At 42.2% G+C, this 72,089-nt stretch overlaps 1 protein-coding gene and 1 pseudogene across 3 annotated transcripts in view; both read right to left on the minus strand.

The window, feature by feature from the left end:
* LOC147894327 (hydroxyproline O-arabinosyltransferase RDN2-like) overlaps positions 1-2,386 on the minus strand; it is a 5,642-nt gene extending 3,256 nt beyond the window's left edge. For 2 of the 3 annotated variants that reach the window (XM_087384445.1, XM_087384444.1), the window contains exons 1-5: positions 1,791-2,386; positions 1,386-1,456; positions 1,095-1,296; positions 896-993; positions 676-745 (exon numbers count right to left, since the gene is read on the minus strand). In XM_087384445.1, coding sequence (XP_087240571.1) covers positions 676-745; positions 896-993; positions 1,095-1,296; positions 1,386-1,456; positions 1,791-2,270 — 921 coding nt within the window. In that variant the 5' untranslated portion in view covers positions 2,271-2,386. The remainder of the gene's footprint in view (positions 1-675; positions 746-895; positions 994-1,094; positions 1,297-1,385; positions 1,457-1,790) is intronic. The other variant, XM_087384446.1, reaches the window with a different exon arrangement.
* A 42,133-nt stretch (positions 2,387-44,519) lies between these two features.
* Positions 44,520-46,041, minus strand: LOC147894328 (short-chain dehydrogenase reductase 3b pseudogene; annotated as a pseudogene).
* Positions 46,042-72,089: the final 26,048 nt, after the last annotated feature.

Raw genomic sequence — 72,089 nt, forward strand, 5'->3', positions numbered from 1 at the left:
ATTTTTACAAAATACTGTACTCATATTGTAAATAATGCAAACTCCAGCTCTAAAAAATTTTCATGGAGTTAAGTTTTTTGTAAAGAGGGCAGGGGCAGATTTATTTAACAGGTAGAAAATGTAAGGAGAAAATGTGAGAGGGAAAGAGAGAGGGTTAAGATAGGAAGTGAGAATGAAGAGAACGGGGAGAGTCTGCAGACATGAGGCTGCAAAGAGAAGTTGAGTAGATGGAGGAAATGTCACATTAAAAGGCAAGTGCATTGCACCAAAAACCCCTCTATGCAAGCCGTAGAATTGGTGCAAACATTAATTTTTTTGGTTATATGATTCATGGCTGTACAATTTTCAAAGTTTGCAATGATGTTACTGTACAATATATACAAGGCCAACCTAATAGGAAAAAATAATACCATTGAAGTTGACATATACGGATATAAAATATTCAATCGTCTGAAGCACATCTTTAAAAAAAATCGATGGCCAACCATATGTGATGTGAACAAATGCGTCATGCTCATCGTCCTCTAGGAACACATCGCATCTCCCCACCCTTCCCTCTCTCTTTCTCTCTGCTCGTATGCTTTCTGGTGTAAAAATTTAGCAACCAACCATTCATGGTATCCGTCCAACCTTGTAAACCAATACAACACACAATATTTAAACTATTCTCCATACCTGAATCATAAAATCTTTTCTGAGAACATGTTGAACCCCATGGAGAGCAGAGGCAATGGCATAAGCATACCTGAAACCAGCACAATTAACATCCGTCCTTTCAGGTTTCACAGAATCCATATAGATTCACACTAACATGCACAATTCGTTGTCTGACCCTGGTCAACGCTAAAGTCATTACTTATGGAGCCAGTAAGAGGTGGCAGTATCAAAAAATTACATTTCCAGAACCCAACCAAAAGCCTTATCTGCTTCTGGATCATCCTTCATCTGCAACGAAATGTTCATCCACGTAGGTGCTATCTTCTGAAGCTGGGACTGAAATGACAATTCAAAGAAGCATATAAGAGCACCACAGAAGAAAGATCATGTACAGAAGTGCCGTGGGTGCTTAGATCGCATGAACTGCGGTGAGATACCTTGCTGATGATCACGGGGGAGTTGCCTATAGGATCGATGGAAGAAACTGGCCCCAAGTGCTCTGGATAAAATTTCCGCACAACCGCTTCATTTTCTGTGGGTTTTATATAGAAGAATGGAAAGGCCGAAGGATGATCTGCCGTGGCTAAGTTAGGCACCGGTTTCACAAATATATGATCAGGCTCTGCCATCATTATGTAGCTGCAAGAAAGGGACCATCAGGCGGAGGCACAGTTATTTTGGAATTCCTCCATAAAAATTAAAGCGTGACACCAAAACCCAGAACGTACTCTTCTTCAATTGTAGAATTGTGTAGCCATTGAACAAACGCCCAAGGACGATTGAGAACAACGTAACCCTGCTGATAAGAACATCTTTAACATCTATATCAGTGCGTTAAAGTACCCTAAAGCAGATAACGTCAAGATATGAGTTACACGACACACAAATCTGCAATGCCCAAAGGGTACAACTTGACTGTAGTCCAGACATCAATCTTTGCAGTCATTCCCAAAATGAGTAGCTCGTGCACTTTATGAGCATTCTTCGCATGAGATAGTCGGTTGAAGGTCACTTGAAACAAAATGAAAGGAGGGCTTAATTCGTTCGGGCGTTAAAATCCGGGAAAAAGGTGCTTAAAGCAAGTTAAAAGAGCGGCATTCTCAGAATCATGAGCTGGAAATGAAATTTCTTACTCGGTCCACGCCTTCTGGAAGAGGATCCACGACCACGGTGGGGATTTCCTCCATCAAAGTGTCTGCCTTCCCTGAATGCAACACCCTTGTGAATCCACCCATTTCCGACCCAGGTTTGTCTCGAAGCTGCTTGTACCAGTAGTACATGATGCGGCATTGCCAGCGATTATAGGGAGCATCGGTGGCAGTGAGAGCGACATGGAAGAGACGCTTCTGTTGGCGACTCTCCCGCCTGACAAGCTCGGTGGCAGTTGCGACATGGAAGAGACGCTTCTGTTGGCGACTCTCCCGCTTGACAAGCTTAGGCATTTTGATAACGGGGTCGAAGAAGCGGGAGGTACGATAGTCGAGGAGCTCAGGGTCATCGGATTCGGAGAAATGGAGGGAGTGACGAGAGGTGAGCATGGTAATGGTGTTGTAGGTGGCAAAGAAGAGGGCGAAGGTGACAACGACGAGGAAGGGGAGGGTGGCGCGACCCATTGGAGGGAAGGAAATGGTTCAAGGAGTGGCTATGGAGGAAGGGAGGACTGTTTGGGAAGGTGGGTGCTGGCGATCTGTACATGGTAAGCTGCAAAAGCTTGCCTTTAGCCGGAAAATGCTCATACAGAAAGAGAGAGAAAATGAGCAGAGACGACGGTCTCGCGAAGAGAGAGAAAATTAAGGGATTCTGCTAAAATTTAATTATTATTCTCATTAGCCTTACATGTCCCTCTCCCAACATACATTTCATGATTCATTTAACCTCACCACGGTTCATCTCTACCCAACCCCGGCTCAACAACCTACAAGAGGAGGTCTCACTTCACAACCTCGCCATCAACCATGCACCCCCGTTGGGACACGTCTTACATGCCCAGGTCCGTTAGCGTCCTTGCTATCTTCTCCGCTCCACAAAGCTTGTTTTTCTGGAACTTGGGGTCCACTCTTGAGGCCGCACTGCATACATGAGGCCCATGGGGAGGGCGGGTGTAAGTGTCATACACAGAAAAGCCGTCCCTCAAACCAAGGCAAAAGCGGTCGCCTCGAGGAATAGGTGCCACAGGTAATGGTTCGCCATGTCCCACTATCACCAAATTACCAGCCACCAGAGAGCTCGTCCAAAATAATAAAACATCGGTTTCTCCATTCGTTTGACTTACGACCCATGCTCTCGACCTTGAGACTATGTCTTCCTTGCTCGTCCTTAGTCCACCTACTCCAAGGCTACCTACTTTGCGCACCTAAGGAAACACATGACTTGCTATTTTGGTTATATTTCCACCTAAATGCACGCACGCATGCACGCGCGCACGCACACACTAACACTATCGTCTTCTTTCAATACATCTTGTTGTAAGTTTTGCCCTCTTGTGGAATTTCCCAAACTTGTTACACTCACCCATACATCTCATGAGAGGACAAGCAAACTGCTACTATAGCAACAAAGGTGACCACTCCACCTCTTTTTTACATCTCCACACATTGACTTTACCCTCCCTAAAGTTAGGTTTGCTTATGTAAGATCACCAACATTGCAATCTTCGTTCTCAATACACTTCACCCATTAGTCACTGTGTCACTCAAATTTTGTAGTAATGACCCTACTAGAATCAAAACAATGGCCATTAGACCTTGATATTCACGTCTCATCATACTGGTGATGGTAGATAAACCCACCCATGTCATGAGTTTGCTTTATTGTAATACAATCAGGGCTTAGGATCGCATGTGAGTAAGTAACATCACAAACGTGAAAGGATAGCGCTAAGATTTGGTTGAATTTTAATGGTTCACGTTTTTGCCCATGACATACAAATCTTTTGGACTATGTATTTTTACTAAGTTCAAAAGGTCGCTTATAAAAAAGTAACTTACATCATTGTCACATCACTCCAATATTTGACATTGACCATGTATCCTTAAAAGCCACCCACTTCTCACAGTTCCAATGCTTTTTAAGTGTTGTAAAAATTGTATATTAGATAGCGTACGTGGTGTCAAGTTCAAATTTTATGTTATCCCAACATGCATTACAAATTTAATAAGCATTGCATCTTTTGGTCTCAAGGTATTTTGCCTTCAGACAAGAAGATAGAATTTATATTCACACCACCACCACTTACCAAGCAAATATGAATTAAATAAACGAACTATAATTTACTTAAAATTAAATATAATACTCCTAAAAAAATTTGTTGAGGAAATCATCTTATAACCATGTTACATATAACCATAGTTAATGAAGGGAGGCTTTTTAAAAGACATGAGGGATTAACAAAAAACTTATCACATGCAATTAATTGCTATAAATATAGATGAGGTAGCATTAAAGTAAACATCCAAACATGTATACATATGGAAGGGGATAAACAATTATGCAATGGGTATTTTCAGTACTCTATTGCTTGCACGTGCTATGTGGATTTTTTAATAGTCGTGACCACCCCTCCAAGGATTTTTCAGAGGATATGGAATGTTTACACCATGTGAGTATGGCGTTTTTGTGACATGGACAACTTTCCAACGAGGTAGTTGAAGAGAGGAATTCATACACGTTAGTTTTTCCCCTCATTAACAACAAAATTCTAATTAGTAGAGTCATAATGCAAACGCTAATATACCCTGTAGTACTACTTAATATGTAAACTGTGTCACAAAAGAAGCACTACAGCAGTGATTGAGCTTTGAAGTTCCAATTTAGAAATGCGAACATTATGATGACTTCTATCTTTCCGAATATAACTTCATTTACCTACACATGAAGACTATGTGTAACGAGCCATTCCATGGCATACATTTTAACCACCACACTAAAAATAGCATACAATCATGCAAAATTTTAATTAGTAAGGATTGGCATCATAACGCAAATGCTAGTATACCCACCTTATCATCATATCATGTTCACTAGTGTGTATATATTCTTGGATCTTCTTGAGGGGTTCTAGTCTAATCTTAACACACACACACACACACACACACACACACACACACACACACACACATGCACCCTTCCCCTTGTCCTGGGGAGGGGCAGGGTGGGGAAGAGTGAGAGTGAAGGATGTTACAAGCCCCACTTATATAATGGCCAAATAGACATGCCCATGATCATGGGGAGATCCTTGCAATCATTACTAACATTGATGAGTTTATTGACATTATAATTAAAGAAGATATTGTGATAAGGGTGTTACTTTAGACCTGAGATGATGAGAGACATGGATAACTGACAAAGGCAATAAAAAGGAGCCTACTTGACATTAGCCTTTCAAATTATATTCATGGCATGACATGAATTGTGTGGTATTAAGAAGGCTCTTGTGTGAAGAACATTCTATAAGATAATGGATGTGTAAATGAATTGGACTTATTAGACCTTGACATATTATCAATAGAGTGTATTGTGACGTTAATAATACAATGGACATAGGCCATACTTTAGCCCTTGAATGAAAAGAAGTAATTAAGTAAATGACACGTATGTCCTAGAGTGATCTAATTGGCGTACTAGTGCAAAATATATGGAATTGGCATTTTGGATTACATCTGTGGAATTATGTAGAATCTGGAATGCCATGAGTGTTATGTGAAGGAGAAGTACTCCATAATGCTAATGAGTAGTTGGCATGTTATACTTATTGGACCTTTGATGGTACCATGGTGGATATCTTGGACCAATCCATACAAGTGAAGGGAGAATACTACTAGGCTCCTTACTTATGAATAATCGAATTAGAATGCTTAATATATAGAAGAAAGGAACTATACTATATGAAGGCAGGTTAGAGCGAAAGGGTAATGGTGTACATGAGTCATTCCACAAACTAGATATGGGGAGATCCACCAATGACAAGAAATGGTGACCCATTTGGTGGTCCTTACGCCCCATTAAAGGACCAAACGTCTTAGTACTTTTGGGAGTGTGCCAAAAAAGAGCATCAGAGGCTTCAATGCAGAGTGCAAAACAATAAGCTTTCTGACTTGACACAATCTACTTTCTCACGAGTCGGTTTACACGAATCTCATAGCATTGGACGCTGAGTTCCAAGCAGCTGGCAGAGGCTTCAAGACTGTACAATACTTACTACTCTTGACAAATGCTACTCAGAATGGACTCCCCCCCAATTATGCATTACAATTCATGTGTTCTCAGGCTAGAGGGATGTTAACATAGTTAAAATCTCTATTTGGACGAGTAAAATATATATAATCCAAAAAGCTGTAGGAAAAACTTAAAAGGATCATAACTGTTGGAATCAGCCGTAAGTGAAAAATGGGTAATCTACATGGGGAAAAAAGAAGAAATATATTGGAATGAGGAAATTCATAAAAAAGAAGTGAATGAAATATGAATGACTGTCTTCTTGTATTCATCTGTTTGTTGGATTACCTCCGATTATCTATTTTTTAAACTTTCAAATTACAATGAGAGAGAGTGTGTGTTTCCTGTTATGTTTGAATTCATAATGCTTCCAATTAAGATGAGAGATCCACACAGACACGTTGATTCTTTACCTTGCAACCCATTCCATCTAAACAAAATCTGAACATACGATGAACTCAGGACATCATTTTTGGAAAGATTCAGAAAGGAGAAGACTACAAGTGTTCCAAAAAAGTTGAGTGAATTGAAACAAAAAAAGCTATCAGTTGAGGATTATGCTTAGCAATTTCTCAATTTGAATGCAAGACTTGGTCCTATCGAAAGACTAACACCAAAAACAATGGTGGAATATTTCTGCAAGGGACTGTAAGAGCAGGTGAAAATCAGAAGCGTCGTCAATAGCATGGCTATTCTCACAGGTCAGAATGGATCCAACAATCTCATAGAGGTATCCAAACGCATGAAAAGATGAATTGGTACAACAAAGAAAAAGAAGAAGACAGGCACCGATTTAGAAGAAGAATCCGATAGGCTTTTGGGAGACTTAGAAAGCGAGTCCGGATCCACCATAAGCAATGGCGATTCCGACAATGATTTGGATGATGATGACAAGAAAAAGAAATGAAAGAAGAAGAAGAAAATAGCGAATAAAAGAAAAAAGGAGAATGTAAAAGAGAAGAAAGAGAAGTCAAAGTCAAAAAAGATCCCCAAATTAGAAGAAATAGCAAGATTGGTGAAACAATCGATCACGATTTCAATGTGGCATTTATATGAAGAGTCATCTGATGAAGGTGTGCTGGTATAGTCCCAATGCATGAGAAAATGAGGGCCAAGAGCAAGTGTGGATCCCAACCACCACAAGAGCTAATGCGATATCCATTGGGGCGAATGCCATAGAAGCGGCACAATAGGTGCAACAACCACCATAACAAGGCAATTGGAGAAGTTGGCACCAACAAAGAAACTGGGGACCTAATTCCAAAGAATGTGGATACTGTCAAGTATTGGAAGATCATAGATCGAGACCGAAATTTCCCATTATGGTTGAAGCACGGTTGGAGAGGGGTGACAATCACAAGATACCCACCCCAGAACCAATAGTTAGAATCAACAACCACCTCAACCTGGTACCACCACAAGCCAATGCGGGGTAATAATTCAGGAACTGCCAAAAATCCCACCATGTGGATGTTGAGATATCAAGCTCTATCCCCGACATATCTCCTGGATGACTATCATTTATGTCACCGCCTATGTTAGTTGTACTTGTGGTGTAGTTAGACTACCACGTATGTTTTGGTTTGGGTTCACATATGAACCACGTATTCTAGGTTTTGACATATAGGGTATTTCCCTCTTCTATTGTATTGTTGTTGTGTGCAAAAGTGAAGAAAGGCTTCACCCTCCAACCTTGTGTCCTCTCTCTTTTGTGTGTTGTGAAGAAAGCTGAACTTGAGTCTCCTATCTCTCTCCCTTATTCTTTACATGGTATCAGAGCCTTGTTCGTGGTAAGGAGCTCAAGAAAGCTAGCCAAGTTTGTGGTGTCCTGGTAAGAGGACCAGTGTAGCTTTCCTATTTCGAGTTTGGGAGCAAATCTCTGCAGGTAGCACAGAAAGAAGTGCAGGAGTGCACTGCTTCAGATTGAGAGGCCCTTCGTGGTGACTTTATTTTTCTGATTTGAGGCCGTTTCGGGGCCCGTTTTGAAGGCGGAAGTTCTTCGCAGGCACTCAGAAAAAGGCCCTGTTTTTGCTGTGCGACCACCGCGCGGCTTGTCGGTGGAAAGGTGCCACAGAAATTGCATCATATGCCTATGTGCAGAGATATTGGGAGTTGCAGATTCATGCCTGTTGCCTGTTGATGCAAAATCGTCACGAGGAAGTGACTGTGTGGTGAAATACCACTTTCGTCAGTGTTGCAGATTTGCCCCTGTGAGGCTCTTTGCAGAAGTTTTGCTATTTGCCCTTCTGAGGCATTTGCTGTGTTTACAGGTTGCTGTTGCAATTCGTGATTTGTAAAATGTCTGAGAATCTGTCTACCATTGTCAGTGAGAAGCTTGACAAGAACAACTTCCAAGCATGGAAGTTCAGGATGACAAACTTCTTTATGGGAAAGGGAGTTTGGGATTACATCAGTGGTGAAACTGCAGAACCAGTTTTGGGTGCTGCTCCCACTCCTGCTGAATTGAAGACCTTTAAAGAATGGCATGAAAAAGCCAGAAAATGCCTGTATTGGCTGTCCGTTAGCATTTCAGATTCTATGATTGTGCATATACAGGATCTAGAGACGCCTAAGGAGGCATGGGATACATTGGTGAAGCTGTATAGCACAAATACCAAAGCACGAAAGATGCAGCTAAAGCAGGAGTTGCACAATGTGCAAAGGAAAAATCTGAATATAAATGAGTATTCCTTGAAGGTGAAAGGCCTTGCAGATTCTCTTGCCTCCATTGGAGCACCTGTTGATGATGAGGACTTAGTGTCCGTGACCTTGAATGGTCTTGGGAAAGATTATGCACAATTTCGGACATCCATTGGAGTCCGTGAAACATTTCCTGATTTTCAGGAACTTATTGCTCTCTTGCTGAGTGAAGAGCAAAGGAATGGTGGTTCAGCCACCTCAACTTCTCAAGAGACTGCTTTCTACTCGAATACAGGTAGAGGCAGGGGTAGAGGAAGAGGCCGTTCTGGTGGCCGTGCAGGAAATCAGAACCAACAGCAACAACAGGAAAACCAGTCCTATGGAGGAGGACGTGGTAGTTCTAGAGGCAGGGGGAGCCAAAGAGGCCGTGGTTCATGGCAAAGGAACCAGCAAGTAAATAGCAGCACAGAATGCTATTATTGTGGAAAGCCTGGACACAAGGAGAATACATGCTATAAAAAGCAGAATGACATCAAAAGTGGGAAGTTGCAGCAAAGCAACTATGCATCATCAAGTGGGCATGGTGACGACAGAAATGAGCACCTTTTTGTGATGCAGCATATGGTTAACTCCATGTCAGGAGATGCTGCAGCTTGCAATGATGTTTGGTATGTTGATTCAGGTGCCTCTAACCACATGACCAGTCATGGTGAGTGGTTTCATGATGTCAGAAATTTGGATAAGCCAGGTTATGTTGAAACAGGTGATGATACTGCGCACCCAATTACGCAGGTTGGTAAAGTGCCATTGGCTATGCAGGATGGTAAAACAAAGTACTTGGCAGATGTACTTCATGTTCCAAAAATCACTAAGAACTTGGTTTCAGTTGGCCAGATGGTTGAGCAAGGTCTGCAGGTTAGATTTAATCCTGATGGATGCTTTGTTGAAGACCTGAAAAATAAATGCCGCTTGGTTGCGAAAGGCAACAAAAATGGAAGAATGTTCACCTTGGATGTTGATATGCCTGAGGTGAAAGCTGCTATGTTTGCGCATGGGAGAGGTGTCATTGCAGATATTGAGATATGGCACAAGCGCATTGGGCACGTGAATATACAAAGGCTGAAATCTATGCAAACAAAAAACATTGTTGCAGGTTTGCCTAAATTCAGAGTTGAGGGAATACAAAAGGTATGTGAAGCATGCCAAATGGGTAAGCAGGCCAGACATGCATTTCCCAAAAATGCTAAGGTGAGCAGAAGACCTTTGGAAGTGATACATTCAGATGTTTGGACAACCAAAGCTGCTTCTATTGGTGGATGCCATTATTATGTGACGTTTATTGATGACTACACTAGGAAGGTGTGGATTTATTTTATGAAGCACAAAAGTGAAGTGTTCAGCCATTTCAAGGCTTTTAAGGCCATGGTTGAAAAAGAGAAAGGTGTGCATATTAAAGTGGAGGGGGAGAGTACTTTTCAGAAGAATTTTGTGAATATCTGAAAGAACAGGGAATTCAAAGGAAGTACTCATGCAGGTCTACCCCTCAGCAGAATGGGGTTGCAGAAAGGAAGAACAGGCATATTGCAGAAGTAGGACGGGCGATCCTAAATGAGAAAAACATGCCTGATTATTTTTGGGCTGAAGCAGTAGCAACTGCTGTTTATATTATGAACAGAACTCCCACTGCAGCTGTCCATGGCATGACGCCTGAAGAAATGTATACAGGCCAAAAACCAGATATTTCTCACTTGAAGGTATTTGGTTGCATAGCTTATGTTCATGTTCCTGATGAGAAGAGAACAAAGCTGGATCCAAAGGCAGAAAAATGCATCTTTATTGGATATGCTCAGCACCAGAAAGGGTATCGCTGTTATAACCCTTCCACTCGCAAAATGCAAGTGAGCAGAGATGTTGTTTTTGATGAAATGAGCAGCTGGTATGCACCAACTGTTATGGTAGGAGATGCAGATGCAGGAAATGGGAATGCTGCAATAAATGCAGAGCAGCAATCTCAAGCCTTGAGTGGACCCAGAGAGTCCTCTACTAGTGGATCTAATGCATGGACAGGGAGATTGAGATCTAGTGAATCGTCACATGGCAGTCCTGATAGTGTTGTGCAGGTATCACATAAGGGAAAAGAAAAAGTGGACCATACTCCAGTGTTTGATGTGTCTGCTGGTAGCTCTCATGTTGATGGAGAGTCAAGCGGCTCTGAAATGAGCCTTGATGAGGAACTTGGGATTCCTTCTGTTGTTACACCTGGTGCAAGGAAAAGCAGGCATGATTTAAAGACGCCTGCAACTGATCCAGTTGTACGGAGGTCCACTCGTATTAAGTATCCAGTTGATAGGCTGAGATATGATGGGTATACAGCACATCACTATGCTTATATGGTCAAGGTTCTAGAGGAGCCAGAGCCCACATGTTTTGAGGATGCAGCAGGGCATAAAAATTGGGAAGCAGCTATGGATGAAGAGATGGCTGCCTTGGATGCAAACCACACTTGGGATTTGATGCCTTTGCCTCATGATAAGAAGGCTATTGGCTGCAAGTGGGTTTACAAAGTAAAACACAATGCTGATGGGTCTGTTAGCAGGTACAAGGCAAGATTGGTTGCCAAAGGTTTTGCACAGACATATGGAATTGACTATGAGGAAACTTTCAGTCCAGTTGCAAGGATGGCAACCGTGAGAGCAGTAATTGCTATGGCTGCTGCAAAGGGATGGTCTTTGCATCAGATGGATGTGAAAAATGCCTTCTTGCATGGTGACTTGCAGGAAGAGGTTTATATGATGCAGCCAGAAGGTTATGAGGATAAAGCACATCTTGATTTTGTATGCAGGTTGCGCAAAGCCTTGTATGGCTTAAAACAGGCGCCGAGGGCATGGTCAGACAAGATAGGACAATATCTTGTCACTATTGGATTTCAGATTTCCAATTCAGATTTTTCACTTTATGTGAAAAGGACAAACAGAGGGATTGTGCTTATAGTCATCTATGTTGATGACTTGATTATTACAGGTGATAGTGATGCAGACATTAATGAAGTGAAGCTGCTATTGAAGCAGAAATTTGAGATGAAGGATTTGGGAGAGCTGCGTTACTTCTTGGGCATTGAGGTTATTAGATCCCCGAGTGGGATATGGCTGTTGCAAAGGCAATACGGTTTGGACATGCTGTCCAAATATGGGATGATAGGCTGTAAGCCTATTTCGGTTCCATTGGAGCAGAATGTGAAGCTCAATGCAGAGACAGGTGAGCTTCTTGAAGATATTACTATGTACAGGCGCATAGTAGGTAGCTTGATTTACATGACTATAACCAGACCAGATTTGAGCTATGCTGTGGGGCTGGTGAGTCAGTTTATGCAGGCACCGAGGAAGCCACATTTGGATGCGGCTAGGCGCATACTGCGGTATGTGAAGTCCACATTGCATTATGGACTGTTTTATGAAGCTGGGTGTGCATTACAGGTACATGGATACACAGATGCTGACTGGGCTGGTAGTGTCTCAGACAGGAGATCTACTAGTGGTTTTATGTTTTCCCTTGGGAGTGGTGCCATCAGTTGGAGCAGCAAGAAGCAGCCAACAGTTGCCTTGTCGAGCACAGAGGCTGAGTACAGGGGTGCAGCAATGGCTGCATGTGAGGTAGCTTGGTTACGGAAGCTACTTGCAGATATGGGACAGTCAGTTCATGCAGCAGTTGTCATTCATTGTGACAACATTAGCAGCATCATGCTTGCTAATAACCCAGTTTATCATGCTAGAACGAAGCACATTGAGGTGCATTATCACTTTGTGAGAGAGAAGGTTCTAGCTGGTGAGATTGATCTTGTCTATGTCAGCACTGAGGAGCAGGTGGCTGATATCTTTACGAAGGCATTGGGTACCGAGAAGCTTCGCAGATTTAGGAGCTTGCTTGGTGTACGTGAGATGGATTTGAGCTTGAGGGGGAGTGTTGAGATATCAAGCTCTATCCCTGACATATCTCCTGGATGACTATCATTTATGTCACCGCCTATGTTAGTTGTACTTGTGGTGTAGTTAGACTACCACGTATGTTTTGGTTTGGGTTCACATATGAACCACGTATTCTAGGTTTTGACATATAGGGTATTTCCCTCTTCTATTGTATTGTTGTTGTGTGCAAAAGTGAAGAAAGGCTTCACCCTCCAACCTTGTGTCCTCTCTCTTTTGTGTGTTGTGAAGAAAGCTGAACTTGAGTCTCCTATCTCTCTCCCTTATTCTTTACAGTGGAAGGATGTGCTTGGCAAATTTTATTATTTACCATCTTCAATATTGCAGGAGGGATAAAAGTGGCACTATGCATGCACTTCTCTACATGCTTGCCTACCTTTTCACCATTTAAGGTAAAATGGAAGGACTCACAGATGCCATCCTTCATGACCAATAGAGGTGTTCCCACACGTCCCTAAGAGTCCATTGTGACTTACGGTCACATTTTTGACATCTCCTAAATGAGAATCAATACATAAACTTACCCCTATATTATTATCATTGTTACAGTTAAGGGGGAGCCAATTGCCACCTGTTTTCTTCCAACAACTACATTGGAAAGCTAAATATAACATTTGGTGGGAGATGTGGTACTTTACACCACATTGTCCTTACATACATGCATTGAAATAGATCACCCTTTTGTTCACCTGACCTGTTTCCCCAATTCACGCCAAGAAATTCCTCAAGGGCATTCTTATGTAGGCACTTGCATGACCACATGGTTTTTGTTATGTGCATCTAGATATTCTGAAAACAAGAAGCAAAAATGTGCAGAGGCATAAACCTAGACAACCTCACTCATTTAGAGCCAAATGTAAACTTCACGGCCATGCCCACATCCTTTGCAATCTTTTCCTTGTATGTTTGCAATATTCTTATGTCCACCATGCTGCAATCCATGTCTTTAAGTTGTGGTCTTGCAATGCATTGAAGACCATTGAAGATGGCCATAGCCTGATGCCGTCCTTGGAGTAATGTACTTGGCATTATACCAATAGATATTTCTCTATTTCAAAGAAGAGGACTTCTCTCTAGCATGCATTTGACTTCCTAAATCCTCATGAATGGCAATAAACTTACCTGAGAAGCATTCAATTGGTTCTCACTCCTCAAAGTCTAAAGGAAATACAAGTGCTATTTCAAAATACAATTTCCAACTGACTCATAACACTTAGAAATCTTACACAAAATGCAAACTTACAATGTGATGGTATTGTCGATTGATTGCTTAATGGAGCAAGGCACATTTCCTTCTCCATGTGAATTTGTTGCACCTTTGCAAGCCATCCTTTCTTCCCAAGCTTGAATTTCATGATGTGGCCCTTCCATTCATGCAAAAGATTACCTATCTTGCTCTTAGGAAGCTTATGTGGACCCTTGGCAGATCCTCTCATGACTATCCAATCATTCAAGTTTTGTAGGTGCAAGGCGCCCATTCATCTAGTGCATTTTTGCTCCTGTGGGACACAGGTATGTGTATGGTCTTCTCACCATGCTTGTGCAAAGGTCACAATAGCAAGAGTGGACCTAAAAGTGCAGTAGGGTCTGGCCACCCTCCACCTCAACATGGCATTGCCCCACAAAAAGAAGCACTTCCATTAGTACACCTCAAACACCTCACTAATCCCTTGAAATTAGGAAACACTGATTGGGGGCCCTTTGGAGACCCCAATTCTCCCCTAATCTATACCTCATGTTCGATGACTGCATATAACATCGTGTCACAAAAGGGCAGAGGAAATGGATTAGTTATAGTAGCTGCATTCAGTTATTTGTAGTCCACACAAACCCACAATTTGCCATTCTTTTGTGGCAAAATCACAATGGGTGACAACCATGTGACCTTATCCACTGGGTAGATAAAACTAGCTCTGAGTAGCTCATCACTTTCTTCTTTTACCAACTTCGCATAGCTTGGATTCATTCGGTATCTCTATTGCACAATTGGCACTGCATCTTGCTTGAGGTTGACACACGATGTATACAAAGGCATGCGTCCACTCCTTTCATGTCTATGTAGTCCCAAGGAAACACATCTTTGAACTCTATCAACAACTGCATGCTCCTTAAACTTTCCTATCACGTGCACACTGATTTTCTCGAGGTTTAATTCCTCCAAATCATCCTTCGTTACTCTCGATGTTCTTTTCATTTGATCATCATATGCTTCTAAGGATTATTTTGTGATTCCATTTTGTGTGGAACTATCCTCCACTTCTTTTTCAAATTTTGAGTCCGTGACCATTTTGTCGAATTTTTTCCTGACCCTGTTAGGTTTTCTGGCTGAAATGTGACATACCTAGGCTGGTTCAATCAGGTACTGGTGTGCAATGTTGTTTAAATCCACTTCAAACAGAGGTACAGGAATTCATGTTCCTCATCGTCATCCATTTCTGTAAACATGTTGACACACTATGCAATCAATGATCTGTTCTCTTTCTACCGAATGAACTTCGGAGTCATTTCCAATCGTAGTTTCTTTTTCCCACTTCTGAATGTGATTTTGGATTCTCCCCAACCTTGCTTGATCCATGGCATCTTTGAATAAAGGCCGGCCTAGTAGAATTAGGTAGGACAAATCCCATTGTTCCAATTTTAGAACCAGAAAATATTCTCTAAATGTCATTCCCTCAATGCTAATTTGCTGGTTCCAAACAATGTCCATTGGTTGAACATGTCATTGATCCACCCTCCTTATCTAGAATGGGGCCTCTTCCATATCACTCAAAACCATCTTTCTGTACATGCTATGCGGAAGAATGTTCACACCTGATCCTCCATCCAATAATGTACCTTGTATTATTTGACCATTGTAATGTACTTTTATGGTCGAGACCTTGTACTCCACGTCATTTGGTTTGACCTACATGAGTGGTGGTTCTATCACATCATCTTGGTACTCTTCCTCTTGCGTGGTTTCCTTCGTCTAATTCATATTTCCATCATCTAAAAATTGCTGGATAAAGTTTCCCTGAAAGGCTAGAACTATAGACTCAGCAGCAGTAGTAGTAGCAGCAGCTGATCTAGTGTGATTTTTATTGATGTCTGTTTCAAAGCCATGAACAATTTTACTAAGAGGCCATCCTCACATGACTTCCTGCATTTCGATTCCTAATTTCAATTTGCATATTTTATGTTGCACTGAGTCGATGGATTTTGCGTCAGACTTTTTGTCTGGTGGCATGTCGAATTTGCCATAGCACTAGGTTTCTCATTTGGTTGCCAGACCGGGTTTTTTGTCTCTTTCACCTCTATCTTTTGTATTTCCTTGAGCACTGATATGCGTACTACTTTCTGATCCTGCCAGTGCAATTGCTTAGTCTTTTTCTTTCTTTGTCTTCTAGTAGGTCTTCCATCACCAGTCCCTTAGATCATGTCACGGCCAGCATGTCAATCTTTTCTAAACTCTCTGACATGTCCTCAATGAGCATAGATCTGGAGCAGTCGCATAACTCATATTGATCGTATTGGCGATTAATATGCTTTTTCCCTCTCTTTTTTCCTTCTCTTTTTCGCCCTTCCTTTCTCTTCTTTCTCTTCTTTTTCCCTCTCTTATTTCCTCTCTTTCATTTTCTTTTCTCTTCTTTTCTTTAGCATATGCTTTCTCTCTTTTTCTCTTTTTTCCCCTCTTTTCTTATTTTCTCCTCTCTTTCGATAGGGTAATTTTGTAACAAACAATGTTGTATATCTTCGACATGTATATGCTTCTGTCGCTCGGCTTGTTTGAGCGATTTTGTATCACCCTTTTCACAAAGGAAATTTTGTAACAAGCAACATTATTTTGTAATTACTTTGAAAAAAACATTAGTGGGGCAAAACAGGGCTTGTTGTGGCCCTGTTTAGCTCCACTAATGTTTTTATGGAAGGAGTTGTGAAAAATTCAGCAAAAGGATAGTCAGGATGTGGATCAATATATGATAGAGTTTGGTGGACTGTGGAGTCTATGGTGTGAGGCTTTGATTCCTGAAGTACCCCCACAGATGATAAAGAGAGACCGGTTTGTGGCTGATCTGGAGCCTACCCTCTGTTTGAAGGTGCAGCTAAGGAATATCGATAGCTTTGAGGAGGCTGTTAGAGTTGCTCATGAGAAGGAGTGGAAGGTGAAGTGTCTGAGGCAGTTGGGAATATAGGAAGAACTCAAGAAGTATGTGAATGTTTCAGAGATGGTGAATGTACATCCTGAGAAAGAAGCTATAGCAATTCCTAAACAAGAGGATTCATTGAAGAAAGATATTCATGAAGTAGTGGGGCTCATGAAGTCTTTAAGCTTGAATTGATAGAGTCTGCAGGAAGAGGGAGAGGGTATCCGAGTAATGTGCAATGCTGGAATTGTGGGGAGTGGGGACATATTAGCCCTCACTGTGAAAAGCCAGCCGAGGCAGGAGGAGAGATGCCTATCCTGTGCAACAGAGAACAAATGATAGTGATTACAGTATGGAGGTGAAAGATCTAAATCAGCTCTGTACCAGTGCTATGAAATGGGAGGATAAGGGGAAAGGAAAGGCAATTAGCCTGATCAGAATGGAGACCATACTAGAGATTATGTCTATACCCATGCAGTGCAATATGAGCTATAGGTTGGAATTGGAAGAGGAACCTGAGGAGACAGTCACAGATGAAGAGAGATTTTTTGAGTGAGACAGAGGAAGAGAGCATCTCATCAGAGGAAGAGAGTCAGTTGTCTTCACTGTTGAAGAAACCGGATGTTGATGATGTAAGGGAGCTAGAAATCATTACACTTATGAATGGAGGCTTGTCAGTTGCTATGGAGGAGGGTGTTGCTTAGCTAGATTTGTGTGAGGTGGTAGAGGAGAGCCCGAGAGAAGGGGTTGCTGCCATAGATGGCAGAAAGGTTGAGAGCCCATTTGGCAGCTAAGGATAAGTCTGTGTGTGTAGATGATGATCATGCTCTAGTGTTGTGTGGTGATGATGTGCATATGATGGCTATCATGCACAATCTTCTCTGCTACATGTAATAGCAGAGAAGAGATGTCCCAAATCACTCCAACATGGGGAGCTGGGTTGGGGTTTTGGGAGGACAGTCGTGGGTGAGGGCGTGGTTGTTCAATTTAGAATCTGTTTGAAAAAAATAAAAGAACCATATACGGCTAAGGAGCAAAAGAAAAAGAGGAAAGCAAATAGCCTAACATTGAGCAAGCAAAAGAGAGAAAGAAAGAGATGAAAAGAGAGAAAAAGAGAGGAAAAGAGAGGAAAAAAGAGGAGAAAAAAGAAAGAAGAAGAGAGGAGAAAAGAGAGAAAAAGAGAGGAAAAAAGAGAAGGAAAGAGAGGATGAAAAAAGCGAGAAAAGAGGATGAAAGAGAGGGGAAAAGATGGGGAAAAAGAAGAGAAGGAAGAGGAGAAAAGAGAAGGATAAGAGAGAGGGGAAAAGAAGAAAAAAGAGGAAAAAACAGAGGGGAAAAGAGAGGCAAAAAGAAGACAAGGAAGAGGGTAAAAGAGAAGGAAAAAAGAGAGGGGAAAAGAAGAAAAGAGAGGAAAAAAGAGAGGGGAAAAGAGAGGAAAAAAGAGAAGAAAAAAGATTTAAATCCTCTATATCACGTGCGTTAAAGACCTATTTATTTAAATCCCTTATCTATATTTTTTTCTTTAATGAAATGTACCCCTTTTCTATACAAATCTGTAAATTTTTTCCAAAATTATTTTAAATAGTCCCTTATGTATATTTAGTTTTGTAAATTTTAGAAATAAAAAATATCCTTCTGTTGAACTCACGTGATAGGGTTACATATGATGAGTGACCCCCCTGAGCAAGCAATAGAGGTGTCCCTTCTTTATTGTTAGCCATGGTGGGATATTGTAATTCACCAATCTTTTCCCCTCTTCCTTCCTCTTCTTTTTCCCTCTCTTTTCCCCTCTCTTTCATCCTCATTTCTCTCTTTTCATAAGCATATGCTAAAGTAAATGCTTATGCTTATGCATGAGCATATGCTCATATGCTCATGCATAAGCATAAGCATATGCTTTCTCTCTTTTTCTCTTTCCCCTCTCTTTTTTCCTCTCTTTTCTTCTAAATTTCTCCTTCTCTTTTCCTCTCTTTCAATCTCTTCCTTCTCTTCTTTTTCCCTCTCTTTCATCCTCTTTTCTCTCTTTTCATAAGCATATGCATTTGTGTATGCTTATGCTCATATGCTTTCTCTCATATTCTGCTCTTTTCTTCTTTTCCCCTCTCTTTTCTCTTCTCTCTTTCTCTCTTTCAATCGCTTCCTTCTCTTCTTTTTCCCTCTCTTTTCCCCTCTTTCATCCTCTTTTCTCTCTTTTCCCCTCTCTTTCCTCCTCTTTTTTCCTCTTTTTTCCTCTCTTTTCTTCTTTTCCCCTCTCTCTTTTCCTTCTCTGTTCCCCTCTTCCTTCTCTTCTTTTTCCCTCTCTTTTCCCCTCTCTTTCATCCTCTTTTCTTGCTTTTTTCATCCTCTCTTTCCTTCTCTATTTTCCTGTCTTTTTGTCTCTTTTCTCCTCTCTTCTTCTTTCTTTTTTCCTCTATTTTCCTTAGTGACCCCCCCGAGATTGCTTGTGCCAAAGAAGTACAAGGCCAAAAATATGGATGTGTACATGGCACCTTTAATAGAGGAGTTATAGATCTTATGGAGAGGAATGCAGGTCTTTGATATTTCCAGAGCTCCTAGACATACCAATGACATTTTGGCTAGGAAATCTTGATGTGGACCATGCATGACTACCCAGGATATGGCGAGTGCGTAGGTATGTGGTTGTGTCTTTACATGTATAATACATGATACTTTTATGACTCTCTTTCTAGTGCATGTCTTATACTAACACATTCATGCACACATGCAAGACTTGTAATAAGTGGGTACCATGCTTGTCCTATTTGTTGGCTGGGTTTGAAACCTCTTGCATGACACTCTAAACATATGAGGAAAATGGTTTATGAAGGTCATGCTCGATACCTTCTGTTGGACCATCTCACACGTGGAGGCTAGCTTGATCCACGCCACTATATTTGAAAGCAAGTGACTGGATTCAGGCTTGGAGGGTGAATGGAGAGGAGCCTCCTCTTGGTATGAAGAGGCTATCCATCTTTCACGAGCTTCCTTATTGGGGTCAATTTTACAAATCAATCATCTCTTGGATCCCATGCATATCTTCAAGAATGTGGGGGATACTATTTGGGCACACAAGGTTGGTGCCCAAGACTCGAGAGGGGTGTCAGAAGACTTGTGCACTATGAATAGGATGCCTCATTTGTGGCCCCAAGTGCGTGTTCGTAAAGTTGTCCTCTCGAAAGCAACATGGATCCTCTCCAAGAGAGAGAGGAGGCAACGGTCAAGGAGGATGTTGCCTCTTTTTGAACACAGACAGGGTACATGCATTGCTTGAAAGGAGCATTTTCAAAGGACAATAAGCTTAGTGGGCTCAAGTCCCATGATTAGCACAAGGTCTTATAGGTATTCTAAGCTGTAGGATTAGTGTACCGATAATCGTGCTGCGTTAGTGTAATTATGATTATGTTATATTATTGACATGACTGCTTTGTTGCTTGGATAATTCATCCTCCCAATTATAGTGAAAGGGTGCTTACAAGAAGATGTTAGAAATGCTATATTCAAGATCAATGGTATTGTGAGGTATGCTTACTATCAACTCGCATTGATTACATTTTCTTCAATTTAAGTTACAAGTACCGTTCATAGTCAGTGGATGTTTTTTCTTGAGTACTATTATTGAAAACTTTGAAGGGATTTATAAGGGAGAGAGCAAGACTAGAAGCAAGCATGGCAGAGGCATGGCTTGTGCAAGAGTCATCAGTATATATCACAGAGTTTCTTGCATCCATGGATCTCAATATGCTGTAGGCTTGGCATAACAAGGATGATGATCACATTGTTGGTGAGTTTCCCTAAGGAAAAGGGATTGAAATAAACATGAGCAAACAACAAATGGAGAAATTCAATAAGTTTTGTATCCTCAATAGCAAGGAGATGTAGAAATTGATTGAGAGATATGAAGTGGCCAAAGCAGAAAGAATAAATGAAAGTAGGAGATTCATAGTAATGTGCAGGCGAGCGTAGCCATATCCATGGGATCTTGCCCTTCTCCCCACTCACATGTCACTTGATTGGCTACAACTGGCTCTAGGTAAAGCCAAATGTGATGGAGAGACAATAAACGAGCGTGAGCGAGAGTTATCATCTGGATGTATGATGCATGTAAGTTTCTTACCTCTTAACGTAATTAAGTAATTATTTGTGGCAATATAAACTATAAAATAGATGCATCCTCATTATTTTAATGATGCTCTTTTGTAGTACAAAAAGTACAGTGCATCATGGTCATATGAACGATATTTTCACATGGAATGGATTGATTCGAAGAGAGCCATTTATGATTGGGGAGTCATGGGTAACTTCACACAATGTTGGTTGGGATATTGTGACATGAAGTTGGGGGTAATAAACTTCATGCACCTCTTCACTTCCTACTGCTTTCGAACTGAGTGGCAGAGATATTTATCACTGGGAAAGGAACATTAAAAAGAAGCTTTTATGCCAAGAGACCACACAATACTTTCCTCCCTTATATGAGAATGAAGATGGTGACATCCCACGTGATGTTGTACTTAAGCATAGGGAGAAGGAAAGGATCAACGGAGGCCATAATCTCAACAAGCCAGTCTGTGTGTAAAAGCGAAGACTGATACATTATTGAAAGAAGATCTTGTAGCTCAACATGACATGAACTGATATATATCAAGGAGTTTGAAGGGGCTGACAAGGTTGGATGGGTAGGTTTCAAGGAAACATTGCACCTCCTTCATAGATACCTTTACAATTAGCTCAAAACACTTTCCAAACTATCATTAGACACAGAGGCCTATAACTTCCAGAAAAGACATAATTTTAAAGATTCAAACACATTTAAAGATGGATCTTGAAATGGGCTTTGATCTGATATAAGTTTCATAAGAAACAGAGAAGCGGTTGGAAAGATATGGGTAGTTTACTGGACGGGGGTAAAAACTGTCATGAACACAGATTGTCTGACATAGAGACTCATAACTTTTTGGGTTTGTATCATACATAAGTTATAATCACATAATGCAATGCATCTTAAAGAGAGATTTGCGTTGATATAACTTTCGTCAAAATCGGACCACCAAGCAAAAAGTTATGAGCAAAACATTGACAGGGGTTCAAACAGTCCAAGTGCATGTGCTTAGGTGGGGTCCAAGCTGAAGGCGCGTGGAGCAGGGGTGACTGAGGAATGCATGACACAACGTATGAGATCTTTGTAGGTTTTAGAGAGAGCGCCATGACCTCTAGAGCACCAAAGATGAATGTATAAAGGACATAATGGGTTGTGTAGAGCTCTTTATGGACTGCAAGTACATAATCCCTAAAGAGTATGACCTCATATTAGAAGAAGTGGAAGATGAGGTCTCGAGTGACCCACCTAGCGGCTCGGAGGAGGAAAGTACCTTGGACAATAATACAGAGCAGTAGATCTCCTCCACTATTTTGGCATTTTTAGAAAATGTCTCTTTTGGAGACAAATTTTGCGTAAGCATACTTTTGGAGATAGATTTTGCGCTCTCTTTTTGTACATGAGAACACTTGTTTAACAATAGTATTTTTTGCGATATATTTTTTATATGAAAATCTTATTGGATTCCACTTGTCTTTTATAAATATTTGTCATTTATAAATTGGCTTTTCATAATTGTCTTAAGTAAATAATTGACCTTCCTGCGTTGATGTCCTTTCGTAATTTTCTTAATTAATTAATTATATTTTTATAGTTTTATTAAATTAAATTTAAGTTTGAATTTCATAATTGTCTTAAGTAATTAATTGTCTTTCTACTTCTTACCCGCTCTTGTGTTTGTTTTTGTTCTTGTGTTTGTGTTTGCGTTTGTCCAATCCCCCCAAATTAGACATGGGATCATGTCACACATCCAATAAGTACAAAAAACCTCGTAGGAGGAGACATCATAATTGTACTCTCTAGAGGACTTTGATTCCACTCATCCAACTCCTCAGGGGCCTACCCCTATGACTACCCCTGGCCCAACTCCTCTCGGGCCTAGCACTGTGACTACCCCTCGGGGAACTCCTTTGCTAGCAGTCCATGGCTTTGTCAACAGTACCAACGAGTTTGTCGCATAGATGAGCGATGCGGAAGCAGCAAGATTCTTCTCTATACTATCCCAGAGGAGCTTAGCTACTCCCTCTCCTACACCAATGACTGGACCTACTCGATAGCCATGCCCTCTAGCCCCTTTGATTGACGGGTCATCACCTCGGCATACCCATCATAAGGGAAGGAAGAGTAGGAAGGTTTGAGGTTGCTGTGGTGACTCGGGAGATGTAGACGAGTCAGCACACTCACATCTCTCCAGAGACCAAGTACCAGTCAGGTCCCTTGCCCTCTCCCACTCCCTGTGCTACTCCTCACTCCGTAAGTGGTCACAGTGCCACCCCTTGCTCTAGCTCTACTATTGCCACTCCCATGACTCCTCCTTTGCCGTCGAGGACCTATATTATGACGTCACTTGGAGTGGAGAGATAATAGAAAATAAAAGGGCTCAAAATGTTGGCCACCATGAGGCGGTTGATGAGCCACCACTTCAAGAACGGCATAGCTACTGATTGGCAGTACCAAGATGATGAAAAGAAGAAGGCAGTCATCGAGGGATTGAAAAGACAATACCCTAACCCTCTAAATCGGAATTTCAATGAGGATTACATGTGAGAGCACATGTGTGCTATCTTCAAGCATTGTAGGTCAACCTTACAAACTTCCATCGCAAAGGGAAAGCCTAACCCAGTTGGGTAGACAAAGATGACTGGATGTTTTTAAAGGAGTACAGGGACCAACCCCAAAATTTTGACAGTTAGAGGCTCGGGGGGGTCACTCATCATATGTAACCCTATCACGTGAGTTCAACAGAAGGATTTTACGTTGTGGTCTTCCACATCCAATTTTTAGAATGGCCTACTTAATTACTGAAGTGCATCAAAGTATTGACAACTTGATCATTGTAATCCATCACATGGCTTCCCCTATTGCACTGTATCGAATTGGCAAAACTTTGTGCTTGGCTACCCTAAGAGGAGAGCCTTAATGGTATTTGTATTAGGAGCTTACTTGGGGATTTCAAAATCCTCTGTTTTCTATGTATTAGAGGTAGCAAAGAGGAGGTACATGCTATGAAGAGTATTTGTATTTGAATGGATAGATTATAATATAAATATGTACATTATATCACATTCTCTTCCTTGCAAGATACCATGTCATAAGCAATAATTTTAATTCAGTCCTGCTAGAATTTTGAATGTGTTGTTAATGCAATATAAGGTAATGTTTCTTTGAATTGTATAGCATTGAATACACCACCTCCAAGTTTATTGTGTAGGGAGGTGAACCTTTTATATGTAAACTTGTTCCCTTCCCTTCATTTGTATTCAAAGTAATTACAAATTTATGACCCCCTCAACTTGTGACTGAATTTTAAAGGTCTTCTATGTTGAATTTTAACACTCGGGGATTTTTCTAGTCAAATTTCATAGAGCTACTCATGCTCTCGATTTTGAACTAAAAAACTTTGCAATCGGAGCTATAATGCAAAATTAATAGCTATTTTACTGTTCTCTTCATATTCCCTACAATTAAGTTCTATTAATTATGTATATATTTTTTGTAAAACTAATTTGGGAATATTTCGAGTCAAAAAAATACTCTGGACCAAGTTTGGTCATTTTGGTGACCCTTTTTAGCAAATGTAGAGGAATTTGACCATGGTGCAGAAGGCTGTCACGGGGTGTCCAAAAATGCCAAAACGCACCATGGGATGAATTTTGCCATTTGGATGGTGTCCAAATGGCCAAATTTGTGCCATAGTAGGTTTTGGCATTTTTGGACACCCCATGACATCTTGATGAACTTTGCCTCCTGCGGCGCGATCAAATTCCTCCTACATTTGCCAAAAATGGAGGTTGAAATGGATGAAGAAGTCAAATTCCTTCATCTACCCCTTCAAAATCTAAATTTCTTCATAGAAAATCATGAAATGCATCAATCCTTTACAAGGTGATATAGTAGCCAACCCAAAAATTAAAATAAAAGATACAAGGACATAGCCAATCTCCGTGACCAAGAAAACATAGAAATTGAATTTTTTAGATTCCTCTTCGAAATATACATTTTCTCATGTAATGCATCAAATCATTTCAAGGTGATTTAGTGATATTAAATAAAAAATTACATTGACATAGCCAACCTAAAAGATGGCTCCAAAGGCAAGCTAAACAAAGAAAATAAAAATTGACAAGGCAATGTAGTGGAAGATCAAAGTCTTTTGGATTAAATAAAAAATTACATTGACATAGCCAACCTAAAGGTTCCTCCAAGGGCAAGACATTATATAGAAAATACATTGCCTAAGGGCCTTACTAGAGTTGCTCTACAAGGCACACACGTTGTCATATTGATCAACCATTGATGAGACTGGCAAAGCTATAGTGAAATGTCTTTATAGCTAGATGAACAGTCACGTTTGTAAACACATTGAGAAGAAACACAATCCCAAGATGAACTCAAAATACCATAATTGGGAAACACCATAAAATACCATATACTAATAGCCACCAATAACTGTAGAAAATACAAGGATGAAATGTATAGAGATCACAACCTCCAAGCAACCATGAACTCGTAGATAGAACCCCCTATAGGATTAGATAGAACCTTGCTTGCCAAAGACCGACTAGATGCCTTGGAGCCTTAGATGGATCCTTGGACCTTGCTTCGACTCATGTCTTGCAATCAAATCCGCCTTCCACACTATATCACCATTCTTAAAATTTGGTAATGTGCGTTCAATCCAGTGTTATATATGTATGAGAAACCACTAAATCCCGAGTTTCTTCTCACACGTTACTTATGATTTGGAATCCATGTAGTAGAACCCTCCCATATCTGTGGTCCCTTTCTGAATGACAGCTGATATCCCAGACGCCTCGGACGTGTGTATACGAGCTAAACTGCCACGAAAATCAAGTCTCCCATTTGCAGCTATATCTCCCAGCCTCAGGAGTTCTTATATACAAATTACGCAGACAAACCCCTTGAATCACTGCAAGCCGCCAATACCTCTTGATCACTGTTGCTTCAATGAGCAGGATATAGTAGCCTTCGATTCTTTACTTAAGGTCGCAGCTGATTTACATACATCTATTAATCCTTTACGCCCATTCCCTAATTAAAATGTAGCTTGTGCTTTTCGAACTAGTACACAAGCTAGACTTCAACTTTTATCCGTCACTGCAGATCGTCAATTCCTTATGTATCCAATTGGATCTCAACGTGAAGGACTGTCCTTTCACGTCAACTTCCGTGACTTTCAATCTCTGCTACGGCCAAAAATCAGTGCTCAGCCCTCCTTGATCACCTACAACCTCTACTGAGACAAACAAGACACCTCAAACCTTGAGAATTCTTGGCATTCCCACACCCACGGTCAGCTAATTCCAAGCTGATTCTGTGAGCCCAACTCGGCCACCTCCACGATCTATGGTGATAAAAAAAATCTGTGAATTAAATCAAGCCACCGATTATCAGCCTGCAGCATCTTGCTTCTGCGCCGTCTCAGAGGAGCTGAGACAAGGGATTACGATGGGCAATAGACAGCATGCACAGGTGGCAAAAAAGAAGCACAGCTTCGCAGCTGTTCGTCTCCAATTGAAATAAAGAAAATCTCGTGTTCACAAGCTCGCTCCCTTTATAGCCACAAGATCTCCATGTGTTGCTCAAACAGAGCCTGTCCTAACAACTCTGATGATGATGAAGTGCTCCTTGGTCCCTCTGCCTCCACGATCTTGTTTACACGATCTCCGAGGTTGCACATGCAATAACCTACTCACAGTCTCCTGGACAATCGTCATGAGCTCCAACTACAAGTTGATAGCCGTGCGCATACTGGGTGATGACGAACTGTTTGCCTTTCCCAGGCTTGTGCCCACGATCTTCCTCTGGCTTCTCTTATACATTAAACAGGCCGAACTTAGTCGTCAATTTTTCGTGGGCCTTCCGCTCCTACTGATCGACATGATCATGCAACACACGGCTTCTTTCATGATGACGATCTACTGCTGCTGTTGAGAAAACTTATCGTGCCAGCTGTAGTGCTTCTCACCCGTTCATAAGCCGCAATATCTTTTAGAACCAGCCTTTGATTCAAACTTGAACACTTCGTAGAGTTTCAGCATCTAATCGCCACTGCTCAACTCCGGATGAAGTTTCAACTCCGGGTCCCTGTTCTGCTGCTGCTGTGAACTTGCCGAAATCTCAGCAATCCTTTCTCAACAACTCTCGTAATTTGTGACGTTGCTCCTGATGCTTTGAGCGTATCAAAACCTTCTCAGCCACGCAAAAGCTGCAGACTAATTTCAATCCCTTGTGAGCAGTTGATAACGCCACTCACAATCATCAAACAGGAACCACCAGGTGTGATTCCGAATCAACTAATTACTAGAACCAAAACAAACTACATTGAGCCAAAGCTCTTCTACAATGAACATAAGCATGAAACTGTTGAGATATCAAGCTCTACCCCCGATATATCTCCTGGATGACTATCATTTATGTCACCGCCTATGTTAGTTGTACTCGTGGTGTAGTTAGACTACCACGTATGTTTTTGGTTTGGGTTCACATATGAACCACGTATTCTAGGTTTTGACATATAGGGTATTTCCCTCTTCTATTGTATTGTTGTTGTGTGCAAAAGTGAAGAAAGGCTTCACCCTCCAACCTTGAGTCCTCTCTCTTTTGTGTGTTGTGAAGAAAGCTTAACTTGAGTCTCCTATCTCTCTCCCTTATTCTTTACATGGTATCAGAGCCTTGTTCGTGGTAAGGAGCTCAAGAAAGCAAGCCAAGTTTGTGGTGTCCTGGTAAGAGGACCAGTGTTGCTTTCCTATTTCGAGTTTGGGAGCAAATGTCTGCAGGTAGCACAGCTAGAAGTGCAGGAGTGCACTGTTTCAGATTGAGAGGCCCTTTGCGGTGTGGCGAGAGCGCAGTATATGCTGCGGGGGAGGGCGAAGCCCCCGGAGTGACTTTATTTTTTTGATTTGAGGCCGTTTCGGGGCCCGTTTTGAAGGCGGAAGTTCTTCGCAGGCACTCAGAAAAAGGCCCCGTTTTTCGCTGTGCGACCACTGCGCGGCTAGTCGGTGGAAAGGTGCCACAGAAATTGCATCGTATGCCTGTGTGCAGAGATATTGGAAGTTGCAGATTCATGCCTGTTGCCTGTTGATGCAAAATCGTCACTAGGAAGTGACTGTGTGGTGAAATACCACTTTCGTCAGTGTTGCAGATCTGCCCCTGTGAGGCTTTTTGCAGAAGTTTTGCTATTTGCCCTTGTGAGGCATTTGCTGTGTTTACAGGTTGCTGTTGCAATTCGTGATTTGTAAAATGTCTGAGAATCTGTCTACCATTGTCAGTGAGAAGCTTGACAAGAACAACTTCCAAGCATGGAAGTTCAGGATGACAAACTTCCTTATGGGAAAGGGAGTTTGGGAGTACATCAGTGGTGAAACTGCAGAACCAGTTTTGGGTGCTGCTCCCACTCCTGCTGAATTGAAGGCCTTTAAAGAATGGCACGAAAAAGCCAGAAAATGCCTGTATTGGCTGTCTGTTAGCATTTCAGATTCTATGATTGTGCATATACAGGATGTAGAGACGCCTAAGGAGGCATGGGATACATTGGTGAAGCTGTATAGCACAAATACCAAAGCACGAAAGATGCAGCTAAAGCAGGAGTTGCACAATGTGCAAAGAAAAAATCTGAATATAAATGAGTATTCCTTGAAGGTGAAAGGCCTTGCAGATTCTCTTGCCTCCATTGGAGCACCTGTTGATGATGAGGACTTAGTGTCCGTGACCTTGAATGGTCTTGGGAAAGATTATGCACAGTTTCGGACATCCATTGGAGTCCGTGAAACATTTCCTGATTTTCAGGAACTTATTGCTCTCTTGCTGAGTGAAGAGCAAAGGAATGGTGGTTCAGCCACCCCAACTTCTCAAGAGACTGCTTTCTACTCGAATACAGGTAGAGGCAGGGGTAGAGGAAGAGGCCGTTTTGGTGGCCGTGTAGGAAATCAGAACCAACAGCAACAACAAGAAAACCAGTCCTATGGAGGAGGACGTGGTAGTTCTAGAGGCAGGGGGAGCCAAAGAGGCCGTGGTTCATGGCAAAGGAACCAGCATGTAAATAGCAGCACAGAATGCTATTATTGTGGAAAGCCTGGACACAAGGAGAATACATGCTATAAAAAGCAGAATGACATCAAAAGTGGAAAGTTGCAGCAAAGCAACTATGCATCATCAAGTGGGCATGGTGACGACAGAAATGAGCACCTTTTTGTGATGCAGCATATGGTTAACTCCATGTCAGGAGATGCTGTAGCTTGCAATGATGTTTGGTTGTTGATTCAGGTGCCTCTAACCACATGACCAGTCATGGTGAGTGGTTTCATGATGTTAGAAATTTGGATAAGCCAGGTTATGTTGAAACAGGTGATGATACTGCGCACCCAATTACGCAGGTTGGTAAAGTGCCATTGGCTATGCAGGATGGCAAAACGAAGTACTTGGCAGATGTACTTCATGTTCCAAAAATCACTAAGAACCTGGTTTCAGTTGGCCAGATGGTTGAGCAAGGTCTGCAGGTTAGATTTAATCCTGATGGATGTTTTGTTGAGGACTTGAAAAATAAGTGCCGCTTGGTTGCGAAAGGCAACAAAAATGGCAGAATGTTCACCTTGGATGTTGATATGCCTGAGGTGAAAGCTGCTATGTTTGCGCATGGGAGAGGTGTCATTGCAGATATTGAGATATGGCACAAGCGCATTGGGCACGTGAATATACAAAGGCTGAAATCTATGCAAACGAAAAACATTGTTGCAGGTTTGCCTAAATTCAGAGTTGAGGGAATGCAAAAGGTATGTGAAGCATGCCAAATGGGTAAGCAGGCCAGACATGCATTTCCCAAAAATGCTAAGGTGAGCAGAAGACCTTTGGAAGTGATCCATTCAGATGTTTGGACAACCAAAGCTGCTTCTATTGGTGGATGCCATTATTATGTGACGTTTATTGATGACTACACTAGGAAGGTGTGGATTTGTTTTATGAAGCACAAAAGTGAAGTGTTCAGCCATTTCAAGGCTTTTAAGGCCATGGTTGAAAAAGAGAAAGGTGTGCATATTAAAGTGCTAAGATCTGATGGAGGGGGAGAGTACTTTTCAGAAGAATTTTGTGAATATCTGAAAGAACAGGGAATTCAAAGGAAGTACTCATGCAGACAGGTCTACCCCTCAGCAGAATGGGGTTGCAGAAAGGAAGAACAGGCATATTGCAGAAGTAGGACAGGCGATCCTAAATGAGAAAAACATGCCTGATTATTTTTGGGCTGAAGCAGTAGCAACTGCTGTTTATATTATGAACAGAACCCCCACTGCAGCTGTCCATGGCATGACGCCTAAAGAAATGTATACAGGCTAAAAACCAAATATTTCTCACTTGAAGGTATTTGGTTGCATAGCTTATGTTCATGTTCCTGATGAGAAGAGAACAAAGCTGGATCCAAAGGCAAAAAAATGCATCTTTATTGGATATGCTCTGCACCAGAAAGGGTATCGCTGTTATAACCCTTCCACCCGCAAAATGCAAGTGAGCAGAGATGTTGTTTTTGATGAAATGAGCAGCTGGTATGCACCAACTGTTATGGTAGGAGATGCAGATGCAGGAAATGGGAATGCTGCAATAAATGCAGAGCAGCAATCTCAAGCCTTGACTGGACCCAGAGAGTCCTCTACTAGTGGATCTAATGCATGGACAGGGAGATTGAGATCTAGTGAATCATCACATGGCAGCCCTGATAGTGTTGTGCAGGTATCACATAAGGGAAAAGAAAAAGTAGACCATGCTCCAGTGTTTGATGTGTCTGCTGGTAGCTCTCATGTTGATGGAGAGTCAAGTGGCTCTGAAATGAGCCTTGATGAGGAACTTGGGATTCCTTCTGTTGTTACACCTGGTGCAAGGAAAAGCAGGCATGAGTTAAAGACTCCTGCAACTGATCCAGTTGTACGGAGGTCCACTCGTATTAAGTATCCAGTTGACAGGCTGAGATATGATGGGTATACAGCACATCACTATGCTTATATGGTCAAGGTTCTAGAAAAGCCAGAGCCCACATGTTTTGAGGATGCAGCAGGGCATAAAAATTGGGAAGCAGCTATGGATGAAGAGATGGCTGCCTTGGATGCAAACCACACTTGGGATTTGATGCCTTTGCCTCATGATAAGAAGGCTATTGGCTGCAAGTGGGTTTACAAGGTAAAGCACAATGCTGATGGGTCTGTTAGCAGGTACAAGGCAAGATTGGTTGCCAAAGGTTTTGCGCAGACATATGGAATTGACTATGAGGAAACTTTCAGCCCAGTTGCAAGGATGGCAACCATGAGAGCAGTAATTGCTATGGCTGCTGCAAAGGGATGGTCTTTGCATCAGATGGATGTGAAAAATGCCTTCTTGCATGGTGATTTGCAGGAAGAGGTTTATATGATGCAGCCAGAAGGTTATGAGGATAATTCACACCCCGATTTTGTATGCAGGTTGCGCAAAGCCTTGTATGGCTTAAAACAGGCGCCCAGGGCATGGTTAGACAAGATAGGGCAATATCTTGTCACTATTGGATTTCAGATTTCCAATTCAGATTTTTCACTTTATGTGAAAAGGACAAATAGAGGGATTGTGGTTGTAGTCATCTATGTTGATGACTTGATTATTACAGGTGATAGTGATGCAGACATTAATGAAGTGAAGCTGCTGTTGAAGCAGAAATTGGCGATGAAGGATTTGGGAGAGCTGCATTACTTCTTGGGCATTGAGGTTATTAGATCCCCGAGTGGGATATGGCTGTTGCAAAGGCAATACGGTTTGGACAGTGTATTAGAGCTACAGAAGAAGAGAAACATGCTATGAAACCTCTTTGTAATACAATTTTAAATACAAACATCTATTTCTAATAATGTTCTTCTATCTAAAGCTAAAATGTTTCATGTATCTATGGCCAAATGGTGAATCTTTTGTTATGGATATTTAAATTATCTACTTTTTTGTATATTTTATCTTTTTTAATATCATCTTGCACACAAAAGTTATATCACATTTTGTTGTAACGTACAAGTCAATAAAATGTTGTTTGCCAAGTTTGGCATCCTAATACATATGTAGAAGGGATTTGACCATGGCACCAAATTGACTAGATGGAGTGTTAAAAAACCACATTTTGATCTTTTCCTACATCAACTTGTAAAGGATTGATGATTTTCATGATTTTCTATGAAGAAATATAGATTTTGAAGGGGTAGATGAAGGAATTTAACAACTTCGGCCATTTCAATGTCCATTTTTGGCAATTGTAGAAGGAATTTGACCGTGGCGCAGAAGGCAAAGTTGATCGAGACACCATGAGCTGTCCAAAAATTCCAAAATCCACCACGGCACAAATTTGGCCATTTGGATATCCTCCAAATGGAAAAACTTGCACTATGGTATATTTTGGTATTTTTGGATATCCCATGACATCCCGACCAACTTTGTTTTCAATGCCGTGGTCAAATTCCTTCTACATTTGCCAAAAATGGACATTAGAATGGCCCAAATTATCAAATTCCTTCATCTACCTATTTGAAATCCATGTTTCTTCATAGAAATTCATGGAGTGCATCAACTTCAATATAGATAAACATAGAAAAGAAAATATTTACAAAGTAACTTAGGGATGTGCACATTTTCCGAGCAAAAACCTACGAGCAGAAAAGTCCGAGCGATAATGTTTGACACCAACCAGGCTAGTACATTTTTCAAAGGAATATATAATTCTTTCTTAATTTCTCATTTATGGAACCATATACTTAGTTATTTATCATTATAACCCTCATTTTAGAGAACATCATCTATATATGAACAAATAGTGAACAATTTAGAAACTCCTATAAATCCCTCCCTACCATACTCTTTTTTTAGGATTATGGTAATTCAATTGATTTAAAAGGGTTTCGCTTAGCTTTAGCAATCCCATATTTAAAGTATAGAGAAGCTCTCATGTAACAATGTATACGATATTCCTTGGATGAGTAGGAAAAGGATATTGAAAATCTTATAATTGAAGCCATTATTATCGATCATAAATTAATCTCTAATACATTATCAAATATGGAAAGGCAAGGGAGGTATTTTCAAAATATTCCCAATTCTCCAAACCTAAGTACTTTTAAGGATATGTGGTCCCTACTGAACTCCTTCCTACCATAATATGAATTAGGAAAAAGTTGTAACTCTCATATACATCTTGAAATTTCCAATTTATCTCTTCTATACCTATAAAAATCATAAAATTATTTTAAGCCTACCATTGCAAAGATCATGAAATTTTGAATATTTTTCCTTTTTACACCTCCTCAATCTAAGCTAAGGAGCAGAAGTTATGACCCATTGTTTGTAGGCTCTCCAAGGGTATTCCGCCGGTGGAATAGTGTTGGGGAAGCTCTTCAAACCATACTCCTCTAGTAGAATACACTCAAAGGGTCTATTAAAAAGATGTTACATATTTTTCTTAGCTTGTCTTGAGGAGCTGTGAAGAGGATATTTGCTCAAAATTCTATGATCCAACCAATGGTGAAAGGAAAAGAAAGAATATTTGAAAGTCATAAAATAAGTCACCATTTAGACATTATATAAAGGTATATTTATATCTATCTGTGTTCATATTTACTTACATATTCCTTGAAATAATTTGGAATTTTGTGCTCCCCAAAAATGACTTGAGCCTATATATTTTGACCCCTCCCACCTTTGTCCCCTCGTCGCTCTAGGGTTTTCGCTCAAAAAATGGAAACCCCAAGTAACTTAGCAAATGATGGTGATGGGCTTTCTTTGTGTGACTGGTATCTTTTTGTATCAAATAAGAAATGCTATGTAAATCATGAATAATAGCACTCATGTGTAGGAGGCAGTAGCACTGATAGGCGCACATGTAGATAGTAGGGATAGATAGAAGATAGTAGCTAGAGAATATCATGACATTGGCCCTCTCTATTTTCCCAGATGATTTCTGTATTGAACATATATTTTGAAAATAACTATGCGCTTGTATGAAGAACCCTGATTGTAGGAGATGATGACAAGAACTTTGCGACCAAATTGATGATTGGATGACCCATGGAGCTTGGATGAGGGCCTTGGATCTTGCACTGACACATGGAATGCATGATGGAGGGAGTGGTCACTAAGGCACTGAAAAAGGACTAGTGCTTTCCTAAAAGACTACTAATAAGGAGCACTTTGCAAGATCGGAGACGGAAAGAGTGGGCCACAAGGAAAGAGAATTAAAGGGATGGCTCTCATGAGTGGTAGAAAAAGACCCAATCAATGAACAAAGATTTGCATGGAAAAGGAGGGGACATGAGGTAGGAAGCATGAAAAGGAATTGCCAGTTTGCGCTTCATTAAGAAGGGTGGTGGGATTGGTTCATAGTCATCTTCTTGCTTGTCTCATTGAAGAGGGCAGTTGATCAAGGTCATGAGCTAGGGACTCATTTTTGAGTTCTAGTTGAAGACGCAAGAAATTGTGTGGGTGGTTTCTGTAAAGAATAAGGGAGAGAGATAGGAGACTCAAGTTCAGCTTTCTTCACAACACACAAAAGAGAGAGGACTCAAGGTTGGAGGTTGAAGCCTTTCTTCACTTTTGCACATAACAACAATACAATAGAAGAGGGAAATACCCTATATGTCAAAACCTAGAATACGTGGTTCATATGTGAACCCAAACCAAAAACATACATGGTAGTCTAACTACACCACGAGTACAACTAACATAGGCGGTGACATAAATGATAGTCATCCAGGAGATATATCGGGGGTAGAGCTTGATATCTCAACACTCCCCCTCAAGCTCAAATCCATCTCACGTACACCAAGCAAGCTCCTAAATCTGCGAAGCTTCTCGGTACCCAATGCCTTCGTAAAAATATCAGCCACTTGCTCCTCAGTGCTGACATAGACAAGATCAATCTCACCAGCTAGAACCTTCTCTCTCACAAAGTGATAATGCACCTCAATGTGCTTCGTTCTAGCATGATAAACTGGGTTATTAGCAAGCATGATGCTGCTAATGTTGTCACAATGAATGACAACTGCTGCATGAATTGACTGTCCCATATCTGCAAGTAGCTTCCGTAACCAAGCTACCTCACATGCAGCCATTGCTGCACCCCTGTACTCAGCCTCTTTGCTCGACAAGGCAACTGTTGGCTGCTTCTTGCTGCTCCAACTGATGGCACCACTTCCAAGGGAAAACATAAAACCACTAGTAGATCTCCTGTCTGAGACACTACCAGCCCAGTCAGCATCTGTGTATCCATGTACCTGTAATGCACACCCAGCTTCATAAAACAGTCCATAATGCAATGTGGACTTCACATACCGCAGTATGCACCTAGCCGCATCCAAATGTGGCTTCCTCGGTGCCTGCATAAACTGACTCACTAGCCCCACAGCATAGCTCAAATCTAGTCTGATTATAGTCATGTAAATCAAGCTACCTACTATGCGCCTGTACATAGTAATATCTTCAAGAAGCTCACCTGTCTCTGCATTGAGCTTCACATTCTGCTCCAATGGAACAGAGATAGGCTTACAGCTTGTCATCCCATATTTGGACAGCATGTAATAGTAGGGTCTATGAATCCTCGAGTAAGTCCTTAGAAACACCGCTATGCTACTTGGAATCTCACATTCAACTCATAAGTTTTAATAATCTCATGTACAACACATTGGAATGGATCTCATAGGTTGCCTTCGGTCAATACTGTGAATTCTCCATGCCTTCTTGTTCCAAATGAAGAAATTCCCCATTCCTTCTTGCTAGTGTACACATGAAGAAACATCATTTTAGAAATTTAAATTTAAATAGATGTAATGCATCATGTGAATTCTTCTTCTTGAATCAACTTCTGAGTTGGTTTAAAAAGAGAAAGGTGTTGAGCTTCAAGACTTACATCTAGGAATCACCTTTGTATTACCATTCCCTTCAAGTCCTGCATCACTGCTAAAACAACTTGCTCATGCATGACTTTCTGTCTTTCAATATGAAGTGTCCATATCATCCATGCCCATGATTCTCATCTCATCCTCCATGAAGTTCCTGAAAGAACAACAAAGGGAACCTTAGAAAAAACAATGCACCACTATGGATAATCCAAAGTAATAAATTTCATTAAAACACTACATAATTAACCTTTTAGCTCATATTCTCCTCTTTAGAGCACCTCCAGTGCTTCAAGTTGCTTCTTTTCTTGAAAACAAAGACCATGGATCACATGATATTGATCCTGCAACCGTAAGTTCACATGGTAACATGGGAGATCTTCTCAAATGGTGCCATCAATCATTGCAGAGTTTACAGAGAGGGTGATAGGCCATGATAAAAGGTAGGTCATAATTGAGGAGGAACGAGAAGGACCAGGAATGATTACGAGGGAGGAGAAGCAAGCAAAGGACTACGTGTGAGGATGAGGGCAGACAAATAGGCATGAGTAGGAGGGAGGAGAAGCAATAGGAGTAGGCATGAGCATCAGGAAAGAGGAGCATGCATGAGTATGAGGAAGGAGAAGCCAAAGAAGGAGAAAGCATGAGCATGAGGGCATTGGAAAATGGATGAGCATGAGGGAGGAGGAGCAGGAAAAAGTAGCAGGGGGGAGGACAAGGAGGAGGATGCATGTGGGAGGAGGGACGAGGAGGAGGATGCGTGTGGACAAAGGGAAGGGGGGGGGAGGGACGAGGGACGAGGGCATGGATGATTTTTCCCTATTAGTTTCGTTAAGAAGTGAAACATTTATATTGGTATCGAAAGTTTGTATGCCCTAGTAAAAATAAAGTTTTGAAAAATTTTCCAAGCTTTGACACTTTTATGAGGAAAAATTTAAAGTCTCGTGAGGATTTACGACTTTTTCTCTAAAATTCAAAAGAAAATTAATTAAATTGTAATATGTTCTACAAATATTGTGAAACTAAAATAACTAGCTCGATAAACTTTTGCTGAGATTTCAAATTAATATATAAGTATAGCTTTAATAAAAACATCCCTGGAGGAGGGAGGAAGGGGGGGGGGAGGAGGAGGAGGAGGATGAATGGGACGTATGGGAGAGAAGGAGGGAGACAGGGGTGAGGATGGGGGGAGGAGGGAGAGAGAGGGATTTCAAATTCAAAATTGGAACTTTTGACTTTGGGAGAACTGCCCCCTCCTTGGTGTAAGAGGTGGCCCCCTCATAGTTGTAAGAGGTGGGAACAACTGGGCTTAACCCACCTAGGTAGGGGGGGTTAGGAATCCCTTGGACCCCATAATAGGGCTTTTATTAGGCCTAACCCATTAAATCTTAACCCATACCTTATGAGGCCCTTTTGAGGCCCCAATTCTCCCCTAATGCCTATGCTATCACTTCTGAAATTGACACAAGTTTGATTTGAGGTGTATATTGGTGTATATTAGAATATGTTGTGTGTGTGTGCATGTGTGTCTGTGTGTGTTTATGAGTGGTCATCTAAGTAAGTGTATGTGAGTAGTCATCAAATCAACCCAAGGTTGATTTGAAAATCTTGACTCATTTGTTGTGTTGCTTTAGGAAAACTCTCAGCATGTTTCTTTGTGTGTGAGTGATCATCATCAAATCAACCTACTTGGTTGATTTGCATAGCATGCTCATTGTGTTCAACACCCTATGCTACCACTTCTCAAATCGACCCGAGGTCGATTTGAAGTGTGTATGGGTGTGTCTTTAAATATGTTTGTGTGTGGGAGAGCGATCATTATATCATTTGTAGAGCCTATACATTATATTTAACACCCTAGGATATCACTTCTCAAATTGACCTAAGGTTGATATGTATTGTGTGTGGGTGTGCTACTTGGTATATCTTTGTGTGTACCCTATAGTATCTCTTCTCAAATCGACCCAAGGTCAATTTCCAGAGTGTATGCATGGCATGTAATCATATGATTGTATCCCTTAAAGTATACCATTTCTACATCATGACTTCAAGCAACCTAAGGTCGATGTGAATCTTTGAATGCCTTAGAGTGTGTGGGTATGCCTAATGCGCACTACACCTCAAATCGACCCAAGGTAGATTCTGTGTTTGTTTTTTTTCCAGAAAAAAAATTTGTGTGTGTTTTTATCACATATTGATAATTCTTAAATCGACCCCAGGTCGATTTGGAAAGTTCTAATTTCAATTTTCCAAATTTGAATTATTTTATTTTAAAATTTAAATTCAAAATTCTATTTCGAAGTTCAACCTTGTGTTTATTTTGGAAATGTCAATTTTGAATTTGAAATTCAAAAATTTAATCTCTAGATTGTGAGTTTTATTCACTTATAGAAAGAGAGACTAACAAAAGCACATGTTACTTGGTAGCTGGTACTTGTGGTTCATGGAGAGTTGTGTTTTGTGGAGCTTTCGAGGTAAGCTTGCAAACCTTTTAGTTGTTATAGATCTTGATAAAACCTGCACTTATCAAAATGTGGTTCAATAAAAGTTTAGTGAAAAAAAACTTTATCTTTGCATCAATTGATGCAAAGGGAGAGATTGTGAAGCCAATGAAGAGATCATGAAAGAAGACATGATTCACAAAGAGAGATCATGAAGCAAATGGACAAATTGTGAAAGAAGACAATTCCGAAGAGGAGACATCAAGTGATCCTTTTTGTTTTGAATTCATGCTGCTTTTCAAGTAGATAGTGAATGAGTTCCTAGAAGTCCTCTTAGGGAGATTTTGCATTGAAATCTGTAAAAATAGCAGCGAAGGAAGGACTTGTAGTTGAAAACTGTGAATCTGAGCCTGCCTTTGCCTATGGAGAACAGTGAATTTGAGCCTACCTTTTCCTAATCTATTAAAAAATTTAAAAGGCATGCCTACAAATTGAGTTTGTCATGTTCTAAGAGTGTTTGAAAGGACCATTCCCTAATAGGCTTTGTTGAGAGCACTGCTTTGTTGATTCTTCAAGGTTACCAGCACCCCAAAGGATGCAAGGGTTGGGGAAGCCGATAAAGTTGAATGAAAAGGACTCATCTATTGACTCCTAGATAGGGCGACATGAAAATTTATTGTCTGGTCTTCTTAGAGGTTGTATGAGTCCAGTTGTTTGAAGTAACTGAGCCATGGTTTGCTTTTAAGCTCATCACCCATTTGGATCAACCCAGCACTCTGTTGTTCTTGTTTGTGTCGTGGATTTGTGTTGCCAGCACTCCATTGTGCTCATCTTCTAGACCCAAATATGTGTCTTCAAGGACAATGAAGACATGACATGGGGTGAGAGTAGGTGTGAGGCCTAAGTGTGAAGACAAGAGGCGGGGTGAGGCCTGATCATGAAGAGGAGAGGTGGGGTGAGAGGCAAGGTGAGGAGGGAGGGAGAGACTATGAAGGATCAAGGGAGAGATCGTGAAGAAGAAAGGGGAGAGACCATGAGGCAACGAGGGATGCAGAGACCATGAAATAGAGCAGATGAGGCAAAGAGGGAGGTAGAGATTGTGAGGCAGCGGGCAGAGGAAGTGACAGAGAGCGTGAGTTTAGGTTTAGGTTTACGCTAGGGAGGGCCTTTAGGTAGGATAGCTCTTTTGAAAAAAAAAAAAATTTTACCCCATTTACACTAAAAAAGAAAATTGAAATTACCCTCACTTTGAATCCCCCCTTCAAAATTAATTCTGTCCCTCCCTTGGAATTATTTCTCCCCCCTTTCATTTCACTCTCCAGCCCCTATGAAGTTTTATTACCTTAATTTTTTTTTTCCTCCCCCACCCTACTAAAATTTAATCTTGAGCTAGAGCCCCCTAAATTTGATCTCCCCCATTTAATTTTCACCCCCATAAATTTTATGAGAATGGTTTCAATACATCTTGGTCCACCTTTGATCCCTTGTAATTTAGCACTTTTGTATTTTCAGGTTGCATGCCTTGTGCCTAGGATTTTCCCCGTTGAGTACAGGAATGTGCCAGTGCAGACAGTTCATCAATCGAATGTGTTAATATCCATAGAGTACAGTCACAGAATGAATGGTAATGAATGATTAGAGGTGATTAGGCTTCATGATTTACTTCAATGGTCCCAACCACAAAGGGAGTAGAGTTTTAAAATCTATGGGTTTTGAGCCACAAATCGCTCAAGACTTGACCTCCCCAATCTAGATTTTGAGGCTCACATCCAAGTTTTGAGCCTCAGATGGCTTAGGACTCAGATGGGCGAGGTTAACACAAGCATTATTTGGGACTCAGCTAAGAATTCCTCCTAATGCCAAGATTGTCCCAAGCATTCTTCTCCTGGGGCGCCAACTCCCTTTAGTAAGAAAACCTATCAAAATCTTGAGTATGAGATGAATTTAACAATATGCCATGCGTAGAAATTATTCAAACTAACATAGTTGTGTTCTACACTAAAAGAGCTTCAAATATGTCTTTACACCTTGAAATTTGGATAACACATGAAAAAGTTATGTTCATTTGAAAGGAGATGGGTTTTCATATTCTAGTATATTTTTTGTTTTACCCCCCCTCATCCAAAAGACCCCCCCCCTTGGGCCTCACATATTATGAAAAATATGTACAAATCTTAAAATCTTGCATATTTTTCAAGGTATATACCTTATATTTTGTGGGAGGGGGGACATGAAATATTCATATTTTTTCCTTGCATATTTGAAATTTTTTAAGGAAATCCATGCATATTGTATGGTTAACACAAGTGCTATTTTCAACACACGGAGAGACGTAATAACAGGAGATGCGATAGAAGAGGGAAGGAAAGATAGAGAAGATTCCTTGGCACCCTATGGTCCCAAGAGCCTTGTGAATTTAAATAAAGGGAGAGTGCAAAAAGGAAAAGGGTTGGCCCTCCCTTCAAAAGGTGACATGTATAAATTACCAAATGGTTGACTTTGGTCTTCATTGTTGTATGCACAAGTTTGGAATACAAGATCCCTCTTCTCTTCCAAGAGTGTCTTTGGGTGTCCTCTTGTTTCCCTTGTAGTGCCTTTGTGTTTGCCACTCTAAACCCCTTCAGTCTCTCCTTCCCTCCTCCTTATATCTCCCCTTCTCCCTCCCCTCTCCTCTCCTTTCTCCCCCTTCTCTCTTTCTGTTATGGAAACACATTGCAACAGTCCAGAGCCACTTGACTGACACATGTGGATGGCTTGTGCTTTGCATTGCTCTCACAAGGAGTAGCTTGGAGTGCAAGATCCATCGGAATTCCTTCAAGATCCCCATGACACATGAGTCACTGTTGAGACTATACATCTTTGGTGCCGCTACCAGGGAGTTCAAGATATGCTTTTGCATTGCATTTACCTTCTCTCATCATTTACCCATTGCACATTGTTTCAAGCTTAACTTGGAGCTTTGTTAGTGGAGTTGTAGGAGAGGAAAGAGTGAAGGATGCTAAGATATGGTGCCATCTGCACATATTAGAGGTTAAGGTATGGTATAGGAATGTAATAAAGTAGCCACCCTAGGATGTGGACTACATGTTGTGAAGATGTGGATCGAGGACATCCACAAGGAGAGATGTGGATAATAGGATCCCACAAGTGTTGACTATTCTAAGGGCTCTCTCTATATAAGAAGCCTATCATGTATTGATTGATATAGATATGCATTTGCTATCTCCGTCTCATGTCTTATTTAGTCTACTTTGAGCCTACCATTTATTGATTGATATAGATATACATTTGCTATCTCCCTCTCATGTCTTATTCAGCCTACTTTGAGCCTTCTTGATCTCTTGCTTTTAACATGGTATGAGAGCTTAGGTCTTGCTCATGTTCATTCTTCTTCGGGTGTTTCTTCGTGAGGATTAATGAGAGAGATCGAGAGATTGAGTGATTGAGTTTCCGTTCATTCTTCATGAGAGAGTGATCTTCTTCGAGAGACTCAGTGAGTTCTTTGAGATATTTTAAGAAGTTCTTCAAGAGAAAGAGAGAGAACTTCATTTAAGCAAGAGAAAGGATATAGAGATTATCTCTTGCAGTGTTCTTTTATGATGCTCTTCCTGTAGCCCATGTGATTGAGTTTCCGTTCATTCTTCATGAGAGAGTGATCTTCTTTGAGAGACTCAGTGAGTTCTGTGAGAGATTTTAAGAAGTTCTTCAAGAGAAAGAGAGAGAACTTCATTTAAGCGAGAGAAAGGATATAGAGATTATCTCTTGCAGTGTTCTTTTATGATGCTCTTCCTGTAGCCCATGTGCTCCTTCTTGCACATCGATAGCCCTCCACATCCAATAGCATCCTTGGTCAGCCTCCTTAAATGAGCAAGCAAGGACAGCCAACACAGGCAACCAATGACTCCTACAGCCCACAACTAAGATGCAACTATAGAGGCTCCTAGTCTCTCCATTGGCGGCTCCTATGGCCAAGTCTATAAAGGCCAGCTACCTCCAATCATCCACATGCACTCATTGGCCTCACCAAGCTTCACTACAACTACAATGCTTTTGAGAGAATTTGGTAGCGCTTCCTTCTGGCTCGAGAGATAGGAGAGGGAAGGCACTCCTCAACCAACTACAACCTCAGCCTCTCCAAGCAGTTGCCTACACATCAACTTCAACTAGCTTATGCCCTCCATTCTACACCTCCAGCCGCTCCACAAAATGCCAGTGCCTTGCAATAACCAGCTGTCCTAAAATGTCAGCAATGGGAAATAGAGGACCTATGCAAGAAACTGTAGGGTTTTCAATTAGAGATTCTGGAGCAAGAAATACTTCATTTAAGGAATGATATGTTGAAGTATGAGCTAGAGAGAGAGAAGCCAGTATTGGAGCTACATGGGGAGAGAAAAGTGCAACTTGAGCGAGAACAATGCATTAAAGAGCAAGAGTTGAAGATAAAAAATCTAAGCTTCTCGGTGATCACTTCAGCTTTAGATGATTCGTCAAATAAGATAATAACAGATGCAGAACTCCATAAGACATCAATGAGCTGCCTCGTCAAATAGCCGCCTCATCCCTAAGAAGTTCTGCTATCGCCCTTTTTTTTTCAAATATGTTATCCTTCTAAAGTTCTGAGATCCTACGCGTGGCATTTCCACATCATCAGCCAACTAACCATGTGATATGGTTCAACCCAAGTGTTATGTGCACCTGACTAACCCAACTATGTTTGCAGGTTGAAGAAAGCTCTCTATGGGCTGAAGCAAGCACCTAGAGCATGGAATGAAAGGATCAATAGATACCTGCACGAGCTTGGTTTTGTAGTTGGGAAGGATGATCATTCACTGTTCACAAAGAAGACAATTGCTGGATATGTTGTGATTGTGATTTATGTTGATGATCTGATTCTAACTGGTAGTGATGATGATGGCATTGCTGAAAGTAAGAGCAAGCTGAAAATGGAGTTTGATATGAAGGATCTAGGGGACTTGAAGTTATTTCTTGGCATAGAGGTGTTGAGAACACTTGATGGCATTTGGCTTATGCAGAGGCAGTATGCCTTGAATATGCTAGAGAGGTTTGGCATGAAGGATTGCAAACCAATGGATATCCCCTTGGATCAAAACTTTAAGATGATGGCTGATTCTGGAGAGTGTGCGCTACCACTCTCGCATTCGATGGCCGTACCTCAATGATCGCGCTCTGTAAACAAGACACCGCTTCCCCTATAGTGCAACCACCTTCAAGGGGGAAGGAAGTTCTAGAAAAAGATAATCTCGAAGCTCCGAAGATATCCTAGCCTCCCATTCATAGTCCCAAGAAAAACTTCCACTCCCACTCCACTCAAGGCCATTACCCTATTCATAATAAGGGTCTCTTTGACATGAATTATAGTTTTTCCACCTCGCCTTCCCAAGACCATTTCCGTCGGTAGTACTCAGATGTCACGTGAACAATGGGTGTGCAAGGACATCCTCCATGCACAATGCTACTACAAAGGAGGGCAAAAATCTTGGATTCTTACCAACATGGGAAGGGTTCTGACCCCTCCTCATCCCATTCCCAAATGGACAACTCCCTCAAAGAGCAAGGTTTGACAACATCAATCACCATGTCCATAGAGACAATCGCCAAGCCTAGGAGGCAGGTACGGATGACTCACCCACGTTGGGTTGCAAGGAAGCTCTTGGAGGCCCAAGGCTACTACAATCTTGGGCCTACAATGGAGATGTTATATTTGGATCCCAAACCATCCAGTTACATAGAATTCCTAAGCTCATGGCACTTGGATTTGGGAGGTAGTAACACAAGGACCTACACCAACCCCTAGTGCGATCCTCCAAGGACCTACCCTCAATTCCAGTATAAAGAAATCCACTCAAAGCCCAAAAAGTACCATGATACCATGTGTAGTACTGCCAAAAGAGAAAGCAAGAAAGATTAAATATCACTCATAATGTGGAGTATCTCAAATGAGGTAGAATGGTATTTGATCCTCATATGTGTTAGATTTGGTATTAGAGTTTAAATGGTGATCAACTCCTTTACATTTGGAGTTCAACCATTCAAATGCAACATATAATTAAACTTGGGGCTTGCCTCTAATGAAAAGTGATAATTCTCGAGAAACAAAGGGAACATCATTTACAATTAAATAGATTCGTGCTATCTATCATGCCCTTTAAAGAAAGTGAGAAAGAATAACTAAATGCTCGATTAAATCTAAGTTATATCCTTTTCTTGTGACAGTAATAAATAGCTCTAATATTTATAATTAGGTATTACAAATTTTTACTATATATAAAAATAGAGGAATCTAGGTGTGACACCCCTTATTTGTGAGCTTCTAGATCTTGACAAATTGAACTCCAATGTTCCTTTCTCTGTCGCCAATTTTTACTCAAGGGAAAAAGAAACGTAAAAATTATATAGAGCACATGAGGGCAAGGTTACAGTAGCAGGAGGTCTTGGTAATTGCTATTTTAGGCACTGTCAAGGGAGTGGTTGGTGGCAGTGAAGCCTCCATCAAGAAGAAGGTTAAGGCCACTAATGTAGGAGGCATCATCGGAGGCAAGAAAAAGAGCAGATTTGGCAACGCTAAGGGCAGTGAGGGGGCTGCTCTTGAGATTTCCCATTGTAAAACCATGAGCCTCAACATCGGCAGCAGAGAGTGAGGGATTATTGGTAGACTCACGGACGTGACTAACAGCTAGAGGGGTAGCAACACCGAAGGGGGAAACACAGTTAACTCTAATGCCATGCTTGCCAAGGGCACTGGCACCTGCCCTTACAAGTCCTAAAACGGCATGCTTGGATACAGTATACGCAACAGGGGCCAGGCCTGCCATGACGCTGGCAACACTAGATGTGCAAAGGATGACTCCCTTGGTCCCTGCCACCTTCATGACCCGCCCAGCATGCTTCATCCCGAGTGCCATCCCCCTCACATTCACCGCGCATACATTGTCAAAATCCATCATATCCATCCCATCCACATCCTCCATCAGCTTCCCCCTCCCCAAGATGCCAGCATTGTTAAACATTATATCCAGCTTCCCAAACCTGTCCACTGCCATTGCCACCAATGCCTCCACCTCCTCCTCCCTCCTCACATCGCACCTTACATACGTGGCAACAGACTGACCAAGCTCCACAGCCAACTTCTCCCCCTTCTCGTCTTGGATATCTGCTATCACGACCTTCGCTCCATGCTCCACAAACAACCTCACAGTGGCCTCCCCGATTCCACTAGCTCCGCCTGTGATTATGGCCACCTTACCATCAAGCCTGAGAAAAAACAAGTTCAAACTTTTGTAAGAATGCTCCCAATTTAAGATAAGACTAAAATATGTGTTCTTGAGATGCCTAGACGACCATTCGATGAACAACCAATAGGCTAGGAATTTGTTTAGCCTCAAACTTTTAAGTTGAATTTGTTCGAGCTTGCGATGAAGGGTGAAGCACTCTGAGAAAAGATCATTTCGCATTAACTAACAATGCAATTTGAAAGAGTCATCTGCACGGTCGATATGACAGTTTACTACAAATTTGCATTACATATCTCGTACCAAAGAAGGTTGCCGGAGAGACAAAGCTATGGGTGATGCACTTTTGTATGGTGCTTGAAATTAGGGACTTAGGGACCGCGTCACACCTTCAATTCTCCAAAGGACCAAATTAATTCCAGGTGTACACATGTAGGAGAAAATCATAAGTCGATTTCGCCAGCAACTGGTAACGACGAGGAATATAAAAGCAACTTGCATCTGCGATCGGCCTTTCCATTTCAAAGGCTACTCTACTCGACGAGCATTGGAAGCAACATATATGACATGAAAAGGACCACAAGATCGATATTATTAGCCTCGTTCCGCAGGACGGAAAATCTTTGCCAGCCCGTCGTAACTCTATGCTCCTAACATTTTTACGAATTTTCAAAAAATTGAGGTCGTTCGAAGAATATGACCTTCTGTTGATTTTGCTGTGATCGATCGCAGTGGCCATCATAGACTACCAACTTATCCTCGACTTTGGGATCACTTTAAAGCGAAAAAGCAGAACTGCAAAGGACGTTTCTCCAGATGAGTGCCAACATGGGAAGGCTGCTCAGCACAGTAAACCTGCGAGGAGCCAGAAGGATGTTCTACTTACCGGTGACGATCTGTAGAGCCAGGAGCGCATGCGAAAGAACGCTTCACGAGTTCACAGCTGCTAGGCAGGTCCGAGCTTTATAAGCGAGTCTAAGACAAGGTAACGTAAAGGAGGGACATCTGATGGTCTCCAAGATGCCATAAGCATGACTGAGGTGATAAGATTCAAATGCAGTTGTGAAACGGAAGCTTGGGCATGACATTTCAACTTCCAATCGCGACAAGTCTGGTAAAGGAAGGACATGCGATGCTCTCCAAGATGCCAAAAGCATCACTGAGGTGATCATAAGATTCAACAGCGGGATGCGAAACGGAAGCTCGGGCATGCTGTTTCGTGTTGAATCGAACAGTTAGCGCTGCCTCATTTTTGTTGCGCAACAAAAGTGAGGATATTTACGGTAGGGAAGTTTTAGTTTTCTAAGCCCTCCTTGAGCTATGTGTCATAAGAATATACTTTGATGTTCAAAGATCTAATGGTGTGAACTATGCTTTATTTTTGGATGTGTGAATTGCTTTTTTTTGGGGAGTGAGAACATGGATTAAAAGACATGCTTCCTCGCAATTCTTAGTCTTGGTGCATTGTCGTTTGTTCATCTCTAGCCATTGAGAGTAAGCTTCTTCTCAACTTTGTTTTGAGCATGGTCTTGGTGGTTTTTCATCCTAGTCGAGCAAAGCATGCCAAGCTATTTCCCATCATAAAAGCTTAGCATGGCAGACTCTTCAACGAACGTAGCTGAGGCTACCAACCACATCGATGAGCAAGACTTGCCATCTCTAGCAAAGACTCATGAATTACAGAGCTTTGTTGAAAGATTGATAATCGCAAATGCTCAATAACAAAGATGAAACATGAAACACTCTGGGTGCTTTAAATTGCTTCACATCCAGAAAAGCAGATTCAACGGAAGAAATTCGACGAGCAATTGGAAAAGTATGATCTTCCTGAATTCAATGACAACAAGGTAGAATGAATTCACTTTCCCATCAATCCGTCTCTGTGTCGCAATTCTGTGGGGCTGTCAAACTAAGCATATCGCTTGTGACCAAATTTACATTGATAACAATCAAAGTGACAAACACCGCTTTGACTCCGACTGCGTTCAACTTGCTTAACTAATCAAAGACCAGAGGTCATTCTAGAGATAGAAAGATTTCAGCGTGATCTGGTCCCTCATTCATCTCTGTGGTCGAAGCATGGCACTAGCCTAAGCTGGTCCCTCAGTCACTGCTGTGCCCGAAGCATGGCACTAGAATAAAATCTAGTTGAGACCTCTTCTCTTGTGTGTCAATGTATCATTTGAAATATCGTGGAGAATCATCTGCAGTTCATGTAGGGATCAGAGCACGCCAAAGTTTTGCGGCCCATTGTCAATTGATCAATGCAAATGATATGAATGGCTGTCTTTTCATTAGTGGAATAGCTTAAGATATCTACACTCCCAACATTTTAAACAATCCAGGCACTGCACCGCGTTTGGAAATCACAAAGAAGAACAAGGAAGTCCAGCAATTAGGATTGGGAACGAACATCACTAACAATACAACAATTGGGATTGGATTGCTTCACTTTATGTGCTCGTCATCGATGCCTCACTCATCTCACCATCATTTTTGAGTAGCCTCAAGCACAGCTGCTAAGAAAACGCAACCTAGCTTTTGCGACTATGCTCGAAAGCAGCATCCAGGAAGGTGGTGAGTCATAGGTAGAACATCTTGGCGAGTCGTAGGTATAGCATGAAAAGCTCTTGATGGACGTATAGCCTTTGAATTGCTTCAGCTCTTTCGATTGTCTGCTTGATGTGAGAATTCTGTCCGAAGGCGGAGATGGAATTGGGGAATAAAAAACAAAGTCCTCACACGGAACGAACGAATTTTTCAAACGATCATCTTTCTTGCATCTATCTCTTGCGGGAGGAGGCATCCTTGATTCATATGTCACACATCAATATGAACAAGTAGCATGTCCTTCAATTTCCTCCTCCAGTGTAGCGATCAAGGCGACGATTGGTGCAAACCCCACCAAGATGGACAGCAATGGGGTTGAGCAAGAAAGGAGAATTCATCAAAATTCTTCCAAGTTTTGGCTTTGAATCCAATGATCCACCTACTAAATTATATCTAAAGTATTGATAAAAGCTAGGTTTTAGAAGTCCACTACCACATTTGAATCTCATCACCCTCATGTGCTTTGATCATTTTCTATTTGTGGGCACAGATTAACATGGGAGTCATTAGAAAAATCTGGGCTTACCTTGGATTATAACTCTTTGGGAAAGAAAGCGCGCCGCCTCCCCACCCACATTATGTCTGGTTATAATAATTATATGTTATATATTATCATATAAATATTTTCAATTGCTCATCCATTCAAAATTACTTGTTTTCAATCTGAATTCTTACAACATTCCTCTCTTTTGATGCATGTTCTCGATGCGAGGGAGTAAGGAAACCCAAGTTGAATGCAAGATCAAAAGATATCAACACCTTTATTCATATGATTGTAGTCCATGTGACAATATTGTATAGACTGCAATGAGGATCAGTTATGAGCTCTTGCAAGTGTCGCCTTATTCATCTATTTGTTGGGCTTTAACTCCCAAATCGCACAATCAATATGGACATCACCAACTTATTAATAACTCACCACCCTTGAAATTTGCAGGGAGGATCAGCTCCTAACGGACCCTATGTCGTGTCTTATGTCCATATTTTTACTCATTCATTTTTGTCCTTCAAATGTTTGATAAAATACTACGATTCAGGTTCAATGTTGAGTTAGTAGTTACATGCTCCTTGATAGAAAGGCTCATACCGCAAATCTAGTTTCTAAAATTGGAATGTGTCAAAGTGAGGATATTTTCTGCTGGTTATTAGCACTGCCTCCTTTTTCTTTCGCAACAAAAGGAAAATATTTATATTATGAAAAACTATATTTGCCAGTAGGCAGCATTTCCATCATGGAGCACTTAACTACTACCTCGAAATTGCAGTTGAATGCTAGTATTTTATGAAATTTTCAAGAAAAAAGGAAAATGAGTAAAATGGAACATCATATGTGAGACACGGTCCCTTAGGACCTGATCCTCCCTGTAAATGTCAGGGGTAGTGATTTATTATTGATTTTGTGATGTCCATATTTTGGAAGCTGAAGTCTAACAAATTCATAAATAAGGCGATACAATAACTGATCCTCGTTGAAGTTTATGTAATATTGTTAGATGGACTACAACCATATGATTAAAGGTGTCGTCATCCTTTGATCTTGCATCCATCTTGGATTTCCTTGCTCCCTTCCATCGATGAGTAAAGGTGTCCTGATCCTTTGATCTTACATCCATCTTGCATTATTTATATCATACTATATAATATATAACTATTATAACTGCACATAGTGTGGAGCGGGGGAGGCAACACATTTCCTTCCCCAACAAGTTATAATTCGAGGGAACGGGCCCTTCCTTGGGTGTCGAGATAATGTCAAGAATATTAGTGCCGAGGCCCGAGTTAAGTCTCGTGAATGGATAAGATTATTACTTGAATGTCAATAGTCATAATCGTAGTGAAATGCTAGTAAAATCACTACAAGAAAATTCTTGTTGTCTTTTGGCAATTTTATGATCGCTCAATTTCTCTTATAGATCATAATTGAAGTTTATAAACTGCCACACATGGCACCAACTAGTCATAATACCTGCAAACCACCAATCCTACCATTTGATTAGATATGGGATGCTATCAATAGTCACATTTGTACTACAAATTTACAAATCAGCATCTTGCATGCACTAGTAATTTGCTGCTATTTTTGTATTTCCAAATCCAATAGTTTCGTTATTTCATCAAATCATATCCTAGCAAACTCAAAACAATGGCACCTATTCTGAAGGAAGAGTCTTGATGATATTGCCATAAAATACATGTCAAATGGTAGAATTTTCTCATCTTTGATTTCAAAGAGAGGTTTCCAGTGACTTTGCCAAGACTAAGTTTAGAACATTCCCACTAAGTTTAGAACATTCCCACTTTGTAATCATTGTTGCCGTTCTTCAATCTATTACTTCTTCTAGAGATTTCATAAGGGAATTCCTCTTTCCTTGAGTCCTTTAGCCTCCTTTAGGCCACCTTCAAGCATTCAATTCATGAATGGCACTGAACAGGAGGTGAAGACAAAGGTTCGGCTAGAGAGGGGACACACAATCATCATTTGCCAGAAGCTAGAAGCTGAATGATGCTAAAAGTATCGCACGATGGATAAGAGAAAGTATTCTAGCTTTGTCCGATGGAAGCTAGAAGAATAAATTTGGAGGCATAGAAATGTATTAGATGATAGATTGAGGAATGGTTGGCAATAGTCAATGTCCGACTTTGTGCTTTTGATGATCTTAGTAGTCGATGAAAGCCATGATAGCAGGCACCACCTCAAAATAAAGCCACTGCAATAGACATTGTATATTTTTGGCTTGCCTGAAAGGTAGCCTTAGTAATGAAAATCCACTTTACAAAAATTAGGAACTTTCATCTTCAAAAATTATTTCTCCACTACTTAGTCCATATTTGGACATATTCCAATGCAACTAGAGTTTAACTTCCACATAATCCCCCCTCCCCCCCCCCCCCTTCTCCCTATAAGCTTGTTTGTGGAGCTCCTTACTCATGGCCTTAGCTTTGCATGCTCCATGGTCTTTGGGTCCTCCCAATTCAGATGAAACTCATCAGTTGAACAAGACACCATATAGTTCTATACATAGTAGGGTCTTCCACAAGCTCACCTGCATCTACGCTCAGCTTCACATTCTGCTCCAAAGGAACTGAAATAGGTCTGGAATGTACTGCTTCTCCTACATCACGTAATGGCTAATTTGTCTGGTTTCATACATAGGTGCCTCCTAAATAATTACTTGGTTTATGGGAGTAATCCGTTGGTGGTGGGGGTTGTAGATCTAGAACTGGCAGAGGCAATGGCAAGTTTTGAGGCCATGATGGCCCTTGGTTGGCATGAGAGGTGTGAAAATATATGGTGGGGGTGGGTGATCACAATAGAGCATAAGCCTTTAGCCCTTCCATATCTATAGATCTACCTGTAAAGAAAGAGGGAGAGAGATAGGAGACTCAAGTTCAGCTTTCTTCACAACACACAAAAGAGGGAGGACACAAGGTTGGAGGGTGAAGTCTTTCTTCACTTTTGCACACAACAACAATACAATAGAAGAGGGAAATACCCTATATGTCAAAACCTAGAATACGTGGTTCATATGTGAACCCAAACCAAAACATACGTGGTAGTCTAACTACACCACAAGTACAACTAACATAGGCGGTGACATAAATGATAGTCATCCAGGAGATATGTCGGGGATAGAGCTTGATATCTCAACACTCCCCCTCAAGCTCAAATCCATCTCACATACACCAAGCAAGCTCCTAAATCTGTGAAGCTTCTCGGTACCCAATGCCTTCGTAAAAATATCAGCCACCTGCTCCTCAGTGCTGACATAGACAAGATCAATCTCACCAGCTAGAACCTTCTCTCTCACAAAGTGATAATGCACCTCAATGTGCTTCGTTCTAGCATGATAAACTGGGTTATTAGCAAGCATGATGCTGCTAATGTTGTCACAATGAATGACAACTGCTGCATGAATTGACTGTCCCATATCTGTAAGTAGCTTCTGTAACCAAGCTACCTCACATGCAGCCATTGCTGCACCCCTGTACTCAGCCTTTGTGCTCGACAAGGCAACTGTTGGCTGCTTCTTGCTGCTCCAACTGATGGCACCACTCCCAAGGGAAAACATAAAACCACTAGTAGATCTCCTGTCTGAGACACTACCAGCCCAGTCAGCATCTGTGTATCCATGTACCTGTAATGCACACCCAGCTTCATAAAACAGTCCATAATGCAATGTGGACTTCACATACCACAGTATGCGCCTAGCCGCATCCAAATGTGGCTTCCTCGGTGCCTGCATAAACTGACTCACCAGCCCCACAGCATAGCTCAAATCTGGTCTGGTTATAGTCATGTAAATCAAGCTACCTACTATGCGCCTGTACATAGTAATATCTTCAAGAAGCTCACCTGACTCTGCATTGAGCTTCACATTCTGCTCCAATGGAACAGAGATAGGCTTACAGCCTGTCATCCCATATTTGGACAGCATGTCCAAACCGTATTGCCTTTGCAACAGCCATATCCCACTCGGGGATCTAATAACCTCAATGCCCAAGAAGTAACGCAGCTCTCCCAAATCCTTCATCTCAAATTTCTGCTTTAACAGCAGCTTCACTTCATTAATGTCTGCATCACTATCACCTGTAATAATCAAGTCATCAACATAGATGACTATAAGCACAATCCCTCTGTTTGTCCTTTTCACATAAAGTGAAAAATCTGAATTGGAAATCTGAAATCCAATAGTGACAAGATATTGCCCTATCTTGTCTGACCATGCCCTCGGCGCCTGTTTTAAGCCATACAAGGCTTTGCGCAACCTGCATACAAAATCGGGGTGTGCTTTATCCTCATAACCTTCTGGCTGCATCATATAAACCTCTTCCTGCAAGTCACCATGCAAGAAGGCATTTTTCACATCCATCTGATGCAAAGACCATCCCTTTGCAGCAGCCATAGCAATTACTGCTCTCACGGTTGCCATCCTTGCAACTGGGCTGAAAGTTTCCTCATAGTCAATTCCATATGTCTGTGCAAAACCTTTGGCAACCAATCTTGCCTTGTACCTGCTAACAGACCCATCAGCATTGTGCTTTACTTTGTACACCCACTTGCAGCCAATAGCCTTCTTATCATGAGGCAAAGGCATCAAATCCCAAGTGTGGTTTGCATCCAAGGTAGCCATCTCTTCATCCATAGCTGCTTCCCAATTTTTATGCCCTACTGCATCCTCAAAACATGTGGGCTCTGGCTCCTCTAGAACCTTGACCATATAAGCATAGTGATGTGCTGTATACCCATCATATCTCAGCCTGTCAACTGGATACTTAATACGAGTGGACCTCCGTACAACTGGATCAGTTGCAGGAGTCTTTAAATCATGCCTGCTTTTCCTTGCACCAGGTGTAACAACAGAAGGAATCCCAAGTTCCTCATCAAGGCTCATTTCAGAGCCACTTGTCCATCAACATGAGAGCTACCAGCAGACACATCAAACACTGGAGCATGGTCCACTTTTTCTTTTCCCTTATGTGATACCTGCACAACACTATCAGGACTGCCATGTGACGATTCACTAGATCTCAATCTCCCTGTCCATGCATTAGATCCACTAGTAGAGGACTCTCTGGGTCCACTCAAGGCTTGAGATTGCTGCTCTGCATTTATTGCAGCATTCCCATTTCCTGCATCTGCATCTCCTACCATAACAGTTGGTGCATACCAGCTGCTCATTTCATCAAAAACAACATCTCTGCTCACTTGCATTTTGCGGGTGGAAGGATTATAACAGCGATACCCTTTCTGGTGCTGAGCATATCCAATAAAGATGCATTTTTCTGCCTTTGGATCCAGCTTTGTTCTCTTCTCATCAGGAACATGAACATAAGCTATGCAACCAAATACCTTCAAGTGAGAAATATCTGGTTTTTGGCCTGTATACATTTCTTCAGGCATCATGCCATGGACAGCTGCAGTGGGGGTTCTGTTCATAATATAAACAGCAGTTGCTACTGCTTCAGCCCAAAAATAATCAGGCATGTTTTTCTCATTTAGGATCGCCCGTCCTACTTCTGCAATATGCCTGTTCTTCCTTTCTGCAACCCCATTCTGCTGAGGGGTAGACCTGCATGAGTACTTCCTTTGAATTCCCTGTTCTTTCAGATATTCACAAAATTCTTCTGAAAAGTACTCTCGCCCTCCATCAGATCTTAGCACTTTAATATGCACACCTTTCTCTTTTTCAACCATGGCCTTAAAAGCCTTGAAATGGCTGAACACTTCACTTTTGTGCTTCATAAAATAAATCCACACCTTCCTAGTGTAGTCATCAATAAACGTCACATAATAATGGCATTCACCAATAGAAGCAGCTTTGGTTGTCCAAACATCTGAATGGATCACTTCCAAAGGTCTTCTGCTCACCTTAGCATTTTTGGGAAATGCATGTCTGGCCTGCTTACCCATTTGGCATGCTTCACATACCTTTTGCATTCCCTCAACTCTGAATTTAGGCAAACCTGCAACAATGTTTTTCGTTTGCATAGATTTCAGCCTTTGTATATTCACGTGCCCAATGCGCTTGTGCCATATCTCAATATCTGCAATGACACCTCTCCCATGCGCAAACATAGCAGCTTTCACCTCAGGCATATCAACATCCAAGGTGAACATTCTTCCATTTTTGTTGCCTTTCGCAACCAAGCGGCATTTATTTTTCAAGTCCTCAACAAAGCATCCATCAGGATTAAATCTAACCTGCAGACCTTGCTCAACCATCTGGCCAACTGAAACCAGGTTCTTAGTGATTTTTGGAACATGAAGTACATCTGCCAAGTACTTTGTTTTGCCATCCTGCATAGCCAATGGCACTTTACCAACCTGCGTAATTGGGTGCGCAGTATCATCACCTGTTTCAACATAACCTGGCTTATCCAAATTTCTGACATCATGAAACCACTCACCATGACTGGTCATGTGGTTAGAGGCACCTGAATCAACATACCAAACATCATTGCAAGCTGCAGCATCTCCTGACATGGAGTTTACCATATGCTGCATCACAAAAAGGTGCTCATTTCTATCGTCACCATGCCCACTTGATGATGCATAGTTGCTTTGCTGCAACTTTCCACTTTTGATGTCATTCTGCTTTTTATAGCATGTATTCTCCTTGTGTCCAGGCTTTCCACAATAATAGCATTCTATGCTGCTATTTACTTGCTGGTTCCTTTGCCATGAACCACGGCCTCTTTGGCTCCCCCTGCCTCTAGAACTACCACGTCCTCCTCCATAGGACTGGTTTTCCTGTTGTTGCTGTTGGTTCTGATTTCCTGCACGGCCACCAGAACGGCCTCTTCCTCTACCCCTGCCTCTACCTGTATTCGAGTAGAAAGCAGTCTCTTGAGAAGTTGAGGTGGCTGAACCACCATTCCTTTGCTCTTCACTCAGCAAGAGAGCAATAAGTTCCTGAAAATCAGGAAATGTTTCACGGACTCCAATGGATGTCCGAAATTGTGCATAATCTTTCCCAAGACCATTCAAGGTCACGGACACTAAGTCCTCATCATCAACAGGTGCTCCAATGGAGGCAAGAGAATCTGCAAGGCCTTTCACCTTCAAGGAATACTCATTTATATTCAGATTTTTCCTTTGCACATTGTGCAACTCCTGCTTTAGCTGCATCTTTCGTGCTTTGGTATTTGTGCTATACAGCTTCACCAATGTATCCCATGCCTCCTTAGGCGTCTCTAGATCCTGTATATGCACAATCATAGAATCTGAAATGCTAACGGACAGCCAATACAGGCATTTTCTGGCTTTTTCATGCCATTCTTTAAAGGCCTTCAATTCAGCAGGAGTGGGAGCAGCACCCAAAACTGGTTCTGCAGTTTCACCACTGATGTAATCCCAAACTCCCTTTCCCATAAAGAAGTTTGTCATCCTGAACTTCCATGCTTGGAAGTTGTTCTTGTCAAGCTTCTCACTGACAATGGTAGACAGATTCTCAGACATTTTACAAATCACGAATTGCAACAGCAACCTGTAAACACAACAAATGCCTCAGAAGGGCAAATAGCAAAACTTCTGCAAAGAGCCTCACAGGGGCAGATCTGCAACACTGACGAAAGTGGTATTTCACCACACAGTCACTTCCTCGTGACGATTTTGCATCAACAGGCAACAGGCATGAATCTGCAACTCCCAATATCTCTGCACATAGGCATACGATGCAATTTCTATGGCACCTTTCCACCGACTAGCCGCGCGGTGGTCGCACAGCAAAAATAGGGCCTTTTTCTGAGTGCCTGCGAAGAACTTCCGCCTTCAAAACGGGCCTCGAAACGGCCTCAAAACCTGCAGCATATACTGCGCTCTCGCCGCACTGCGAAGGGCCTCTCAATCTGAAGCAGTGCACTCCTGCACTTCTGGCTGTGCTACCTGCAGAGATTTGCTCCCAAACTCGAAATAGGAAAGCTACACTGGTCCTCTTACCAGGACACCACAAACTTGGCTAGCTTTCTTGAGCTCCTTACCACGAACAAGGCTCTGATACCATGTAAAGAAAGAGGGAGAGAGATAGGAGACTCAAGTTCAGCTTTCTTCACAACACACAAAAGAGGGAGGACACAAGGTTGGAGGGTGAAGTCTTTCTTCACTTTTGCACACAACAACAATACAATAGAAGAGGGAAATACCCTATATGTCAAAACCTAGAATACGTGGTTCATATGTGAACCCAAACCAAAACATACGTGGTAGTCTAACTACACCACAAGTACAACTAACATAGGCGGTGACATAAATGATAGTCATCCAGGAGATATGTCGGGGATAGAGCTTGATATCTCAACACTACCTTGAGCAACAATTTTTCAAAGGAAGGGCATTCATGCTTGGCAACAATTGTAGGACACGAGCATGGCATTTTGGAAACTAGTGGAGAATAGATGCTTTTATCATTGGTGCTCTAGTAGGTCCCGCCTTCTTCACCTACTAATTGTATTACATCCTCCCAATAATGGGGGAATTAGTGGTTCACTAGGGCCAAGATGAGTCCAAGGAAGGTTAAAGTAACTAACATCAATGTAGCTTACCATTACTTTAACTAATAGTTAAAGCACCTACTAGTTAGACTAATTTGATAGTTACAATAACTAGCTAGCTAGATTAACCAACCCTAGTCCAATTACCTTACATCTTAAGTCCATTCACTACACTTTTGGCAAAAGGATCCCCCTCCCAAAAAAAACAAAAAAGGGCCTCATTGTAACCCACATTTAACCCTTCGTAATGCACCCATTTGGCAACCAAATTGAGCCCCGTTTGAACCGCCGTTTCACACAAGGAAATACCATGCTCTAGGGAATTTTTCTAGCCCATTGCACACCATTTTGGCATCCCTAGCACTTGCTAATTTGCCCTCATGTGGGCTTGTTGAGATATCGAGCTCCACTCGCGATATGCCAGGGTGACTGTTGTGCATTTATGTCACCGACCTGTTAGCTGGAGATGCAGTTGGTACACCGCCCACGAATAATAGCTGGATGACAGCTATCCTTATCTACTCTAGTTTGTGGCTCAGTTAGTATGCCACCTTAGTTAGTTGAGTTTGGTTTTGAGACCCACATATAGGGTTCTTCTATTTCTTTGTATTTGAGTTCTTTTGGCTTTCACAACTAAGAAGAGGAAAACTGTTTTCAGCCTCCACCTTTGTGTGTATTCCCCTATTGTGCATGTGAGAAAGTCGCAAGTGAGACTCCTTCCCTCTCTCCCACAATCTTCACATGGTATCAGAGCCTTGTTCGTGGTAAGGAGCTCAAGAAAGCAAGCCAAGTTCGTGGTGTCCTGGTAAGAGGACAAGTGTTGCTTTCCTATTTCGAGTTTGGGAGCAAATCTCTGCAGGTAGCACAGCCAGAAGTGCAAGAGTGCACTGTTTCAGATTGAGATGCCCTTCGTGGTGTGGCGAGAGCGCGGTATATTTGAGGCCGTTTCGGGGCCCGTTTTGAAGGCGGAAGTTCTTCGCAGGCACTCAGAAAAAGGCCCTATTTTTTGCTGTGCGACCACTGCGCGGCTAGTCGGTGGAAAGGTGCCGCAGAAATTGCATCGTATGCCTGTGTGCAGAGATATTGGGAGTTGCAGATTCATGCCTGTTGCCTGTTGATGCAAAATCGTCACTAGGAAGTGACTGTGTGGTGAAATATCACTTTCGTCAGTTTTGCAAATCTGCCCGTGTGAGGCAAAAGCTGTGTTTTTTGCAGTGACAGAATATTTTGCAGTGTTCTGTAATGGCATCTGATTCTCTTTCACAGATTGTCACTGAAAAGCTTGACAAGAACAACTTCCAGGCATGGAAGTTTAGAATGACGAATTTCTTGATGGGAAAAGGCTATTGGGAATTCATTACAGGAAATGAAGAAGAACCTGTTCTTCCTAATGTTCCCAGTCAACAGGAAATGCAGGCATTCAAAGGATGGCATGAGAGAGCCAGGAAAGTTATGTACTGGCTGTCTATCAGTATTTCGTACTCCATGATTGTGCATATTCAGGATGCAAATACACCAAAGGAGGCATGGGATACTTTGGCAAAAATGTATAGCACAAATACGCAAGCCAGGAAAATGCAACTCAAACAGGAGTTGCACAATGTGCAGAGAGAAAATTTGAGCATAAATGACTACCACATGAAAGTGAAGAAAATTGCAGATGCACTTGCTTCCATTGGGTCGCCAGTGGATGATGATGATTTGGTTTCTGTGACCTTGAATGGTCTAGGAAAGGATTATGCACAGTTCCGGACATCCATTGCCGTCCGTGAAAACTTTCCTGATTTTGAGGAGTTGATTGCTCTTCTAATTTCTGAAGAGCAGAGAAATGGGGGTGCATCTTCTTCAGCAGGAACTTCAAAAGAAACTGTCTTCTACTCAAATGCTGGCAGAGGTAGAGGCAGAGGTAGAGGAGGCCGATCTGCAGGCCGTGGTAGAAATCAGAATATGCAGCAAACGCAAGAAAACCAGTCCTATGCAGGAGGACGTGGTAACTCTAGAGGCAGGGGGAGCCAAAGAGGCCGTGGTGGATGGCAGAGAAGCCAAAATGCAAACAACAATGTTGAATGCTACTATTGTGGCAAAATGGGTCATATGGCTAAGGACTGCTATAAAAAGCAGAAGGACATTATGAGTGGAAAATTGCAGCAAGGCAATTATGCATCTTCTAGCAGGCAGGGTGATGACAGAAATGAGCATCTATTTATGGTGCAGCATATGACCAATTCTGTGACAAGTGCAGAAGAACAAAATGATGTGTGGTATGTTGACTCAGGTGCGTCAAACCACATGACAGGTCATGCAGAATGGATGCAAGATGCAAGGAAGATGGAAAAGCCAGGATTTGTGGAGACTGGTGACGATACTGCACATCCTATTGTGCAGATTGGCAAAATTCCTTTGTCTATGCAGGATGGGAAAAAGAAATACTTGTCAGATGTATTTCATGTCCCGAACATCACCAAGAACCTGGTTTCTGTTGGTCAGATGGTTGAGCAAGGCTTGCAGGTTAGATTTAATCCTCATGGATGCTTTGTTGAGGATATGAAAAATAACGGTCGCTTGATAGCAAAAGGAAAGAAGAAGGGCAGGATGTTTACATTGGATGAGGACATGCCTGAATTGAGTGCAGCAATGTTTGCACATGGGACCGGTGTAGTTGCAGATATTGATATCTTGCACAAACGCATTGGTCATGTTAATATACAGCGACTTAAATCAATGCAAGCCCAAAATATTGTTGCAGGATTGCCAAAATTCAAGGTTGCAGAAATGCACAAGATTTGTGAAGCCTGTCAATTTGGGAAACAGGCAAGGAAACCTTTTCTTAGGCATGTTCAAGAGAGTAAAAAGCCATTGGAATTAATCCACTCTGATGTGTGGACTACAAAAGCTGCATCTATTGGAGGCTGTCACTATTTTGTCACATTTATTGATGACTTCAGCAGAAAACTATGGGTGTATTTTATGAAAAAGAAAAGTGAAGTGTTTGGGCACTTCAAAGCTTTCAAAGCTATGGTTGAAAAAGAAACAGGCCTGCAAATAAAATGCCTAAGGTCAGATGGAGGGGGAGAGTACCTCTCAAATGAGTTTGCAAGGTTCTTGCAGGAGCATGGTATAAAGCAGCAATATTCATGCAGTCATACCCCACAGCAAAATGGAATTGCAGAAAGAAAAAACAGGCATATTGGAGAGGTATCTCGGGCTATGCTAAATGAAAAAGATCTACCAAATTATTATTGGGCTGAAGCAGTTGCTACAGCAGTCTATATAATGAACAGGACTCCCACTGCAGCAATACATGGCATGACGCCAAAGGAGATGTATACTGGTAGGAAACCAGATATTTCTCATTTGAAGATTTTTGGTTGCATTGCTTATGTCCATGTGCCAGATGAGTTGAGGTCCAAGTTGGATCCAAAAGCTGAGAAGTGCGTCTTTATTGGTTATTCTCTGCAGCAGAAAGGGTATAGATGCTATAACCCTTCTACACGTAAGTTCACAGTGAGCAGAGATGTTGTTTTTGATGAGATGAGCAGCTGGTATAAACCAGTAAATGTGATGATTGATGTAGATGCACAAAATGGTAATGCTGCACAGAATGCACATCAGCAATCACAAAATATCAGTGGACCTAGAGTGTCCTCTACCAGTGGTTCACATACTTCGCCATGGACAGGCAGATTGAGATCAGGAGAATCCCCTCAAAGCAATGCAGAGAGTGGTACGCAGGTATCACGAAAAGGAAAAGAGAAGGTAGATCAGCCCATGTATGATGTGAATGCAGGTCACTCTTGTGTGGATGGTGAATCCAGTGGCTCAGAACAGAGCATTGATGATGAGTTGGGTATTCCTTCTGTTGTTACACCTGGAGTAAGGAAGACCAGGGATGTTTTGAGAGCACCTGGAAGTGAGCCTATTTTGCGCAGAGGTCTACCAGGGTTAGGTATCCTGTGGATAGGCTGAAATATGATGGATTTACAGCCATTCACTATGCCTATATGGTCAAAGTGATACAGGAACCAGAACCCACTTCTTTTGAGCAAGCCATGGGAAATGAAAAATGGGAGAAAGCCATGGATGAAGAAATGGATGCCTTGGATGCTAATGCTACATGGGAATTGGTGCCTTTGCCTAAAGGCAAGAATGCAATTGGCTGTAAGTGGGTTTATAAGATTAAGCACAATGCAGATGGTTCTGTGAATAGATACAAGGCAAGATTAGTTGTCAAAGGGTATGCACAGACATATGGCATTGATTATGAAGAAACTTTCAGCCCGGTTGCAAGGATGGCAACCGTAAGAGCAGCCATTGCTATGGCTGCATCAAAGGGATGGTCTTTACATCAGATGGATGTAAAGAATGCCTTCTTGCATGGTGATTTGCAAGAAGAGGTCTTTATGGAGTAGCCAGCAGGTTATGTTCATGCTATTCATCCCGAGTTTGTTTGCAGGTTGAAGAAAGCCTTGTATGGCTTGAAGCAAGCACCTAGAGCATGGTCTGACAAGATAGGACAGTATCTTGTCACTATTGGCTTTCAGATTTCCAAGGCAGATTTCTCACTCTATGTGAGAAAAACAGAGAAAGGGATTATGCTGCTGGTCATTTATGTTGATGATTTGATCATCACAGGTGATAGTGATGAAGATATCCTTCATGTGAAAATGCTATTGAGGCAAAAGTTTGAGATGAGGGATTTGGGAGAGCTGCGTTATTACTTGGGCATTGAGGTGATTAGATCACCAAGTGGGATACAGCTCTTGCAGAGGCAGTATGGATTGGACATGCTATCCAAATATGGGATGACAGGCTGTAAGCCTATTTCAGTTCCTTTGGAGCAGAATGTGAAGCTGAGCACAGATGCAGGTGAGCTTCTGGAAGACCCTACTATGTACAGACGCATAGTAGGAAGTTTGATTTACACGACTATTACCAGGCCAGATTTGAGCTATGCTGTTGGGTTGGTAAGTCAGTTTATGCAGGCTCCAAGGAAACCGCATTTGGATGCGGCTAGACGCATACTCAGGTATGTGAAGTCCACATTGCAGTATGGACTATTTTATGAGGCTGGGGTTCAGATACAGTTGCATGGATACACTGATGCTGATTGGGCTAGTAGCATTTCTGATAGACGATCTACCAGTGGATATGTGTTCTCTTTTGGGAGTGCTGCAATCACTTGGAGCAGCAAGAAACAGCCTACAGTTGCCTTGTCGAGCACAGAGGCTGAGTACAGGGGTGCAGCAATGGCTGCATGTGAGGTAGCTTGGTTGCATAAGCTACTCTATGATATGCATCAGTCTACAGATGGGCCAGTTGTCATTTATTGTGACAACATGAGTAGTATACATTTGGCAAAGAACCCAGTCTTTCATGCCAGAACAAAGCACATTGAGGTGCATTATCACTATGTGCAGGAGAAGGTTTTACTAGGTTTCATTGATCTAGTTTATGTCAGCACAGAGGATCAGGTAGCTGACATCTTCACGAAAGCATTGGGCGCAGAGAAGCTGCGCAAGTTCAGAGACCTGCTTGGTGTGCAGGAATTGGGATTGAGCTCGAGGGGGAGTGTTGAGATATCGAGCTCCACTCGCGATATGCCAGGGTGACTGTTGTGCATTTATGTCACCGACCTGTTAGCTGGAGATGCGGTTGGTACACCGCCCACGAATAATAGCTGGATGACAGCTATCCTTATCTACTCTAGTTTGTGGCTCAGTTAGTATGCCACCTTAGTTAGTTGAGTTTGGTTTTGAGACCCACATATAGGGTTCTTCTATTTCTTTGTATTTGAGTTCTTTTGGCTTTCACAACTAAGAAGAGGAAAACTGTTTTCAGCCTCCACCTTTGTGTGTATTCCCCCATTGTGCATGTGAGAAAGCCGCAAGTGAGACTCCTTCCCTCTCTCCCACAATCTTCACAGGGCTACCTTTCACACTAATTCGCTCATAAATTTCCATCGTGACCTCCTATTGACGATCCGTTTGCACCAGCACATTTCCCTACTCACGTGGGAAAATCCTAGGAACATTATTAACATGAGGTCCCTACTACACTAATGCATCTCTAACCCCCCTAACACACCTACATGAACACCTGTACTTGTGGAAGAGGCACCCATTCCACATCTCGCCAAATTTGCATGCAACCACGCTTTAGCCAACACCTCTGACAATTGTCTACCCCAAATTCCCCCCGGAAATTCAACCACTTCCTTTGACTCCTCCATGACACAACATGGTAGAGCACCGTCGTGATGATGGTGAACTTGAACTTGAAGTGGAGGGTAACAATTTCTTTAACCCTTGCAATAATTTTGGTATTAACAATAACAATCAAGGCAGGCCCCCCTAGGCAAACTCAAACTTCCCAAATACAATGGTAGGGGCGATTGATTCCTCCAGCATTTTGATGCCGCATGCTGAGCTGGTGGAGATCAATCCAATGAAACCACGGTCGCATGGTTCCCCATGGCCTTAATTGATGAAGCCTCAGAATGGTACCTAGACCTCCTAGTGGAAGAAAGAACCACATTAGACCTACTGCAAATTGAATTCAAGAGGTGCTTTCAAACGGAGAGACTACAAAATGATCCCGCTCTCCAACTAAGCAAGCTTGAACGAGGTTGTCGATAAGATGTATGCACGTACCTAGGCAAGATGAAATGCTTAATTGCCAAATATGACCCATGCCAATGCTAAGTACCTCACGGGATGATTCATTATAGGCCTAAGCAAGAAAATCCACAAAGACATGAAAAATAATAGCAGTTACAAAACATTCAGTGCCGCTCATGTGGCAACCATTGACATTGAGGATGGCATGACCTACTCTGACACCAGCAGTGATGATGGAAGAGCCAGTGCACAAGAGATAAGTGCTCTAAAAAGGGAAAATCCAAGTCCACTGCCGAAATGTCTAATGAAGATTGCCTAGAGGCCATGATCATGAAGCTAAGAGAAGAAATGATGCACGCCATGGAACAAAAGCTTCATATGTCTTAGCCAACACCTTAGGCTTATCCATGATGAGAAAATGTATGGTGCCCACACTACATGGCCAATCATAAAGCAAATGAATGCCCACTCCTATGAGCCAGGATCATTGCACAAGCAAATCCACTGCCAAGGTTATATCTGTGTAGTCGATGGCCATGATGAAAATAGTTGCATCTTCAACATGTGCAACAACCTGCCTCAACCTCAACAATACTAACCAGCACCCATCCCAGTAACAGACAACCGGCACTTGCACAAGCACCCCCAAATCCGAGGTTGAATCATTTTCCCGTCCGAACCCAAGTTCCACAATTACTCAGGAATCCAAATCCATGACCATATCTAAGAGCGCCAAATCCAACTCCTCCGATAGTTTCAATACAACTTCAAGCTGAGGAAGTGGATTCGCCATTCAAGTATGAAGCCGAGTACCCAATGTACTATGTGGAAGGAGAAAAAGGTTTAATACTAGTCTATGTGAATCAAGTTTGGCCCAACACATATTGAGTGCCAATCAAGTGCTACGATTGTGGAGAAAATCACCGGATCATAGAGTGTCCTCATTGTGGTAGCCCTACTACTTTCCAACCACTCTACAGAGATTGTGGCAATGGCCATGCCTGTATGGATTGTCCCATGAAGATAAAGGTCCCATAACAAAATGAGGCTAAGCCTGAGGTCCCAATCAGCATTATTGGTGTGGACCATCAAAGTCTAGGGCTGACAAGCATATTATCACAACCTATGAATGTAATTACCCGTCAGCAAAAAGAAGCCACTGAGGGCCCTAATATTCCAATTCAATCAAGATGACCTCTTCAAAAGAAAGCACAAGTGCCTCTACCTCCACCAAGTAATGAGCAGCCAAGCTCATCCACATCAGCTCCCAAGCCTCAAATAAAAGAATCTCCAAACCCAAATGCAGAAATGGAGAAGGCTCGCTTTCAGGCACTTCAACAATTGGTACAAAAGAAACAAGCTCAATTTGAGACTGAGAAGCAAGCACAAGATCCAATCCCTAACTTGGCACCACTGAGTATTAACACTGTACTTGATCCTCTATTCCAGCAACAAAATCCACAACATAATGTACCGCCATGCCAACTTGAAGGTTCTGCACTCTCAAGCATTCTAAGTTGCCTTGTGTCAATTCCCATTGGAATCCTCTTACGGAATTGTCCCAATCTCTGGGAGAGTTTCAAAGGATGGATAGAACTAGCGAATCCCCCTCCACCTATGGAAGACATAGAGGATATCCCTGTGTGGATGGGTGAGAGAGATGACATATGCAACATCATTGTGCCTTTGATGTTGGAAAGGTCACCTCCCCATCTGTAAGCCCCCATATGAGGAGAGCGTGGGGGAGGGAGACCTAGGGCAGAATATGTCCAGAGAAGAGAGAGAGGGGGGGCTACCACATGGGCAGCACATAGGCTATCATGTTGGCAGCCAGCTAAGGGAACACACCTATAGTCAAGGTGGCTGCTACAGATGGCGCCAACAACAGGAGCAGATGGCGAGGCATTCAGCATCACGATCTGGCCTGGAAGAAGTGAATCTGGAACAGCAGACATGGCGGGGTGTCCTAGGTAAAAGGCACAGTATTATGGACAGGTCTATGGCCTGCAAGTAGGGCTGGTAGGTGGCAGGACAGCAGCAGCAAAGGGGCTGACTCTGCCTGGAACAAGGGCCAGCAAAGGGCCTTAAATAGGGCTAGAAAGATAGCCAATCAGCCAACCAACTGGTCGGTTGGTTAGGGCTGCTACAGACCAGCCAGTCGGCCCATTTAGGGTTGGCTGGTCGGTTGGTTCAAGGGGGGGCCTTGGGCCCTATAAAAGGAGAGGCCTCAAGCCTCATTTTATCATCCAGCTTTAGCAGACTATAGGAGTAGACTGGAGCAGCGGAACAGTAACACTAGGGCCTACATCCAGGAGGACCAGAAGGAGCTGTGTACTGCAGACAGAGTTCGAGGAAGGGCTACACCCTTGGCTGTCTTCTAGGGCAACAAGGTGCTGAGATCATCATCACTTGCAGCAGTAGATCCAGAGCAGAAAGGAGCAGCACAGGTAGCCACCCTCTGGGCCTACATTCAAGAGGATAGAGAGGTGCTAGCAAGGCTGCAGACTTCAGACTTAGCCAGGAAGCTGCCCACCTAGGCTGGTTCCCAGGCAGTAAGGTGGAGAGGATCATCCTAGATGGAAAGTCTACTCATGCTCGAGGTGGAGCACGCAGACTCTAGTCTAGAGATAGCCAGCAGATAGGAGGACTTTTGTGGTAAGATCAGAGGACCACACCATTGGTGGGACTCTGGATCTGTCTCTTTTGTATTTTGTCCATAGTTGTGGACGGAAATATATTATTTGGTGGTTTCTCTATCTGATTGGTTCATTGTCTATTAATGAGTCTGCACACCTATTGAATGCACATAAGTAAAGAAGTCTGTGATTCCACACCCACACTGCACACTGTGTGAGCTCCTGGGCATTACTATAAGTCTTCCGCTACGTGTACCCTCTGTTGGGTATTTTCTAACATGGTATCAGAGCCCAAGTAGGAGGCTCACAGGTGTGGGAGCCTGAAGGCAGGGACCTTGCTGAAGGACGACCCTGATTCAGAAGCTCTAGGGAATCGACTTCCACGACTGGAGGATTGTGCCCTGGCGAGAAGCAGGGTGACTCAGGTTCAGTCAGGTGCATTTAAAGTTCATAGTCTAGGTGATTTGGAGATGTACTTTTGTTGCAGACCTTGCCAAAGGAAGGACGGGTTGAAACAGACCCTGAGAGCATGGTGCCTGGAAGACTCTAGGTTGTTCACTCATTATGAGGGGGACGACTGGAAGATCATGACGGTTGGATTGCTCGAGTTCAAAGGCAGGAATGTGACTGAAGGAGGTGGTACTAGGAGGTGCTACCATAGATGGACCTGTGTACTAGGATGGTGTGCGGAAGCAGAACCGGACCTGGTGGAGCACGAGCCACTGGATGAAAAGCCAGGAAAAGATTTCGACACCGAAAGGTTCTAGAGGACTACGACCAGGGAGTTACTGGAGCATCTTCATCGACGTGTTGGCATTGGGCCGAGATGTGTCAGTGAGAGGGGGTGTTGGAAAGGTCACCTCCCCATCTGTAAGCCCCCATATGAGGAGAGCGTGGGGGAGGGAGACCTAGGGTAGAATATGTCCAGAGAAGAGAGAGAGGGGGGGCTGCCACATGGGCAGCACATAGGCTCTCATGTGGGCAGCCAGCTAAGGGAACACACCTGTAGTCAAGGTGGTTGCTACAGATGGTGCCAACAACAGGAGCAAATGGTGAGGCATTCAGCATCAGGATCTGGCCTGGAAGAAGTGAATCTGGAATAGCAGACATGGCGGGGTGTCCCAGGTAAAAGGCACAGTATTATGGGCAGGTCTATGGCCTGCAAGCAGGGCTCTGGCAGGTGGCAGGACAGCAGCAGCAAAGGGGCTGGACCCTGCCTAGAACAAGGGCCAGCAAAGGGCCTTAAATCGGGCTAGAAAGGCAGCCAACCAGCCAACCAACTGGTCGGTTGGTTAGGGCTGCTACAGAGTAGCCAATCGGCCCATTTAGGGCTAGCTGGTCGGTTGGTTCAAGGGGGGGCCTTGGGCCCTATAAAAGGAGAGGCCTCAGGCCTCATTTTATCATCCAGCTTTGGTAGACTTCAAGAGCAGGCTGGAGCAGCGGAACAGCAACACTAGGGCCTACATCCAGGAGGACCAGAAGGAGCTGTGTACTGCAGACAGAGTTTGAGGAAGGGCTGCACCCTTGGCTGTCTTCTAGGGCAGCAAGGTGCTGAGATCATCATCACTTGCAGCAGTAGATCTAGAGCAGAAAGGAGCATCAGGTAGCCACCCTCTGGGCCTACATTCAGGAGGATAGAGAGGTGCTAGCAAGGCTGCATACTTAGCCAGGAAGCTACCCACCTAGGCTGGTTCCCAGACAGTAAGGTGGAGAGGATCATCCTAGACGGAAAGTCTACTCACGCTCGAGGTGGAGCACGCAGACTCTAGTCTCCAGCAGATAGGAGAAGGACTTTTGTGGTAAGATTAGAGGACCACACCATTGGTGGGACTCTGGATCTGTCTCTTTTGTATTGTGTCCATAGTTGTGGACGGAAATATATTATTTGGTGGTTTCTCTATCTGATTGGTTCATTATCTATTAATGAGTCTGCACACCTATTAAATGCACATAAGTAAAGAAGTATGTGATTCCACACCCACACCGCACACTGTGTGAGCTCCTGGGCATTACTATAAGTCTTCCGCTACGTGTACCCTCTGTTGGGTATTTTCTAACATTTGATCCATAAAGCATATGATGAATTCCAAGCCATAGTGGATGGTGGAGTAGGTGTGAATGTCCTATCCAAAGAGCTCTATGATGAATGGGGTCTCCCACCAATGCAAAAGGCTAACTTCAACATACACCTTGCCAATGATTCACGTGCAAAGCCCTTGGGAATACTGAATGGCATATCAACAAAAGTCACAGGAGTATGCTTTTCTTTTCCATTCACAATCTTGGATCTCCCCAAGAAATCCTATCAAATCTTTTTGGGACATCCTTTGTTGGGTAAAGCATCAATCCTCCATGATTGGAAAACTGATAGACTGACAATCCAAAATTGTGACACCGCAGTAAGAGTCAATGTGGGGACAAGAGCAATCAAACCAATCGTGTCATGAAACCTCTTCAACATGAACTCAAGCAAATCATCTCCCCTCCAACAGCATGCCATAGCAAGTGATACACAAAGAAATGTCAATAATTGGTTCCAAGCATTGGCAACCATTGACAAATCTTCTCACAAATTGATGCTAAGGTCATGCAAGTCAATCCGCCACTCACACATGAAGAACCAATTGATCTAGAGAATGGAATAGGAAACCTGAAGAAGCTATCCATTCCAATAAGGACTCAAATTTTCCTTGGGACCTTGAAACTGAGGCTGAGAATGCTCAATTTAAAGATCATGTCTTCGCCAATGATTTAGCCATTTTGCATGGCCTAATGGCAGTCGAGCTCCCCAAAGTTGAAACTCCAAAGTCGAATAATAGCAGAAGATTCTGCAAGAAAGTTGAAGGAGGATATCGCCGCAAAGCCAAGGCCAAATACTTCAATGAGGACAAATGAGTCCAAACTGGGATCGTCAAATTGTATCTTACCAAGCTAGCTCCCTCAAAATCTGAACCACCTCCTCTTGAATGGTCCCTTGATGGACTTGAAGGAGTATGCACAACAAATGAACCCTTACTTGGGAATACTTTGCCCATGGAAAAGTTACCCCACAGTTCCCAACATAAGAAGTTTTGAAAGTGTAAGCCACATGGGTGGATGAAGCTCGGATGAAGCTCGACAAAGAGACTTCAGAAAAAGAAAGTCCACAAGAGCCTCAAAATTTGGGTAATGATACTATGCCACCCAGTACCCATAGCACATGTCAGGCTAGTTCAACACCATCACAAGCTGATCTTTGAGAAGTGCCAGAGTACTTCAAGAACTACACAAGTGGTAGTGTCCCCATAGCAATGCCAAGACCACTAAGAGAATCTGAAGTCCAAGAAACCGATAGCATTGGAGAGACTAAAAAAGGGGAGGAAGAAAAATTGGTATTCATTGGGAAACAGCTTACACAAGAAGATGAAACAAAGCTCAACGCACTCCTAATGGGATACCAAGACTGCCTAGCATGGTCATACAAGGAAATGAAGGCAATTTCATCAGAAGTGGTAGTACACATGATACCTATTAGGGAAGGTGCCCACCCTAAGGAATTTGGACCTTATCGAATAAATCCAAAATATGGCACCATGGTCTATGACAAACTGGAAAAACTCTTAGATAGCGGATCATCTATGAGATAGAGCACACTAATTTGGTTTCACCCATCGTCATCGTGCCCAAATGCAACAAGAAGCTAAGAATATGAGTTAACTTAAAGAATGTGAATGCCACCACAATCAGGGATCACTATCCCTTTTCAAAGCTATCTTAAAGGAAGTTTTTATCGCTTTTTAAATTTAACGTCCTTTAAATTCACCATTTACTACCATGACACTTTTTGCCACACTTTTAAATTTCATGTTTCATACAAAATTCGAATTTTCAAAGCTTATGTTTCCATCTTAAATGAAAATTTAAGCACATTTTTAACTTCAGGGTTATTAAAATTCACCATTCTCCATTACTATATACAATGTAAAAACTATTAAAATTCAAAAAATTCTCTCTCCTCATCCTATTTAACGAAATTCAACAAAACTATTAATAAAAATCATAGTACACATCCTTTAAACAAAAAAATTCACCACTACTAGAGACTATTTAATAAAATTCATAGTACTTATCATTTTTAAAAACACCATTAACAAAATGACGTCCTCTAGCGATGGCGGTAGGGATAGGGCATCTCCTAGCGATGGCGGCGACAAGGCCAGTGGCGATGAAAAAGATAGGGTGGGAGCTCCCCCCACCAAAGTAATCCCTCTTCACTCCATTGGGCTAGAGACATTGAATCATGAGGACAACAGTAAAGTAGATTTCATCATGCAAGATCTCGAGAGGACCAAAGAAAATGCTAAAGATGGTACGAATTCGGGTTTTACATTCCATATGGAAGGATGTGGCATGCAAAACACTGGCGGGGTTGCATATAGAAAAATACTCAGCTCTCTCAAAACTGCCACTGACAAACAACCGTCGTCATCCGGAAAGAAAACAGTAGAAAAACCCAAAAGTGTTATTTTTTCAGCTCCAAAACAAGACATACAATCCAATGGAGCCAAACAAAATCCAGTGCAGCAAGCGCAAGCAGGGGCACCCTTGCCGAACATGCAGAGAGGCTCCTATGTTGGAGCAGTTCAAAGCGGAGGTCGAAGCCTCTTCAAAGCGCCTCAAGCACCAAAACAAATAGCATGGGAGCAGCTCTCCCCGCGGGCCAAGCGCATCTTCAGTGATCCCTCTAACTCAGGACTGAATAAGTTCGCTAGTGTAGATGGAAGCATTGTCAAAGGTAAGCTTCTAATAGTAAAATTTCACAATGGAATGCTTAACGAAATGACAAAATGGCTGTGTATGTGTGTGGTAGTTGGGTATATCCATGGACCATGCCCACCTATGATGTTTCTTGAAGGATGGATCAGGAATTTCTGGTCATGAAAAGGCTTAAACATCACGAGCATTCGTTTTTTAATAAATGGATATATTGTCTTTATCTTTGAAAAAGCAGAGATGGCGACAGAAGTAGTTTAGAAGGGAACATGGATGATTAGAAATCAATCTCTGTCAGTCCAGCTCTAGGAGCCTTCCTTCAACCCTAACTCACCTCCACCCACTAAGGCACCCATCTGGGTTGATAGGACTCACTAGACTATAAAACACCCCCTAGACACCTAGTATGCTCATTTTTGACTCTTTGGCTTCATATTCCAACACCCCCCATGAAGGCAAGGTGAGAGACTATTGGAGTGAAACCAAGAATAGAACATGACACTGACGGTCATCAAAACTGTGCATGCCGGAGACATGGTTCCCACACTATCTTAGAGGCAAGTGAGCATTGGCTCAGAGGCTAGTGAGCATAACTTAAAAGTACTCATCTAGCATGGCTCATAGGCTCATCATGCATGGATGCATGATCAACTCAGAGGTCTAGGAGACCAATACACCAACATCGTGAAACTCTCAAGCCAGGCTTGATAAACAAATAGACCTATCAATGCCAATACATGGCTCCCACAGTACATCCCCCTCTTGACTCTAGGGACTAACTAGGAACATGGAGTCACACACCAAACATATAAGAGAAAAAACAACATTTTAGGAGGACTATCCAAGGTAGATGACCTTTATTGATTATTCAAACATTCATTTTAGAGGGACTACTCAAGACAGAGAACCTTTAACTCAAACATATAAAAAATATAAAAGATTTCATTCATTTTATGCATAGCAAGGGTAGAGAAGCCATGAGCCCGAAGTAGCTACCGCAAAGAGTGTGCACATCCTGATGCAAAGAGGTATGTCGATCAAGAACCAGGCAAGAATGCCCTCGAATGATGTGTCGCGATGAAGGCCATAGGAGCAGCTACCAAGGGAGATCACATCCTGACTCTCAATGTGCTCGAGAGTCACCGAATGCATAGAAGAGGCTCAAAAAAAAAGAGCAAAAG

The sequence above is a fragment of the Dipteris shenzhenensis genome, chromosome 14, assembly GCF_047967505.1.
Source record: "Dipteris shenzhenensis isolate YYH24624 ecotype China chromosome 14, Dip_SZ_1.0, whole genome shotgun sequence".
NCBI classification, from domain to species: domain Eukaryota; kingdom Viridiplantae; phylum Streptophyta; class Polypodiopsida; order Gleicheniales; family Dipteridaceae; genus Dipteris; species Dipteris shenzhenensis.